This window comes from Jaculus jaculus, chromosome 5 (genome assembly GCF_020740685.1).
Source record: "Jaculus jaculus isolate mJacJac1 chromosome 5, mJacJac1.mat.Y.cur, whole genome shotgun sequence".
Taxonomy (NCBI): Eukaryota; Metazoa; Chordata; class Mammalia; order Rodentia; family Dipodidae; genus Jaculus; species Jaculus jaculus.
Window position 1 is genome coordinate 45,457,436 of NC_059106.1, and position 60,948 is coordinate 45,518,383.

Sequence of the window (60,948 nt, forward strand, 5' to 3'; positions counted from 1 at the left end):
AGGGGGAGAGAGAGAATGGGCGTGCCAGGGCTTCCAGCCACTGCAAACGAACTCCAGATGTGTGCGCCCCCTTGTGCATCTGGCTAACGTGGGACCTGGGGAACCGAGCCTCGAACCGGGGTCCTTAGGCTTTACAGGCAAGCGCTTAACCGCTATGCCATCTCCCCAGCCCTAGCCTTTATTTTTTGAGGTAGGATTTCACTCTAGCTCAGGCTGACCTAGAATTCACTATGTAGTCTCATGGTGGTCTTCCTACCTCTGTCTCCCCAGTGCTAGGATTAAAGGCATGTGCCACTACGCCCAGCTTTTTTACATTTTTATTTATTTTTTTAAATTATTTATTTATTTATTTGAGAATGACAGACACAGAGAGAAAGACAGAGGGAGAGAGAGAGAATGGGCGCACCAGGGTTTCCAGCCACTGCAAACGAACTCCAGACGTGTGCGCCCCCTTGTGCATCTGGCTAACGTGACCTGGGGAACGGAGCCTCGAACCGGGGTCCTTAGGCTTCACAGGCAAGCGCTTAACCGCTAAGCCATCTCTCCAGCCCCATTTTTATTTTTTTTGAAGGAAAGCCTCACTCAATTCCAGAATGATCTGGAAATCACTATGTAGTCATGAACCCATGGCAATCCTCTTACCTCAGACTCTCTAGAGCTGAGATTAAAGGTATGAGCCACTGTGCCTGGCCTCAGCCATTTTAATAATACTAATTTGTGGGACTGGGGATATGGTACAACAATTAAAGGTGATTGCTTGAAAAGCCTGATGGCACAGGTTCAGTTCCCTAGCATCCATATAAAGCCAGATGCACAAAGTGACACATCTCAGACACCTTGAGGCGGTCCTCGGATCTTCACATGTGTGCTGTGGCACACTGTTGCAGTCGGGTTCGCATTGCTGGTAGAAATCACCCAACCAAGAGCAGCTTCTGAGAAAAAGAGATTTATTTTGGCTTATAGGCTCAGGGGGCATGAGCAGAGGGTGGGCATCACCCTCTGACCAACATAAGGTGGACCATAGCAACAGGAGAGTGTACCAAACACTGGCAAGGGGAAACTGGCTATAACACCCATAAGCCCGCCCCGAACAATACACTCCCTCTAGGAGGCATTAATTCCCAAATATCCAGAAGCTGGGAACCTAGCATTCACAACACCTAAGTTTATGGGGGTCACCTGAATCAAACCACCACATTCCACCCCTGGGCCCCACAAACTGATAACCATACATGGTGTAAAATGCAATGCATTCATCTAACTTTAAAAGTCCCATAGTTTTTTTATCAATTTCAATGATGTTCATACATCCCCATAGTCCAAGATCTTTATTTATTTATTTATTTATTTATTTATTTATTTATTTATTTATTTGAGAGCGACAGAGAAAGAAAGAGGCAGAGAGAGAGAGAGAGAGAGAGAGAGAGAGAGAGAATGGGTGTGCCAGGGCCTCCAGTCACTGCAAACGAACTCCAGATGTGTGCACCCCCTTATGCATCTGGCTAACGTGGGTCCTGGGGAATTGAGCCTTGAACCAGGATCCTTAGGCTTCACAGGCAAGTGCTTAACTGCTAAACCATTTCTCCAGCCCTCCAAGATCTTTTAACTGAGCCATAATACCAAAAAATAACCTCAAAAAACCTATAATGTCACAGAACAAACATTCACACTGCAAAAGATGGCATTGGGCATAGCAAAGAAATATTCAAGCAATACATGATTTGAACAGGGCAAATACCAAACTCTGTAGCTCCAAGTCCAACAACTCTAGCCAGTGACAAATCTCCCAGTCTGATAACTAACCAGCAACAAGTCTCTGGACTTCCAATTCCGCCCCACCAGCTAGGCTACTCACAGTCCTGGGAAACTTCATCGGGGCGGGCAGTTCTCCTTGGCAGCCATCTCGTGGTCCCGGCATCTCCACTGGGTCTCCGCTGCAACCCACAGTTCATCCTCATGGCTCCATTGGGTCTTCATGCAGGAATCCAGCAAACCCACTTCACACTGCCCATGGCAATTTCCAAAACACAAGACTGTGTTGCAAAGTCAATGACCCTCTTTTTCCTGCATTCTTATACTCCATAATACCAGGTAGGGTGCCAATTTGTTAATCCAGGGGGGAATAAAGAAGACTTTGAAGAACAGGACACTCCTTGAGCACTCAGGCCCCTCCAAAAGAGTCTACATTCTTCCTGTTACTCCAGCGCAGGTCAGCTAGCCCAGTCTCAAAGGTTGTAATCTCTCAGTTGCAGCTGAATGGGCAACAGTTCACCCAAAGATTTTTCTTTCTGTGCCATATCCCTCTCCTCATACCAGTATTTCTACGTAAAGCAACCCTGCACAACTTCTCAGGACATGGGCATAAGAGCAAGCTTCTCACACATACTGCTAGCCCAGTTCAGGCACAGCTATTCCTCACCCTCATAAGCCAAACCTCACAGTCCATAGTTCTTACTGCATTCAGGTCTTTCAACTCTGACCAGAATAGTCCATCAAGCTGTATATACAGCACTGCAAGGATCTCTTAGGCCAAGGTTTCAAATCCTCCCACATTCCTCTTGAAAATCAGCTCCAAAAGGCCAAAGCCACACAATCAGGTGTCTAGCAGCAATCCCACTCCTCGGTACCACTTTACTGTTGCAGTCAGGTTCGCTTTGCTGGTAGAAATCACCCAACCAAGAGCAGCTTCTGGAGAAAGAGATGTATTTTGGCTTACAGGCTCAAGAAGAAGCTCCACGATGGCAGGGGAAAACGATGACATGAACATAGGGTAGACATCATCCCCTGGCCAACATAAGGTGGACCATAGCAACAGGAGACTGTGCCAAACACTGGCATGGGGAAATTGGCTATAATATCCATAACCCTGCCCCCAACAATACACTCCCTCTAGGAGGCATTAATTCCCAAATATCCAGAAGCTGGGAACCTAGCATTCAGAACACCTAAGTTTATGGGGGACACCTGAGTCAAACTACCACACACACCATTCACACACACAAAATTAAAAAAATAATACTAAGTTATCCAGTCTGTGAACATAGAATATCTTTCATCTAATTAAGTGGTCTTTTTCACCAATATCTTTTGTTGTTGCTTTTTATTACGATAGAGATCAAACCCAAGGCAGGAATTCTATTGCTGGGCTACATACCTTCCCAGCCCCTCACCTGTGCTTCACAGTTCAGTGTACAAACCTTTTGACTCTTTGATGAAATTGTTTGTTTAAATTGGATGTTATTGTAAATGGAATCGTTTTCTTTATTTCCTTTTCAGACTGCTCATTGCTGGCACACAGAAACATGACCAATGTTTGCATGACAATCTCGTCCCTGACACCTCTACACACAACCTGCAAATAATAAAATCACAAATTTCATATCACCAGTTGATTCTCATAGAACGCTTTAGCCAATTGTGCCAAACTCATGTTATCTGGAGCCAACTGGTGGCTTCCATCCATAAACAAGTATAAGTCCAATATGAATACCAGGTATACTTTCTGGTACTTTCGGGAATTAATTCTGCTTATCCTCAGGCTCACTGTGAGCCCCAAAGACTGAAACAGTCCTTGTCTCTCTCCACACAGCTCCATACTAATGAATGAGGCTCTATTCCTTTTTAATAAATGAGGGTCTACTTTTTTGTTTGTTTGTTTTGTTTTGTTTTGCTTTTAGAGATAGGGTCTTGTTCTAGCCCAAGCTGACCTGAAATTCACTATGTAGTCTCAAGGTGGCCTTGAACTCATGGCAATCTTTCTACTTCTGCCTCCCAAATGCTGGGATTAAAGGCTTGTGCCACCATGCCTGGCGGAGGCTCTATTTTTTTAAGTTATTTATTTATTTATTTATTTATGAGAGAATGAAATAGAGAGAGAGAGACAGAGAGAGAGTGTGTGTGGTTCTGTGGTATACTGGTGAGAACTCTAGACTCTGGGACAGAGGAGAGGGAGTCTATGGCCATACCACCCTGAACGTGCCCAATCTCGTCTGATCTCAGAAGCTAAGCAGGGTCGGGCCTGGTTAGTACTTGGATGGGGAAAAGAAAAAGAGGGAAAGAGAGAGTATGACACTTGGGAGGCAGAGGTAGAAGGATCATAGTGAGTTCAAGGCCATCCTGGGCTACAGAATGCATTCCAGGTCAGCTTGGGCCAAAATGAAACATTGCTGCAAAAAAGAAAGAAAGAAAGAAAGAAAGAGAGAGAGAGAGAGAGAGAGAGAGAGAGAGAAAGAAAGAGAAAAGAAAAATAGGGCTGGAGAGATGACTTAATGGTTATGCGCTTGCCTGTGAAACCTAAGGGCCCTGTTTCAAGGCTCGATTCCCCAGGATCCACGTAAACCAGATGCACAAGGGAGTGCATGCATCTGGAGTTCATTTGCAGTGGCTGGAAGCCCTGGTGCACCCATTATTTCTCTCTCTCTCTCTCTCCCTCTTCCTCTCTCTAGTAAATAAATAAATAAGAAAAAAATAAAAAGCCACAAACAAAATCTATACTTTGGGACTGAAGGTGGGGCTCAGTAGTAGAGCATTTGTTAGCCAGCGTGCACTAGGTCCTGGGTTCAGTCCCCAGCACACATGTGCATGCATACACACACACTCTCTATACTTTGCTGCCTTCACTAATTCTGCACTATTCCCCCTCCCCGCCTTTTTTTTTTTTTTTTTCCGAATTCATTATGTAGTCTCAGGGTGGCCTCCAACTCACGGTGATCTTCCTACCTCTGCCTCCCTAGTGCTGGGATTAAAGGCGTGTGCCACCACACCCAGCAATTCTGGACTATTTTATTGTGAACCCCTAGCCTGATCCTATAAAACGTTGGCATGACAAGGCCCTCCTTAAAGCAAGCTTCCAGTTCGCAATAAATTCTACCTTTGCCTACCTACATGGAGACCCTCTGAGACAGAGCTCTGCGGATGTGGTGACCCCCTCACACAGTCCACCATAAACTCGGCCTGTTCAGACTAATGAGGGCATAGGAGCTATTTAAGGGACTGTCATTTTACCAAAGGACAAAAATAAAACAACAAAGACACACATCAGAACTTCACTGGTTCATCACCGAGGTAAGTGACACTCTGCTGAGTCAGATAATGGTTTTCAGATCCGAGAAGATTACTTCCTCGGTTTCTTGGGCTATTCCGCAGCGTAATGGCTGCAGCCGCGAGACACTTTCAAGTTTCATCCGCAATGTTTGTCTTTCCTCCATTACGGTCCCGTGTCTAGACAATCAGCAAAGTCATCCATCAAGCCCTAATTTGTGGCACTGCCAATTTCACTGGTGTAAATACTTCTACCATGGTTAATTTCAGGCTGCCAACATGAAGTCCCCGAGTCCAGAGTTGAGAGAGCTGTCCAGTAGCACATCATGGCTCCTCACCTTCCCACCAGACACTCAGAGAGAGTATGGATACGTGGTCACATGTATCAGATAACATATATCAAAAGAATTTGGGAATGAGGATTTTACGTATTACTTCTAGTTTCGTATAATTGATTTGTCTGTTTACATAATCTAATATTTAATGATGGCTAAGGTTAACATCCACCTCACAAAATTGACTCTCTGAGCTCATTGCAGCGGGCTCTAGCGTACTGCAAGGATGACTGGAAAGTCGTTCTTTGAGATGTTAGGGGTAGAATGGTGGTTTGAATGAAATATGCCCCATAGGGCATACCTTTAATCCCAGCACTCGGAAGGCAGAGGTAGGAGGATTGCCGTGAGTTTGAGGCCATCCTGAGACTCCATAGTGAATTCCAGGTCAGCCTGAGCTAGAGTAAAACCCTACCTCGAAAAACAAAAACAAAAATAGAAATATACCCCATAGGCTCATGAGTTTTGAATACCTGGTCCCCAGCTGGTGGCAATTTGGGAAATTTGTGGGGCCTCTGGAAAGAGGAGCCTTGCTGGAGGAGGTGTGTCTCTGGAGGCATGCTTCAGATTAAAATAGCCCAGCTCCAAGCCTGCTTCCTCCAAGCTGATGTGAGAAGATGTGACACCCTGGCTGTCCACTCTGGTGTGCTTTTGTTGCCATGATGAAACTTTCTTTTGTTCCTCTTCCAAGTTGGAATCCTGAGTCACACCCGACTGGTAGAGGCTGGGTCACAAAGTCAGATCCTAGCCGCAAGGGAGGCCGGACAGGTGAATTTCTAATTTGTGACTTGAAGGGAGCAGGAGTCATATTGTGAGAGATGCTTCCAGGTTAGGGTCACAGGATGTTGGGTGATTAGCATGGAAAGTGTCCCTACAATGACCAGCAGATGTGCTGTACACACTCACATGAGCCAGGAGAGGGTTTTTCCTGAGGAGCTTACTGTCAGATCAGAAGACCTGATCACCCACCCTGAAGGGCATGGGTGCTGGACTGCCACCAGAGGTCTGAGGCATAAAATGCTGCAGGAGTCCAGGAGAGAGAGGTCCCTAAGATATCGGGACAAAGGAAAGGCTTCCCAGAGAAGGGACATTTGAGCAGAGCTTTGAAAAGGAGGACAGGTGGGGCTGGAGAGATGGTTCAGTGGGTAAAGTACTTGCCGTGTAAACATGAAGACCTGAGCCTGGGTCCCCAGCACCACATAAAGCCAGCTGTGGTGGCATTCACCTGTAATCCCGATGCTAGGGAGGCAGAGATAGGAAAATCCCTGGGATTTGCTGGCTAAGTAGCTGAATCAGGGAGCTCTAGTTTGGCAAAAGATCTTTCTCAATGAATAAGATGGGCTGGGGGCTGGAGAGATGGCTTAGCAGTTAAGCACTTGCCTGTGAAGCCTAAGGACCCTGGTTCAAGTCTCAATTGATTCCCCAGCATCCACATAAGCCAGATGCACATGGCACATGCATCTGGAGTTAGTTTACAGTGGCTGGAGGCCCTGGCGTGCCCATTCTCTCTCTCTCTCTCTGCCTCTTTCTCTCTCTGTCTGTCGCTCTCAAATAAATAAGAATAAACAAAAAAACTTTTTTAAAGATGGGAGCCATCACACCTGGCTCATCTCTCTTTTTTTATTTTTTATTTTTGAATTTATTTATTTGAGAGCGACAGACACAGAGAGAAAGACAGATAGAGGGAGAGAGAGAGAATGGGCGTGCCAGGGCTTCCAGCCTCTACAAACGAACTCCAGACGCGTGCGCCTCCTTGTGCATCTGGCTAACGTGGGACCTGGGGAACCGAGCCTTGAACCGGGGTCCTTAGGCTTCATAGGCAAGCGCTTAACCGCTAAGCCATCTCTCCAGCCCCTGGCTCATCTCTTAACAAAAAAAAAAAAAGAATAAAATAGGGAACACCCCTTTAATCCCAGCACTCAAGAAGCAGAGGTAGGAGGATCACCAAGAGTTCCAGGCCACCGTAAGGCTTCATAGTGAATTCCAGGTCAGCCTGGGCTAGAGTGAGACTTTACCTCGAAAAAAACAAAATAAATAAATAAATATAATATGGATTTGGGCATGGTGGTGCATGGTGTATCCCTTGAATCCCAGCACTCAGGAGGCAGAGACAAGAGGATTGTTGTGAGTTCAAGGCCAGCTTGAGACTAATTCCTGGTCAGCCTGGGCTAGAGCAAGGCCCTACCTCGAAAAAATCAAAAAAAGGAGGAGGAGACTGGGAAAGACAAAGATACTGAGGGAGGAGGGTGTATCAATAAGAGAACCTATATGGGCAAGGACTTGTGGCAGGAATGTCTTGTCACATTAGGGACTGGAGTTGGTGTGAAATTATAGACAGTGTTTCTCAGAATTCTCCACCAGCTTTTCAGGATAAGCATGGTGGCTCATGCCCATCATTTCAGCATTTGAGAAACTGAGGTCGGAGGATTGCTGTGAGTTGGAAGCCAGCCTGTGCTATAGAGTGAGCGCCAGGTGAGCTGGGGCTATACTGAGACCCTACTTCAAAAAACAAAAAAGAAAGAAAGAAAGAAATTTAATACCTACCTGGCAGGGGAGATGCCATGATCATGAAGATGGTTTTCCCAGGGCGAGGCTTATCCATTATACTCCAGATGTGCTGACCCCTGTGATTTCCCCAAATCTCCAAAGTGGGAAACTCAACTGTATAATTGGTGGTAGTGGGGACTGCATTTGCACTCTCCCCTAAAAAAAGAAAATCAATTTGACTTACAACTTACTTTTTTTTGAGGTAGGGTCTTGCTCTAGCCCAGGCTGGCCTCGAACTTAAAGCAATCTCTGCCTTCCAAGTGCTGGGAATAAAGGTGTGCACCACCATGCCAAGCCTCTTACATAGATGTATGCATATATATGTGTCTGTATATATATATTTTTTTGGGGGGGTTGAGGCAGGGTCTCACTCTAGCCCAAGCTGATCTGGAATTCACTATGTAGTCTCAGGATGGCCTCAAACTCACAGCAATTCTCCTACCTGAAAGCTGAATTCTTCCTCCTGAAAGCTGGAATTGAAAGGCGTGTGCCACCATGCCTGGCTTACATTTACATTTTAACAATATACAACCTATTTAAATTATATAAAAGTTTCATAAAGCATTATCTACCTTGCTACCTGTAAAATTATATATATATATATATTTTAATGCTAGCCATTAATTATTATGTTGATTTCAAGATGTACTGTTTGAAAGTCACAGAACTAGAGAAATGGAGGAAAGAACAGGGCTGGGCTGTGGAGGGCTCTGAACTGAAACCACGTTATCTGAATCTTGTTCTGTAGGTTCCTGAACCCAGAGGTCATTGTGGAGTGGGGAAACACACCAGAATCTAAGGTGTATACAATATTGGTTTCACCAGTTCCACTTCCAGGAAGTGTGCCCCAGAGAAGTCCCCCGTGAGTGCACAGAGACATGAGAGTGATGTTTGCCACATCACAAAAGTCAGAAGCAACTAAATACGGAACACAATGAAGCCCTTCAAGAGTCTATTAGAGCCAAGCGTGGTGGCGCACACCTTTAATCCCAGTACTCGGGAGGCAGAGGTAGGGGGATCACTGTGAGTTCAAGGCCACCCTGAGACTACACAGTGAATTCCAGGTCAGCCTGGGCTAGAGTGAGACCCTACCTCAAAAAAAAAAAAAAAATGCCAGGACCTTGGGCAGAGGACAAAAGCAAGATGCAGAGGGAGATGTATGCTTGCTTGCAGTCCCCCACCCCTGTTTATGTGGATGTGCATTTGCATGTGTAAGTGCCTTTTTGATTTTATTATTACAATTATTGTTTCATTGTTGAGACAGGGTCTCATGTATGTCAGGCTGGCCTCAGAGACCTTGAACTTCTGACCTTACCTCCTTAGTGCTGGGATTTCAGGTGTGCTCCATCATGCCTGGTTTATGCGGTGCTGGTATTAAACCCAGGGCTTGACACATGCTGGGTGAGCTCTCTACCAATTGAGCTACATCCCAGTCTCAGGGTGTCTTTTTGTGGGGGGGCATATGGGGTACATGTATGCCTGTGTCTATGTATGTTCAGGTGTATGACAGAGATAATTTTGGGCATCTTCTTCAATCTCTGTACATGTTTTTATGTTTATTTATTTATCTATTTAGCGATAGAGAGAGAAAGAGGCAGACAGAGAGAGAGAGAGGAGAATGGGTGTGCCAGGGCCTCCAGCCACTGCAAATGAACTCCAAACGTGTGTGCCCCTTGTGCATCTGGCTAACGTGGGTCCTGGGGAATAGAGCCTTGATCCGGGGCCCTTAGGCTTCACAGGCAAGCGCTTAACTGCTAAGCCATCACTGCAGCCCTCTGTACATGTTTTCTTGAGACAGAACCCAGAGCTCACTGATCCAGCTTGCCACACTAGCCAGCACGCCCCAGGGAGCCTCCTGTCGGTCTCCTCGGCAGGGCAAAGCAGGCACTCACCGCCACACCTGGCTTTTACATGGGTTCTGGGGATCTGACCTCAGGTTCTCGTGCTTGTGGGCAATGACCTTACCCTCTGAGCCATCCCCTCATCCCCCAGAGTTCAAAAGATTCAGAAGGAAATCCTGACACCTTCTGCCACATGGGACAGTACTGTAGGTGACAAGAGTCAGACACAAGCGGTAAAGAGCACGTGGCTCCACGTACATGAAGCACCTGCGCAGTCAGGTTCACGGGGACGAGCAAAGCGGGGGCTGCAGGGGCTGGGCGGGGTGGGAGTCAGGGCCGCCCCCGCAGAGTTTCAGTGGGGGAGGTGGAAGAGGACTGGGGGTGGACAGTGGCAATGTCCTCGTGACAACATGAATGAGGCCACTGAACTGGTGAAGGTGGAAAATTGGGTGCTATGCTTATTTTTTGAATCTTTATTCCTGTGCATACGTACTATGTGTAATGTGGTAAATGCACATGTGTGCACATTTCATACGGAGGCCAGAGGACATACAATGTCGGGTGTCCTCCTCCGTCACTCTTCTGGGTCATTTCCTTAAGGCGGAGTCTCTCACTGACCCTGGAGCTGCCAATTTTTTTTTTTTTTTTTTTTTTTTTTAGTCTGACTAGGAAGTTCCAGCAATTCTCCTGTCTCCACCTCCCTACACACACAGTACTGGGGTTACAGGTGTGGCCACATTCAATTTCCTATGTGGGTGCTGGTAATCAAACTCAAGCCCTCTCCGAGCTACTCAGACCATCATGCTTGTACAGCACCCCCACCCGCTAGCCATCTCCCCAGCACCTGATGTTATGTAGATATATAGTTATTCACACACACACACACACACACGATTTGTTCCGACGGTCTCCATGACCGGGGAGCAGCTGGCGACCAGAGTACAGGTCAGGAGCCTTCCATAGTTGTTCTCTGTCCTGCTGTATGGTTTGCTTTTGTTTTCACAATGAACGCCTATTCATAAATGGTTCACATGTTATTTATTTTTGAGAAACTGTTTTGCTCTGTAGCCTGGGCTAGCCTCAAATACAAATCCGCCTGCCACAGCCTCCGAGTATTAGGATTACAAGAGCAAGCCACCATGTCCAGAAAACTGTGTCTGTGTGTGTGTGTGTGAGAGAGAGACATCCAAAGTGACCTCAGAAGTAGAGTTGGAAGATGGCCTTGAGGAAGCCTGGGAGACTGTGAGAGGCACAGCCACAGGTGCCGCACCTCGTAGTGAGGGCAGTAGGTGAAGAGATTCTAAGCCCACGGGAAGAGGAATTAAAATCTTCAGGGGGCTGGAGAGATGGATCACCAGTTAAGGCACTTGCCTGCAAAGCCTAAGGACCCAGGTTTGACTGCCCAGAACCCACCTAAGCCAGATGCTCAAGGTGGCACCTGTGCCCAGGTGGTGCACACATCTGGAGCTCATTTGCAGTAGTTAAGGCTCTGGCATGCCAACTCTTTCTCCCATAAATTAAAAAAAAAAAAAAATCCTCTGCAGGGCTGGAGAGATAGCTTAGCAGTTAAGGCGCTTGTCTGCAAAGCCTAAAGGCCCAGGTTCAATTTCCCATTACCCAGGTAAGCTAGATGCACAAGGTGGCACATGTACCTGGAATTCATTTGCAGTGGCTGGAGGCCTGGGAGCACCCATTCTCCCGACCTCTCTCTCTCTCTCTCTTTTTCTCTCTCTCATAATAAATAAATAAATAAATAAAATTAAAAATGTTTAAATCCTCTGCAATAAATGTTGAGGGAAGGTTTGGGATATAGTTCAGTTGGTAGAATGCTCGCTTAATGTGTGTGGAGCCCTGGGTTCAATCCCAGCACTGCAAAAAGTTCAAGACTATTCTTGGTACATACCAAAACCAGCCTGAGATACATGAGATCCTGTTTCAGAAAAACAAATAGATGTCCCCAGATAGATAGATAGACAGACACCAAGGAAGCTGGGTATGGTGGTGCACACCTATAATCCCAGTGCTTGGGAGTCAGAAGCAAAAGAATTGCTGCAAATTGGAGGCCCCCTGGTCTACATAGTGTGTTCCAGCCAAGATTTCTTAAAAAAAAAAAAAAAAAAAAAAAAAAAAAAACCAGAGGCCTCTGTCTGGGAATCCAGAGAAGGTGCCTGATTCCAACCAGAGGATCCAAGAGGACTTTCCCTAGAGTGGCTGGAGCCTAAGTAATAAAGCTGATGAGCAGTGGGCCTGTTGCACCCGCAGGCAGCTAGGGCACAGCACTGTGTTGCCAGGGTCTAGACCCCCCCTCCCCAAATTACCCCTACAGCCAGAGGGCAGGAGGGTTCCTGCCCTTCTTGCTCCCCAGAAGCTGTGTGTGGGTCACCTTGGGAGCAGCTGTGCAAGTTCCCTCCTGGATGTGGCTCTGAGCCCCTTTCAGGGACCGAAGGAGGCCCGCAGGGCCCGCAGCGGAGATGGGGTAGGGCACAGAACATAGCCGGCTTTGCCTCGTCCCTCCCCCCAGCCACAGCTGGGAAGGGAAAGGAAAACATCTCCCCCTGTAAGAGCCCCCGACCCTAATCCCATCTGGTTCCCATTGGCCCTGTTTGGTTCCAATTATCTCACTTCCTGCTACCACCTCTGGGAACCCCCAGCCCCTCAGCTGTAGGATCAGCCCCCTCCCTCAGCCTTTAGCAAGTTCTGCCTTGTGGAGTCTCCAGTGGCCTGGGCTCTCTTGACCCCCACCATGGTTGGATCAGGGCTCTTTCCCCAACAACTGTATTTCCAGGCCATTAGTGTCACTGGCTCTGTGCTTGGAGTGCCCTAAACTTTCAAAACACCCACCACAGCCTTCCAGGTCCCACCCATACTTTGCCCAGACCTCCAGGAACCCTGCATGCCCCTCAGCCTGGTCCAGAAAGTACCCATGTTTCTCTGTGAAGTTGTTGGGCTCCTCCTACCTTCCCCTATACCCCAAGATCATTGATCAGAGCCAACAGCAGTATATCCACCTAAACAACATTTCTACTCAAAGGCCCAAAGCTATTTTCTAGAGCCACAGGGCCTCAGGGACAGAGCTACCATAGTGTGTGGTATGTGGAGAAATCAGGGAAGAAAAAATGGCACAGGAAAAAACAAGGATGTCTCAGGGCTGGAGAGATGGGTTAGCAGTCAAGGCACTTGCCTGCAAAGCCAAAGGACCCAGGTTCAATTTCCCAGTACCCACATAGAGCCAGATGCACTAGGCGGGTGGAGTTCGTGCCCATTCTCTCTATCTACCTCGCTCTCCCTCTGAAATAAATAAATAAATAAGCCAGGCATGGTGGTGCACGCCTTTAATCCCAGCACTCAGGAGGCAGAGGTAGAAGGATCACCGTGAGTTCAAGGCTACCCTGAGACTACATAGTGAATTCCAGGTTAGCCTGGGCTAGAGTGAGACCTTACCTCGAAAAACCAAAAATAAATAAGTAAATAAAATTGAAAAAATAAAAGAAAGAAACAAGGAAGTCTGAGCCCACTAGGGACCTCAGGGGTCTGCTCAGGTAGATGGAGAGAAGAACCTTCCCTTGACTCCCACCTTCAGGCATGGTGACTGTCCCTTTGAAGGATGGGTCTTTCCACTGAAGGTCGGTGCCCTTAGTCCTGAGGAGGACTGCAACCTGGCTGCATGATAATGACCCACAGCATTGTCTCACTTTATCTGGAAGCTTCTTCCCTGCAGGTTAGCTTTCTTCATGCCTGAAGATGCTATGCAAGCTGCTAGGGGAGTAAAGTCACCCATAGTCCTGCTTAGCTGTGTACCCTGCTCCACAACCAACCTGCCAGGCAACATGTGGTCATTGGTGCAAGAGTGGCATGGCTGTTGTGAGAGAAACCAACCACTTTCTGATTGGATTTGAGGCCACCATCCAGGAGAGAATTGATGCCTGGTACTCTAAACCTGGCCCAAAGCCTGTGGCTATGGACATAGGCCCTAGCGGGGGAGCCTATTACTGTTGCTATGCTAAGTAGGATGTCATCAAACTGTCTTGTAAATATTTATGCTTACTCCATTGATTAGTGCTGTTTTCAGCCTCCATCACAGAAGTTTCTTCCTACAATGGATAGATAGGCAGATCAGGCAAAATGGCTGAGCGTAAGTGAGCTAACACAGGGGACCATTCCATGGGAGTGAAATGTGAACCCTCTTAATCCTCACGGCCACTCTATGAAGGAGTGGCTAATGACCACGACCAACTCCACTTTGCAAATAAGAAAACCAAGTACAAAGAGTGAAGCTGGGTGTGGTGGCACACGCCTATAAGGAGAGCACTTGGGAGCCTTAGGTGAGAGGATCACCACAAGTTTGAGGCCAGCCTGAGCCAAGAGTGAGTTCCAGGTTAGCTTGAACTAGAGTGAGACCCTGCCTCCCGCCTCAAAACAAGAAGCTAAGTGAGGAGCTAGGGAGATTGCTCAGTGGATAAAGGCACTTACTTACAAGCCCGCCAACCAGAGTTTGAAACTCAGCATTTACACAAAGAGTTCTGTGAAGTGGTGCACACGTCAGGCAGAGCCAGGAGAATCTGGAAGCTCTTGAGCAGCAATGGAAAAGCAAGACCCTGTCTCAAAAGAAGGTAGAAAGGGCTGGAGAGATGGCTTAGTGGTTAAAGCGCTTGCCTGTGAAGCCTAAGGACAAGAGTTTGATTCCCCAGTACCACGTAAGCCAGATGCACAAGGTGGGATATGTGTCTGGAGTTCATTTACAATGGCTAAAGGCCCTGCACTAGGGAGGTTGAGGAAGGAGGATCACTGTGAGTTCAAGGCCACCCTGAGATTACATAGTGAATTCCAGGTCAGCCTGGGATAGAGCGAGACACTGCCTCAAAAAGACCAAAACAAAAAAACAAAACAAGAAAAAGTGGTGGGGCTGGAGAGATGCTCGGCAGTTAAAGGCACTATTTACAAAGCCTGACAGCCTGGGTTCAATTCCCCAGTGCCCATGTAAACCCAGATGCACAAAGTGACACATGCATCTGGAGTTTACTTGCAGTGGCAAGAGGCCCTGGTGCCCCATACACTCTCTCTTGTCCCCTGTCTTTCTCAAATAAATAAAAAATATTTTTAGCTGGGTATGGTGGCACACGCCTTTAATTCCAGCACTCCGGGAGGCAGAGTTAGGAGGATCACCATGAGTTCGAAGCCACCCTGAGACTACATAGTGAATTCCAGGTCAGCCTGGCCTAGAGCGAGACCCTACTTGAAAAAAAAATTTTTTTTTAAATGTTGGACAGCATACTTGACCTCCAACACACTGTGTACACATGTGCAAGTGAACCCACACCCTCACACACGTATGCCCATATGCATATACATGTGCACACACACATCACACTGATACACATGCAAAAGGGAAAAAATATGGCCAAGTGACTGAATTGGCTAGGTAGAAATGTGCCTAAGTCATTGCTAAGTAACTAAGCCAAAATCAGGGTCCAGGAGCCTATTGTCACCTCTTGCCCCTGCTGTTCATAGGTTTAAGGTCCCCTGGAAGCCAAGGCCTGATCCTACCATTACATTTCCCCCGCTATGGGAACTCCAGTCTCAGAGCTACTGGAAAATAGGAATGGGACAGAGTTCACCTGTGTCTCCTCAGAAACCAGCACTAGACATCTACTTACCCATCCATCCATCTACACATTCACCCACACACCCCTCCATTCACACATCCACTCATCCATGCATCCGTCCCATGTGCTGAACCCAGGGCCTCAGGCCCCTCATCTGCAGAATGGGACTATGTCTGCAGCCACATGCTCCATGAGAAACAAAGGAACCATGTGTCATTTTAAATTTCCTTGTTTCCTATTTAAAGGAGTAAAAAGGACCAGGTGGAGTTAATTTCAATAACATTTTTAACCCAATAGCCCCCAATGTTATCATTTCATCAGGTAATCAATGTAAAAATGATTAATGAGCCATATTACATTCTCTGGTTGGGATCAAGTCTGGACAATCCTATATGTCCTTTACTGTTAGGGGACATCTCCATTCAGAGTAGCTTTATGCCAGGTGCTCAGGACGCTCACATGTGTGGCTGTCATCCTGGACAGAGCAGATCCAGACTGAAGTTCTGGTTGGGATGTGTGAGACCCAGCTCTCGGGCCAGTCCTCCCATGGGAGGGTGTATAGGAAAGAGGTCACAGCTCCATTGTCCCTGCCTGGCAGACCTCCTTTGTCCTGTCCAGTGGGCCCTGCCAAAAGTCGCCCATACAGCCCAAGAGTCAAGGTCCGCTGGGTGCCTGTGGACCAGGATGGAGGCACTGCGTTCTTTCTGGGAAGGGGGAGGACAAGGGAAAGAACAGGCTGGGTCTGTAAGCAGGGAGCTGCTGCTTCCCTGGCACCGGGACAGGGTTTGTTTGCACCTCTTTGAAGCTGGGAGATGAAAGTGGGGCCCACATGGCCTGCCTTTGATTCTCTCCTCCCTAGGCCCCCAGAGCAGCTGTAGCCTGGCCAACGCCCAGCCCTTCATTGCACCAAGGGGCAGAAGGGGGCCCCGGCCCAGGGCGGTTCTCCCTTGAGTGGCTGAGGGGTAAGTGGAGGAAGTACCCTGGGTCCAGGGAATCTGTCCTCCCACAGACTCACCCAAAAGGCACTGAGGAGGCCACAGGTGTGAAGCATAGAACCAGGAGGTAAGTGCTGCCCTGAAGGACTCTTCTGCCAGTGACTGCACACCCGCCACTAGGGGCCAGTCCTGAAGAATACACGTGGGAAGGGCATGGGGGGAGAGTGGCCATCCTGACCCTGTTAACTTCAGTAACTTTCTGGTAAGGGCCTACTATGTGCATGCTAGGTGCCACTCTAGATGCCCTCCCAGCATGCAACACAGAGCAGATGAAAGGAAGTGATCTGTAAAGTGCTTAGTGCATATTGGTCAGATAGAAAGTGTTTGGCCTTATCACCCATCATTATCATCATCACAGTAGTCCTTTTTTGTTTTGTAAAATTATTTTATTTATTTATTTATTAAAGAAAGAGACAGAGAGAGATAATGGGCATGCCAAGGCCTCTAGCTACCGCAAATGAACTCCAGACACATCTGCCACCTTGTGCATCTGGCTTACATGGGTCCTGGGGAATCGAACCTGGGTCCTTAGGCTTTTTAGGCAAGTGCCTTAATTGTTAAGCTATCTCTCCATCCCCCGCCTTTTTTTTTTTTTTTTTTTTTTTCTTTTGAGAGGCTGGCCTTGAACTCTCTATGTAGTGAAGATGACCTTGAACTTTTTGTTTGTTTGTTTGTTTGTTTAAGGTAGGGTCTCACTCTAGCCCAGGCTGACCTGGAACTCACCCTGTAGCTCCAGGCTGGCCTCAGTCCTCCTACCTCAGCCTTCCAAATGCTGGAGCTAAAGGCACCAGCGAGCATGCTCAGATGGATGGCCTTGAATTTCAGATCCTCCTTCATCTACCTCCTGAGTGCCGAGATGCCAGGCATGTATCACGATGCCCAGCTTTATGCAGTGCTGGGACTCGAAACCAGGACTTAGTGCATTCTGAGCATGCACTCTACCCACTGAGCTACATCTCCAGACTAGTCATGACATTCTTCACAATGTCCTAACTACTTCCATCCTCTGAAGAAAAAGAACCAGCTGCAGGAATGGCGTCCACCCCAAAGGCCAGTTCCACTAGCCTCTGTGGCCTGATATTATCAGGGAGGTAGGTGGAAACCCATGCCCTCTGTAGCTAGAGGATGGTATCTCAGAACAGAAGCGTCATGCCTGCAGCTCTCTCAGCTCTGGGCTCAGAGACCCCATGTTGGTTGCCACTCGCTCCTGCAGCTCCCTGGCCATAAGCAGCTGGAGGCCACAGGGCACCCACAAAACTTTGTGGCTGGCCAGGGTGAAGACATGTGGTTCTCTATGGTCATGCCCTCTGCCATGCAGGGCATCATAAACCAACTATCTCGTGCTCTAACCCCATGTTGTTCAAGACATGGTGGGAAGGACCTGTGAGGCCCTCAATGGCAGGCCCCCTACTTGGGTCTTCTCTGGTGACCTCTTGCTGCCTCCCGTGGAGCAGACAGGACTGGTGGCAAAGTCAGGGTTGGTGACAGGAGGAAAATGGGTCAGAATCAGGGTTTCAGGGCTCACAAATGACCAGAGGCAGACACGGACTCTCTTTAGAGACATCTAGACTGTTCCCTAGCCCGTGATGCCGTTCTCATTTTACACATGGAGAGACTAAGGCTTAACATTCCAACATGCTGTCCCGTGGCCACACCCTCAGGGTGTAGCACAGCCAGGACTTGGACCAGGATGGACTGGTTCCCAAGTCTGTTCTTTCCACCCAAATGCACTATCAGGAAACGTGGCCCCTCTGTGCACTCAGAACAGCTCCAAGTGGCTTCTCGAAAAAGCCTGAAGACATCAAGGCCACTCCTACAGGAGAAAAGCAGTGGTCTTGCAGACAGATCCATCGGGCAGGGACCTCACCAACCCTGTGAGGTCTCCGTGCTGCACACACACACACACACACACACACACACACACACACACACCCTGTCGCCTTGCCTCTAAAACCTCCAAGATCTCGACCAGAAAAGAGGGACATATCCACGCAGAATTTCTCCGAAACATACATTGCCGGCAGAGGGATTTTAGCCTTTTCTTTGTATTTTTAAATAGTTATAGATTTGTTTTATTGTGTGAGATCAGAAAGATGGAACTGGCATATCAAACTTACTTAAGTAATGGCTATGTAAAGGAAAAAGCACATTGATTTAAGGAGAAAATGCTAAGTGATTAACGACACAGGAGGCTGGTGGGTATGACCCAAAGCATGAAGGGAGCATCGCTGCTGCGTGTCTATGCAGCATGGGAGAGGATGGGCGTCTGCCTGCTCAAAGCGGGTGTCAGGAAAGTCGGAACCAAGGTGTCCAGGCTCTAACTGACCAGGGCAGGCTGCGAGCACAGGGAGGCGGGACCCAGTGACAGAAGCAAGCGGGCGCCATCCACACCCACCCAGGCCCGCCCGGCCTTGCTGAGCCTGGAGGCCACATTGTGGCCTCCCCTTCTCAAGATACGCTGCCCACAGCTGGCTGCTGTAGAACACACATGTTTTGACTGAAGCCCTCTCCCCCCACCTCCTGAACACGCCAACATTAAAGGGAGCATAGCTTTGTAAAACTGAAACTGTAAAACGCTTCTGAAACCCAGCCCGGGGGATTAAAGAAACCACATGAAAAGGGACTCTGGACGACCTGGACGCTGACTTCCTGTTCAGAAGTTCCCTCAACATGTGCCTCCCACCCGGGCTGCTGGTATGGATGGGGAAGAGGAGGCAGGAGGAAGGCTAGGGTCAGTGGGGGTCTGCAGAAGCCTCTAGACGTCCAGAGGATGACTAAAATGTTTGGTCTGATGATGCCCCCCAACACACACCCCACGCAGGAGCCCTCCCAAACCTCTGTCCTGAGGAGAAGGGAGGAGGTTGACCTTGGCTTTGCGACCCTGCTGTGTAGTAACAGAGCAGTCAGGGGCCAAAACAACCGCAGCCATTCCACATCCTGCTCCCTGGCTTTCACCAGTCTCCTCTCCAGTCCCACCATGGTCCTCACAGGCCTGGACACTTGGAGATACAAGAAGCCTTGGAGCACTAGCTCCGCTTTCTGTCCAGTCTCAGTTGAGAGGCTGTGTCAGCCACAGGAGCTGCCCATGGATTCCAGTCCCATCTGTGCGACTTCTCAGCCATGGGCCCCACTCAAGGACCCTAAAACACTTACCCCACAGGACTATTTAGGGGAAAGTATTCAGCCAAAAGCCTACCACGTGGTAAGGCCTCAACAGTGGCAGCTGCTCGCTGTCACCTCCCACGTCACTGGTCCGGGCGGAGGTGAGAAAAGCACCACGGGCTGCCGGGCCTGGGTGGTGCAGCCAGCGGCCTGCGCTGGGAGTGGGGAGAGAGTGATTCCTTCTCTGCCTGCTCAAGCTTAGGATTTTAGTTCCCTCGCAGGTCCCCATCTTGCTATGTGGTCTGGACAGAGTCACCCCACCCTGCAGTCACACTGGTTCTCAGAAAAGGAGGCAAGGGCCTGGAGAGATGGTTTAGAGGTTAAGGTGCTTGTCTGCAAAGCCAAAGGATCCAGATTCGGTTCCCCAGGACCCATGTAAGCCAGATGCACAAGGTGGCAATGCATCTGGAGTTCATTTGCAGTTGGCTGGAGGCCCTGGTGTGCCCATTCTCTTTTTTTTCTCTCTATCTGCCTCTTTCTCTCAAATAAATAAATAAAAATAAAATACTTAAAAAAAAAAAAAAGAAAAGGAAGCAAGAAACAAGCTGAACAGAGGTCCCTTCTACTTTGGGACTGTGAGGGGAAGGATGTAGTCTATCTCCTTCATGGCTAGAAGACTGGACAGAGGTGTTAAGGAATTGTTTGTTGATGCTGAATCTGAGGAAAGGTGTTAAGGGACTGCAGGTCCTGAGGCCACATACACCCCAAACATACTCTCAATGGACACACTCACACCTTCCGCCTCCCACTCACACCACACAAACACAGATACCCTCACGCAAACATGCACACCACAGGTCACTTGGCAGTTCACCTCCAGCTTCACCACGGTCCTCCCTCTGTTATATAAACTCCCCATGCCCTCCAGTGTCCCCCGCAATCACTTACCTAATATTAGGATATTAAAAAATATGGCAAGATTTTAAGAGACTTATTAAAATGCAATTAGCAGCGTGTACGACCTAAGCAGTGAGATTATTTTTAAAAATGACTTGATTGTGCGGAATACCACGCACCTTCCCAAGGCCGTAAACCTGCCAATCACACACACTCTCTCTCTCTCTCTTTCTCTCTCTCTCTCTCTCTCTCTCTCAAATGAGGAGGTTTCCTTGCTTTCTCTTTGTCCTTCAGGACTTTTTCATGCACCCCGCCCCCAGCAGTGACCATGAAGGTGGTGGCCTCCCCCACACAAGGGATTCCCACATACACATACGTACCCTGAGAGTACATGGGGTTTTGAGAGGTCCCTCAAAAGTCAGCCAGGGGGTTAACCGTGTCCAGTACAAAGGCTAGAAAAGCTTAGGAAACTGGCTAGAGGCTAGGCAAGGGATGGAAAAGCATCCCTTACCTGGTTAACCTATCCTCATCCCTGATTTGGATGGTCTGGTGGAGCAAAGTCCACTGCCAGAGGAAGGATGGTAAACGGACTCCTGATGTGAAAAGACTAGGTGGAAAGGGCTGAAAGAAAAAGGAAGAAGCCCTAGAGAGGGTGTTACTACTGTCCTCCTTTGAAGTTTCCCCTCAGAGACCCCCCCACCCGGAAGCCCCCCAAGCATCACCCAGAAGTCAAGTTGGAACAATGTGTTATGCTGCCCCCTGCTGCTCACTCTCCGCATTGCATCTCCTAAGTGCCGGCGGCCCAGGGAGAGCGCTCTCTCAGTGGGGGTCAGTGTCAGCCCTCTTCCAGCTGGGTGGCCCCGGGGCCCGGGGAGGGAGGGGGAGTGCCCCAAGATCTCAACTCAAATGTGCAGAAAAGCATACATCTGGAAGCATAAGGACCGTTGTCTGACTGCCACCTCCCAGGCAGCCCCGCCCTGGCTGAAGGAGTTTATCAAATGTGCTTGCTACTTCCTGGCATTAGGCTCCCCCTGGCACTTTTATTCCAGCCATAAAAAGGCTATTTCATTGAGAAATAAAGTCCCATCTCCCTGACGGGTAACTCCTTTCAGGGCTCTTACTCAACTGCCAGGCAGAATTTATGCTTCCTGGATGCTTTCTCCTGTGATTGCAACTGGAAATAGGGCGGAGGGCCGAAGGATTTCCTCGCTGGCCAACGGACATGCTACTGTGTCTTAGGTCTAAAGAGCTCTGAAAACCCGAGGTGTCCAGGAGTCAGCACCTTGCCTGGGACAAACAAGACCCGGGTTGCAGTCCTAGAGCTAACGTCTCCTAGCTATGTGACCTTGAACAAGGCCCCATACCTCAGGTTTTTTCCTCATCTGTAAATGGAAATCACAATTCCTTTCTTTCTTAAAGGAATGGTGTGGGATGCAGTGGGCAGGTGAAGGTGGCAAGCCTTTGGAAATGGAATGAAAGTCAAGTGTTGTTTTCATTATGAAGTCAGGGAAATTCTCTGACTTTGGGGATGCCTAGCACACTTTCCCTCCCAGACGGCTGTACTCAATGTGTGTGGTGGTACAACAGAACCCCCTGGAGGTTTGGTTAGAATGCTGACTGCTAGACCTCACTCCTCTGAATTACTGGGTCTGTCATCTGGAGTGAGATCCAAAACCTTGTGCTTCTTTCTGGGGTAGCCCTAAGCATGCTAGGCGGTGGTAACCGGGCCATATCCCCAGCTTAAGAATTTGCATTTCTAAGATGAGCTTGGTAGTATAACACTTGAGAGTGGAAACAGGAGGATCAGGAGCTCAAGGCCAGCCTCAGCTACGTAGCAGGTTCAAGGTCAGCCTATGTGACAAATAATAATGAAAAATAATAATAAAATATTTTCATTTCCAACAAATTCTCAAGGGGTGTTGATGCTGCTGGTTGGGGGTCCTGCTGTGAGAAGCATAGTTCTGTGCGCTCAAAGATCTGGAGTGTGGGGTGGCTCAGCCTAGGTCTTGGAAGAAGAAAAAGGAAAGCTTAAATGAAGAGGAGGAAGCCAGGTGTGGTGGCACATGCCTTTAATCCCAGCACTCGGGAGGCAGAGGTAGGAGGATTGCCATGAGTTTGAGGCTACCCTGAGACTCCATAGTGAATTCCAGGTCAGCCTGGGCTAGAGTGAGACCCTACCTCAAAAAAAAAAAAAAAAAGGAAGAGGAGACCTGGAGAGATAGTTTAGCGGTTAAGGCATTTGCCTGCAAAGCCAAAGGACCCAGCTTCAATTCCCAAGACCCACGTAAGCCAGATGCACAAGGTGGCATATGCGTCTGGAGTTCATTTGCAGTGGCTGGAGGCCCTGGAGCACCCATTCTCTCCATCCCTCCTTCTCTCTGTTAAATAAATAAATAAAAGTAAGATATTAAAAAAAGAGAGAGTTGGGGGCTGGAGAGATGGCTTAGCGGTTAAGATGCTTGCCTGTAAAGCCAAAGGATTCCAGTTCGATTCTCCAGGACCCACATAAGCCAGATGCACAAGGGAGTGCATGCATCTGGAGTTCGTTTGCAGTGGCTGGAGCCCTGGCCTGCCCATTCTCTCTCTCTGTCTATCTCTGTCTCACTTTCTCTCTCTCAAATAAATAAATAAAATTAAAAGAGAGAGAGAGAGAGAAGACGAGGAGGGAAGGGGTTGAGCGTCACCTGTGAAGCACGGTGAAGGTGAGGGCTGGTTGGCTACAAAACAGCCTCAGTCCATACTGTCCCATTCTGTCATCTGCACTGATGTCGCCAGCAGCCCCCAGCTGCCTAGACCTGACTGTAAACTGCAAAGGCATACGGGAAGGTGGCAAGGACTGGGCTAATCTGGGGTCTGTGAACCCTCCGCTTAGGCTTCATTTCTCTCTAGGAAACGACCTGCATGACCCTACGTCAGAGGTCCCAGTCATCTCACTTCTGACCACCCCAAGCTGCCTCTCTAGGCTATGAAAGTAAACAGACTGGCTTCAGGTCCCCAGACCTGGGTGTGGCAGGTCTGGTCTCTTGACACCTAGAAGAAAGATCTTCCCACCACGCCGCCTCTCTGGTTACGCGGTAATTTGGAGAATTACTGAGTTGATAACTACAATTCCAGTTTAAGTGATACTCAAATACCCAACAGAGACTTGCAGCCAAGGCTGAGAGAGTATGTTGTGCTGTGCAGCGGCTGCGGGAAGCGTCTGAAAGCTGAGGAGTCTGGGCCTTCGGCAAGGGGGAAACGGTGAGGTTGGATATTGCAAAATATGACAACAGGCTCAGGACTCAAGGAGGAAAACCCAGAAAGGCTCCGGCCGCACTTCACCTACTTCATGAGACAAGAGGGGTGTGAAGTGAAGGTATCAAGGCTCTGGACTCTTCACAGGTGGTAAGATGAGAATCCAAGCTGCCCAGTAATGTTAACCATCCCCGTTGCCTGGGCTGTCTGAGACCCTCACCCAGGAGCCACTGACCCATAAGGGAAGAGCTACCTCTATCAGGGACTCTCAGGATATTGCAAGACCTGGGAGGGCTCAACATGAAACTACAAGTCCCCAAGGCAGGTACAAGATGCACACACTCACCTGTATAGCCCTAGCATCCACTATGGGTACCACTCAGGCCCTGGTGCATTCAGATCCAGGGTCACAGCAACGATGATGCCTCATCTTGAGGGAGAACAGGAGTCCTCCTCAGAACCATAGCACTTCATAATTAGGTGGGACTATCCCACTTTAGAGAAGGTGAGAGTAAGGCAAGGGGAAGGGTCTGTCTGCAGTTTGTTCTGGGCCTAGAGCCCAGAAAGGGCCACCTGCCTTGTAAATCATCGCTCTCCTGTCTGCTCACAGGATGAAGGACTATTTACCAGGTGGAACTTGATGATTTCTTATTGTGCTTTATATTTTGGCCAAGCATGGTGGTGCACATCTTTAATCCCAGCACTTGGGAGGCAGAGGTAGGAGGATCACTGTGAGTCCAAGGCCAGCCTGAGACTTCATAGTGAATTCCAGATCAGCCTAGGTTAGAGTGAGACCCTACCTCAAAAAAACCAGAAAAAAATATATACGTCTTTTATTTATTATTTATTTATTATTTTGGTTTTTCGAGGCAGGCTTGGTAAAGAGCCCTGACTCATGGGACTCCCGGCGCGCAGACAGCCCTGGTCTGTCTACGATGCCGCAAAGCTAGGTGACCCTGAAGGGATGGAGAAGAGGAAAGCTGAGTGAGGGAGGAGACAGAGAGCCCTAGAATGATTCCCAGGAGAAACTGTGGCCAGGGTTGAGATGAAAGATGGGTCATATTGTCAACAGCACCCGGCAGCTACCTCCCTCCCGTCACCAGGGTGCACTCACTCAGCCACAGGCAGCTTTGGAAAGCCCCCACCCAAGGCCAAGGCCACTTGCCTCCCTGCGGGACTGCCCACGAGGCCAGAATAAAAACAAAGCTCGGGCTCCTGCCAGACACTCACGGCCTGCACTTCAAGGCTTACACTGCCCACGTGGACATTTCTGTCCTTCCAAAACCACCCTTGTGCTTTCTGTCACTTTGCATGAATGAGCTCACACAGCTATTCTGCTCTTTTGTGTGTGTGAGAGAGAGAGAGATGGGGGGCAGGCACGTGCGTGTCACACTGTGCATGTGGAAGTTGGGGGACAACTTCAGGTGTTCGTCCCCTCCTTCCACTTTGTTTAAGGCAGGGTCTTTTGTTCACCATTGCTTTCACCAGGCTGGTGGTCTGTGAGCTTCTGGGGTTTTCCTGCCTCTGCCTCCCATCTCACCATAGGCATGCTGGGATACAGGCCCTACCATGTCCAGCTTTACCTGATCTTGGGGATCTGGTCTCAAGTACTCACACGTGCATGGCAAAGTACTTTTTCAACTGAACCATCCCTCCAGCCCCTGTTTCTTTCCTTTTTTCGAGATCGGGTCTCGCTCTATCCCAGGCTGACCTGGAATCCACTATGTAGTCTCAGGGTGGTCTCGAACTCACGGTGATCATCCTACCTCTGCCTCCCAAGTGCTGGGATTAAAGGCGTGCACCACCACGCCTGGCTCTCTTTTCTTATTTCTTATTTTTTGAGATAGGGTCTCATTATTGCTCAGGCTTGCCTGGAACTTGAGGTCCTCCTGCTTCAGCCTCCTGAAGGGCTAGGATTTACAGACCTCCATACCTGACTTCCCAGCTCTTTCTGAGGTTACCTCCTAATCTTCTTGGGGTACCCTGGCATTCCCATGCAAAGTAACTCACTTCCCCCAACACACAATCTTAGCTGCTTGCTCAGCTCTCTCAAGAGCGCTCAGCGACACAAACCCCTGTATGCATGTGTGCGCGTGTACACAGAGAGAGAACTAAGCGCTGTCTTTGTTTGAGGAGCCTCCCCGAACACACAATGAAAGGCAACCTGGGCACAGGGGCGGTCTAGGGAACCACTGTGAGCCCACTGCGTTGGGCTGGACTCTGACCACTGAGCCCAGCAGTGTCCGAAGGTCTATCGGCACCAGAGTCCTGGTACCCTATGAGTTGATACAGACCCTGGGGGGTATAAAGCCACCCAGCCAGATAGTCTAAGGTATGCCCAGGGACCCGGTCCTCTTCCTGGTGCCTTCTCCTGTAGGTGTCAGGCTTGCCCTGGCAGGGGGGTAAGGGCACCATCCTTGGGCAGTGGCTACCCACAGGGGACTCACTTGGTGGGGGCAGGGGGAGATGGAAGGGAGCTGGCCTTGGAGTCACAGTTCGGATTCAAGAAGGGAAATCATCTGAGCTTTTAAAAAATTAAATGGAGTCAGTAATTTGATTTCAGAGAGAAGCTGAAAACCTCGTAATGGCAGGAGCAGCTCAATTCCGTGGTGAAAAGGAAAAGCCTTAAATGGGGCTATTAAGCTTTTGCCTGAGATGGATCTGCCCAGAGGAGGAGGAAGGAGGTGGGGGGGGGGACGCGCAGGGGGAGAAGTCGTCTTCGAGGTAGGGACCGTTTATCAGCCAAGACAACCCTGATTATTTATTTATTTATTTACTTAGTTAGTTCGCATTCCGGGCGGGCGTTGCCGCTGGCCTCCTCTCCTTGGCTGCGTTTCAAACCCTACTTCCAGCCACGGCCAGGATCCGCCTGGCGGGGGGTGGGGCATCGCCCTCCCGGGGAAGCACTGAGTGTGGTTCCAGCCACTCGGGCCATCGCACCCAGCCACAGCTTGGGGCTCGTGGGCCAGCAATCTTGGGAGCAGGCATCTTGGGGTCATTGTCGCTCACAGAGGCGATCTGAGTCAGCACGGTACCAGCTGCTGCCCTGGAAACCGGAGGGCGTAGTGAGTAGAAAGGAAAGCAGCAAGCATAACCTTTAGGGACATGGGGTCGTGGCCCCCTGGAGTGCCAGGAAGGAGGTCATACACCCCCATAGAGCTAGAGCAGCCCATGCTCTTAAGGAGTCTTGAGAGCCACAGTGCGGCTTCTCTGGTTGGCCTGCCCAGCAGCAGTAATGACCACGGGAGGGAATGGCTCTAGGGCTCCCAGTATGCTTGAGCAGAGCTCTGCACTCAAGATTTTTATGTTCGTTCTTTGGTTAGCCCTGAAACAGCCCATTGCAGAGGAACTAATATTTTCCCCGGCTCAAGAGATCAGGAAAGAGGCACAGACGGTATAGGGCTTCGCCTAGGTTCCACAGCCAAAGAGTACAGAGACCCTGGGACCTGAGCCCTAGGCACTGGCGGGATTGGCTGCACAGTCTGCACCCTGCCCCATTGCCTCACCACTTTTAATAGTGAAACCAGGCCTGAAATGTGGCTAGGCCAGCGCAAGGAGGCCAGTGGCTGTCATCCTGCCCCCATCCCCTTTGTGTGTGGAAACCCAAGCGTCTTCCCTCTCCTTTGTACTTCCCTCCCCTGGCACTCCCATGACTCACCTCGACTTCCCAAGGAGGGTCAGCATGGAGCGCCTTTAAGAGTGTCCCCTCTGTCTGCCATGTGCTATAGCTCAGGAGTCTGGCGACTCTCAGGGCTGGGGGTGAATGTGGACTCCATTGGCTCCAGCTGGAGAGAGGCCCTTTGACGGGCAGGGAAGGGAGTTCCGGGCTCACCCGGGCTGGGCTCTGTGGTTTCTTTAGGAATCCAAGGGTTTAGGGGATGTGGAAGTAGAGGGCTGGGTGTGGGTGCAACTCCCTGCTCGTGCCAGCCCCCAGGCCACTTGGGGTCTGGCTCTATTTCTGGGGTCCCATCTGACGCTCCAGCAGATGAGGTTTCCGGCTTCTTAGAGATGGAGGTCATAGAGGTCTTAGCTGTCAGGGAAACTGCCCGGCTCGTCCTATGCCTCCCAGAGTCCTCCGGTTCTGAGTTCTCCAGAGGGGGGCTGGTGTCTGGCTGACTCCCTCTTGGGGTGGTAAATGTGGCATCCATTCCCAGCAGGATGGGGAGTCCCATGTCCTGACTTGCTCCTGGGGATAATGCCCTGGGGAGATAGTGCCCTCTGATGCCCTCCTCGAAGGGACCACCATCATTCTGCTGGGGCCCCTCAGCCGTCTCCGTGGAGGATGTTTCCTGCAGCATTCCAGGAGCCTGAGGAGAACTCATCCCTTCTTCCGTCACACTGCTCACCCAGGCCCCCATCAGTGGCTGGAATTCCTCACTGACCTGGGCAGGCTGCCCCAGAGTGGGTGCAGCTGTCACCACACCGCCCGCTGACAACCCTCCCAGCAGAAGGGTACTTCCTAGGGTTTGTGCTGAGTCCTCCCCATCCCTCGGAGCTCCTAGACCTTCACTGGGGGTAACAGGTAGCTCTGGGCTCAGGAGTATTCTGGACACATCAAACCTCCAGGCAGGTAATGGAGGCGAGGGGACTTCTGAGAACTGCTGCTTGATCAAGGCAGTGGGAGTGAGAGAGACTGGCTGTGAGGGCCCAGGGCCGCCCCGAGCAGCTCCCATGGGCTCTGGTAAGAGTGCCGCTGAAGTCTGGCGAGGTGTCGATAAGCCTGCTTTCTCTGGGAGATCCTGGGGACCACGCTGATCGTGCATCACTTTGGGGGAAAGGAAGGTAGAGACCGCCCAGGTTGCTCTCTCAGGTCTGCTGGTTTTCAAGGATGGCTCCAGTCCCTGCTACAGTGAGGGAACAGTGAGAGAGAAAAGGCATCAAAAACATCAGCATGAAGTCGGGTGTGGTGGCGCATGCCTGTAATCCTAGCACTTGGGAGGCAAAGGTAGGAGGATCCTGTGAGTTTGAGGCCACCCTGAGATTACATAGTAAATTCCAGATCAGCCTGAGCTAGAGTGAGAGAATCCCTATCTCGAAAAAAAAAAAAAAAAATCAGCACGTGGGCTGGAGAGAAGGTGTTTGCCTGCTATGCCTAAGGACCCAGGTTCAATTCCTCAGGACCCACGTAAGCCAGATGCATCAAAACTTAAAATTAGGGTTGGAGAGATGGCTTAGTGGTTAAGTGCTTGCCTGTGAAGCCTAAGGACCCCGGTTCGAGGCTCGGTTCCCCAGGACCCACCTAAGCCAGATGCAGAAGGGGGCGCACGCGTCTGGAGTTCATTTGCAGTGGCTGGAGGCCCTGGCATGCCCATTCCCTCTCTCTCTATCTGCCTCTTTCTCTCTCTGTCTATCTTTGTCAAATAAATAAATAAAAATACTTTTTAAGGGCTGGAGAGATGGCTTAGTGGTTAAGCGCTTGCCTGTGAAGCCTAAGGACTCCAGTTTGAGGCTCAATTCCTCAGGACCCACGTTAGCCAGATGCACAAGGGGGTGCACACGTCTGGAGTTCATTTGCAGTGGCTGGAGGCCCTGGCGTGCCCATTCTCTCTCTCTCTCTCTCTGCCTCTTTTTCTCTCTGTCTGTTGCTCTCAAATAGGTAAATAAAAATAAATGAAAAAAATTTTTAAAATATTTTTTTTTAAATTTAAACTAGGGCTGGAAGGATGGCTTAGCAATTAAGGCACCTACTTGCAAAGCCAGAAGACCCAGGTTCAATTCCCCAGTACCCACATTAGCCAGATACACCAGGTGGTGCATGTGTCTGGAGTTCATCTGCAGTGGCTGGAGGTGCTAGTGCACCCATTCTCTCTCTCTCTCTCTCTCTCTCTCTCTCTCTCTCTCTCTCTCTCTCTTTCTCTCTGCCTCATTCTCTTTGTCAAATAAATAAATAAAAATCAAATATTTTTTTAAAAATTAAAATTTAAAAACATATGAATATGTGGGCTGGGGAGATAGCTCAGTCCATAAAGTGCTTTTCTCCAAACCATGAAACCTGAATTCAGTCTCCTATACCCATACAAAGTATGGGGCATGGAGGTGTGCTCACAATCCCAGTACTGGGGAGGCAGAGGCAAGTGGATCCCTAGGGCTTACTGCTCATTCAATCTAGCCTAATTGGTGAGCTTCAGGTCAATGAGAGACCCTGTCTCAGAAAGGGACGGGGGGAGAGTGTTCCTGAGGATGACAACCAAAGTAGTCCTCTGGACTCCACACACACGTGCACATGTGTGTACCTGCACACACAAAAGAGAGAGAGAGAGGAAGGGAGGGAGGGAAGGAGGGAGGGAGGGAGGGAGGAAGGGAGGGAGAGAGGGAGGGAGGGAGGGAGGGAGGGAGGGAGGGAGGGAGGGAGGGAGGGAGGAAGGAAAAAGAAAGAGGAAAGAAGGAGAGAGGAGAGAAGGAAGGGAGGGAAGGAGGGAGGGAGGGGGGAGGGAGGGAGGGAAGGAAGGAGGGAAGAGAGGGGCTCTGGTCACCCTGAAGATCTCAGTCCAGAGAAGGAAATAGGAGCTACCACCTCAGGCTAGGCTTTTTCGTCTGGCTGTAGGGCTCCCACCACCAGGCTGTCGGGGTGAGCTTTGGTTCCTCTTCCTACCATTTGTGGACGTAACTGTTAACAGTGCTGCCTTCCATCATAACTCAAGGCCCAGATAGGACATAAATGAGGCAGGACAGACGCGAAGCTTCTGCCATCAGGTGGGAGCTCTCTATCCCTGCGGAACATTGTGAATTCCGTGAGGAGGAGATGTGGATAGGGTCAGGGTGAGGCTCCGCTAGGAAGATCGGTGGTGAGACGGCTCAGGCCCCCCTGAGTCCACCGCTGCCTCATGCAGATCAGACCTTTGGGGAAAAGGGTGGACAGAAGACACAGCATGGACTTGCCTTGTCTTTCCCTTCAGCGGGCACAAAGTCCCTAGGAGGCTCCCCCCCAGCAGTCAGTTGTGCGTTCTGGAACCCAGGAGAGGCAGGAAATGGCATTTCTGCTAGAGGGGCCTCAGGTCCGGAGGACGGGGAGGATAGAGCAGTCCTCGATGTGGCTGTTGAGGCAGGTGCCTCTTCTTCTGAACCTTCCAGAAAAGAAGCAAAGGTTAGCTTTCCCCCTAGGGAAGCAGAACCTTCCCTGTGTCTGCCATAAAGACCATGAACATCTCCTTTCCTACCGAGCAGATCACTAGAATCAGGAGTATCCAAATGGCTGAATTTCACAGACCTCCAAGCTGAAGAAAATGTGTAAATATTAGATGTATTAAAAAAAATTTTTTTTGAGCCAGGCATGGTGGTGCACACCTTTAATCCCACACTCCGGAAGCAGAGGGTAGGAGGATCACCATGAACTCAAGGCCAGCCCAAGACTACATAATGAATTCCAGGTCAGCCTGGGCCAGAGTGAGACCCTACCTTTAAAAACCAAAAACCAGGCCAGGCGTGGTGGCGCACGCCTTTAATCCCAGCCCTCGGGAGGCAGAGGTAGGAGGATCGCCATGAGTTCAAGGCCACCCTGAGATTACATAGTGAATTCCAGGTCAGCCTGGGCTAGAGTGAGACTCTACCTCGAAAACCAAAAAAAATAAATAAATAAAAATAAAATAAAAACCAAAAACCAAAACAAAATCATAATAAGATGGGCCAGGCATGGTGGCACACACCTTTAATCTCAGCTTGGGGGTGGGAGGGGAGAATTGTTAATGAGCACATTGTTTCAACACTACACATGAATGAATCCATCTCTCCAGCCCCTCTTTTTTTTTTTTTTTTTCAAGGTAGGTTTTCACTCTAGCCCAGGGAATTCACTACATAGTCTCAGGGTGGCCTCAAACTCACAGTGATTCTCCTACCTCTGCCTCCAGAGAGCTGGGATTAAAGGCATGTGCCACCACACCCAGCTAAAAAATATTTTTATTTATTTGCAAATAGAGACAGATAAAGAGAGAATGAGAGAGAATGGGTGCACCAGTGCCTCTTGCCGTTACAAACTAACTCCAGATGCATGTGTCACTTTGTGCATTCAGCTTTACGTGGGTACTGGGTAATCAAATCCAGGCTGCCAGGCTTTATAAGCAAATGCCTTAATTGCTGAGCCATCTCTTCAGCCCACTAGATATGTTTTTAAAATTAAATTATATAGGTGTGTATTACAACACTTGGCCCAAGCAGCTGGCTCTTTTGTTTTGTTGTGTTGTGTTGTGTTGTGTTTTTTGACACTAGAGATCAAACTGGGAACTTAACTTACGCTAGACAAGTGCTGTACCACTGAGCTAGAGCCCCACCCTTTTAAACTGCTTTTTGGTTTTTTAAAAAAGTATTATATTGGGGCTGGAGAGATGGCTTAGTGGTTAAGGCGTTTGCCTGCAAAGCCAAAGGATCCAGGTTCGATTCTCCAGGTTTGATTCTCTAGGACCCACGTTAAGCCAGATGCACAAGGTGGCGCATTCGTCTGTCTGGAGTTTGTTTGCAGTGGCTAGAGGCCCTGGCATGCCCATTCTCTCTCTCTCTCTCTCTTTCTTGCTCGCTTGCTCTTCTCTCAAATGGGTACTGAAGAATCAAACCTGGGTCCTTTGGCTTTGCTGGCAAGCATCTTAACCACTCAGGCATATCTCTAGCATCCCCCCACCCTTTTTTATTTTTTATTTTATTTTATTTTTATTTATTTATTTGAGAGCGACAGACACAGAGAGAAAGACAGATAGAGGGAGAGAGAGAATGGGCGCGCCAGGGCTTCCAGCCTCTGCAAACAAACTCCAGACACGTGTGCCCCCTTGTGCATCTGGCTAACGTGGGACCTGGGGAACCGAGCCTCGAACCAGGATACTTAGGCTTCACAGGCAAGCGCTTAACGGCTAAGCCATCTCTCCAGCCCTTCCCCCCACCCTTTTAATGCATTTTTATTGTGGTGGTTGTTTTGGTTTTGTTTGTTTCCTTTGGGATTTTTTGTTGCTATTTTTAATTTTTTTTATTTATTTACTAGCAGAGAGAGAGTATGGGTGCTCCAGGGCCTCCTGCCATTGTAGATGAATTCCAGATACATGTGCCACTTTGTGCATCTGGCTTTACGAGGGTGCTGGGGAATCAAAACCCAGGCCAGCAGGCTTTGCAATCAAGCACCTTTAGCTGTTAAGCCATCTCCCCAGCCCTTTGTGGCTGCATTTATTTATTTATTTGCAAAAAGAAACATACACACAGAGAGAGAGAAAGCAAGAATGGGCACATCAGTGTCTCTTACCACTGCAAGTGAACTCCAGATGCACATGGGTACCGGGGAATCAAACCCAGGTTGTTAGGCATTGCAGACAAGTGCCCTAATCACCAAGAAATCTCTGCAGCCATGTTGCTGTTTTGTTTTTTTTTTTTTAACTTATTTATTTGACAGAGAGAGAGAGAGAGGAAAAATGGGTGCACCAGGGCCTCCAGCCACTACAAACAAACTCCAGACACATGTACCACCTTGTGCATCTGGCTAAGTAGGTCCTGGGGAATAGAATCTGGGTCCTTTGGCTTTGCAGGCAAATGCCTTAATCACTATGCCATCCCTCCAGCCCCTACTGCTGTTTTTTGAGAAAGGTTCTCATACTGTAACCCAGGCCCACCTCAACCACCCTGTGTAGCACAGGCTGGCCTCAACCTCACCAGGATCCTCTGACTCATCTTCCTTATCTGTAGATTACAGGTATGAGTCATCTCACTGGCTATTAGAGCAGTTTTGTCTGCTGTTTCAGGTGTGTGTGTGTGGTGTCTGCACATAATACGCGGTATATGCAGATAGTATGTCTGGTGTCCTTCCTCTTTCCCTTATCTGTGTATTTCTTTGAGACCAAATCTCTGAGGACTCCAGGAAGTCCTCAGTCTCCCCTGCCCCCATATGGCTGGGTAATCACATACTTGTGGCTACACCACCAGTTATTTATGATGGGTCTTGGGGAATCGAACTCAAGCAGTCTCAGAAACTCTCAGAACCTCATTCTTGTGGCAAGTGCTCTTACCAGCTGAGCTATCTCCCAACCCTTAAAGCAGTTTTAATGTTATTTTATTATTTACTTAATTTTTGGTTTTTCGAGGTAGGGTTTCACTCTAGTCCAGGCTGACCTGGAATCTCAGGGTGGCCTTGAACTCACAGTGATCCTCCTACCTCTGCCTCCTGAGTGCTGGAATTAAAGGTATGTACCACCATACCAGGTTAGTTTTGTTTTTTATTCTATTCTATTCTATTCCATTCCATTCCATCCCATCCCATCCCACCCCGCTCCACTCCACTCCATTCCATTTTATTGAGGAAAGCCCAACAGGCTGACATTTTTTATGAGAGAGAGCAAAAATAAGGTGAGAGTGAGAGAAAGAAAGGCCAGGGCCTCCAGCCACTATAATCGAACTCCAGACACGTGTTCCCCCTTGGCCCATGGACAACCTTGCACATGTGTCACCTTGTGCATATGGCTCACGTGGGATCTGGGGACTGGAACATGGGTCCTTAACTGCTAAAGCAGTTTTTATAAAGTCAGCTTCTCATGGAAAATGAGAAAATGTGGCCACTGTGGCCTACCTCCCTAGAAGGTAGGAACCTCCTGGACAGACCCAGTGCCAATGAAATAAGGCTGCTGCCTTTTTTTCTTTTCATTTCATTTATTTATTTATTTGAGAGAGAGAGAATGGGCATGCCAGGGCCTTAACCACTGCAAATGAACTCCAGATGCATGCACCCCCTTGTACATCTGGCTTTCGTGGGTCCTGGAGAATTGGACCGGGAACCTTTGGCTTTGCAGGCAAATGCCTTACTGCTAAGCCATCTCTCCAGCCCCAAGGCTGCTGTCTTTAGAGGGGTCTCCCTCTGTAGACCCAGGCTAGCCTTGAACTTACTTCCAGATTTCCCCAGGTTCCTTATGGGGTCTTATATTTGGCTTTGTTACTTATCATCCTACTCCTGGACTCTTGACTTCCTTACCCACTTCTTGTATGATCCCTAGGAACAGTTCCATGTCTGCCCTGCACTTTAAAAGGTGAAGACAAGCTGGGCGTGGTGGCACATGCCTTTAATCCCAGCACTAGGAAGGCAGAGGTAGGAGGATCGCCAAGAGTTTGAGGGCACCCTGAGACTACATAGTGAATTCCAGGTCAGCCTGAGCCAGAGTGAGACCCTACCTCGAAAAACCAAAAAAAAAAAAAAAAAAAGAGGTGAAGACAGGGCTGGAGAAATGGCTTAGAGATTAATTCACTTGCCTGCAAAGCCTAAGGACCCAGGTTCGATTCCTCAGTAACCATGTAAGCCACATACACATGGTGCCATATGCATCTGGAGTTCATTTGCAATGCCTAGAGGCTCTAGCACATTCATTCTCTCTCTCCGTCTGCCACTTTGCTTTTTTTTTTTTTCTCTCTCTCTCCATCTGCATCTTTGTTCCCCCCCCCTCAAGTAAATATTAAAAGGTAAAGACAAGTGCAGCTAACCCTCCCTCCCCAGGTTGCTCTTCTGGAGCAGGTTTCTCATGCCATTTCCTCCGCTTACTCCTTGCAACAGCCGCCACCTGAAACAGTTCAGAGGTGTCTTGTTCATAACGGCTTGTCTGGCAGGAGAGGAGGGAGATAGGAAAAAACAATCTGTAACCAGATAACATGTAGGCAGTCTGCTCATATTCCAACTCAGTAGTCACACATTTAGGAAAGAAAAAACTGTTCCCAGTCTAAATCGTTCTGTAAAAAGTCCTAGTGGGGGCTGGAGAGATGGCTTGGCGGTTAAGCGCTTGCCTCTGAAGCCTAAGGACCCCGGTTTGAGGCTCGGTTCCCCAGGTCCCACGTTAGCCAGATGCACAAGGGGGCGCACGCGTCTGGAGTTCATTTGCAGAGGCTGGAAGCCCTGGCGCGCCCATTCTCTCTCTCTCCCTCTATCTGTCTTTCTCTCCGTGTCTGTTGCTCTCAAATAAATAAATTTAAAAAAAAATTTTAAAAAAAAAGTCCTAGTGGGGGCTAGAGAGATGGCTTAGCGGTTAAGTGCTTGCCTGTGAAACCTAAGGACCCCGGTTCGAGGCTGGATTCCCTAGTACCCATGTAAGCCAGATGCACAACATGGCACATGCATCTGGAGCTCATTTTCAGTGTCTGGAGGCCCTACTGGGCCTATTCTTTCTTTCTCTCTTCCCACCCCCCCCCCCCTCTCGCCCTGCCTCTTTATCTCTCTGTCACTCTCAAATAAATAAATAATTTTTAAAGTCCTAGTGAGAATTTGGTCCAACAAGTGCTTATTAAGGGCTTACCAAGGGTAAGACATCAGGGTAAGGCCAGAGAAGACACAAGAAACAGCCTCTGATTACCAAGGCATTCAGACTACAGGGAGAGACAGGCAAACGCAGCAGTAACTATAATAAGAACAGAAAGATCTAGAATCTGCAGAGGAGTTACAGAGAAGGTGCACTGGGGAACCAGGGAAGGGAGAGATTCATTCCGGCTGTTGATATTAAATTAATAAAACCAGAAAGAGAACATTCTTTCCCTGTGTAAATCTTTCCAGGGAGGCCAAAAAACAAAGGCATTTCTAAAATGTCTTTATTGCTGTTGCTATTTTTGTGTCTTATTCATTATCTGCCTATGAGGAACGTACCTACCCCCCTTCAGAGCCCAGGACAAAGTCCATCTCATCCCTAGCATGCCTCTCAAGCCCACCTGCCTTTCACAGGGATTTCTTCATTTTCAAGGTAGGCTCTCACTCTCCCTCTAGCCCAAGCTGACCTGGAATTCACTCTATAGTCCCAGGCTGGCCTTGAACTTACAGCCATCTTCCTACCCCAGCTTCCTGAGTGCTGGGTTTAAAGGTCTGTACCCTCACGCCCAGTTTCTCTCTCTCTCTTCATACTTATTATTATTGGTTGTTTTGTTGTTGTTTTGTTTTGCGTCACACATGGGAGGCAAATGCTCTACCACTGACCTATATCTTCAACCCTTCTGAGATTCTCTAGACATCTCTAATCTCCCCTTCCAGACTGCCAAGGAGCAAGGGACCTGGTTGAATGGCCTCTTCTCTTACCCAAACCTCATGTGGCAAGTGCTCCCTAACTGACTGTTGGATAAAGTTCCATCCCTTACTTTCCAAAATCAATTTCGTTCCTGCAGGAAACTGTTAAAACAAAAACAGCCGAAATGTGTAAAAACTTTCGAGAAATATTTCCATTTTTAGCAGACTGTTAGAATTCACCCACCACCCTCCCCCAATCCTGCCTTTCCCTTTGTTTCTAATTCTGAATTTGGGGCTAGATGTGGTAGGCAGTCCCCCTTTTAATCTTTAAATATAGTTCTGAATATAATTACATTTTTATGCAGCACCGAAACATCATATCCTGGTAACAGGGCATTCTTGCGCTATTAACATCTGAGTTAAATCTCCTTCGCGTCTGTCTTCTATTGAGGACAGTTAGGAAGTCTAAGATGAAAGTGATCGACATCATTTGTGAATTATGTGTATTTCCTCGTGCTCTATTGAACGGGTTTTGCTCCTGGTGGTTTTGCATGTGTGAATACCAGGTTGTCTGGTAGCCGGGCTTTCACTGAAAACCCCCTTCAAGACACGGGCCCAGCGTTCCGGCACACAGCACACGCACCATGTTTACAGGATGGCTCCCTTTGGGCTTAGGATGCATTGCACTGGGGAGGGCTCTTTGCCAAAGAATCGGATGCATGAAGTGACCGGAGGAACTAGAGCCCACACAGACAGTTGGGCAGATCAAAACGGAAATGGCTCGTCCTGTGCCAGGGGCCCTCCAGAGTCACCAACTTCTCTCCCAGTCCTTGAGACGAGTGCTGGAACTCTCATGCTCCACACGGAAGCTGGGGCTGGAGGTTTAGCTGGCTTGCCTAGCCTACACAAAGCCCTGCATTCTGTCCCCAGCACTGCACAAACTGGGCATGGTGGCATAGGTCTGCAATTCCAATACTCTGAAGTAGAGACAGGTGGATCAAGAGTTCGAGGCCTCTGGGTGTGGTGGTGTGGAGGCAGAGGTAGGAGGATCACCGTGAGTTCGAGGCCACCCTGAGACTACATAGTGAATCCCAGGTCAGCCTGGACTAGAGTGAAACCCTACCTCAAAAAAAAAAAAAGAGTTCAAGGCCAGCCTGGTATACATGATGAGACCCTGTCTCCAAAAAGTAAATAAATAATAAAATTCTCTGAGGCTAAACAAGATGAACAATTTCACCAAGGCACTCAGCTCAGTTGAGTTAACGCCACCCCCCCCCCCCGACTCCTTCCTCTTCCCCATTTCCTTCCCACAGTCAAGGATCTTGTCACTACAACTAAGTCTCTATGCCTCTTTTTCTCATGCCAACTCCAGCCAGTATGTCTGACACTATCATCCATCTGGTTGAATGTGGGACTTCTCCGGCTCAGAAACACCATCATAGGTACAAGAACCCCAGGGCCAGGTAAAGCACTTGTTTGCCTGTCACCGGCTGACATATGCTCTGGGTTTCTCACTTACCCACACACTGGAAGACGTTCTCCACCATCCAGCGTACCGGGGCGACTGCCTCTGCAAATCCCAAGCTCACGTCTACTCTGTAGAAAGCTTGTGTCCCGGAGGCTCCTTCAGCTCCCTGGCATGGCTGTGGGGCAACAAGGCATGAGTGGCATGAAACAAGGTGCCTCCCATGTCCTGTGGCTATCCTTCCCTGGGGCCACCTTAGCATCAGCGCTGGGACTCAGGGATCTGTGTGGTGAGGCTCACTCGCTCCCAGCCAGCCCCGCAGACCAGCAGATCGCAGGAGCAGGGCTCTCCATGTTTCTGGTACCTGAGTGGTATCAGTAGTCCAACAAGTAAGGCACCTCAGAAGGATGTCACCAGGATACTTACCTGAAACTGGAGCAGTCCTGCAGCAGGGATGCCGATGACCACAAAATCCCTGTCCTTGGTCACCGTGAAGATGTTAGACTGATGCACACGGAGGAATCTGAGGCTCAAGATCTCCTCAATGTGGGACCCTCTTTTGACCAGACCCAGTCTCTGCCTGGGAATGTGAATAAAGACCTCCGACTCTGGCTGGGCTGACGCTGGAATGGGAGTGACACATAACACAGAGACCCATTTGCAGGTCTCAGCCAGGGGTCATGCCTTGAAAACTATTGGAATTGGTGAGAGTGTCCTACGTTTCCTGCTGGGGCTGGAACTTGGCTACATGGATGAAGGGGGAGGGGGGCAAAAAGGCCATCCCCAAGCCCCAGAGTATACTACCATTCCAGAAGGCCCAAGAAAAAAGCAGATGCCAGGAGCAACCTGTCTCTGCCAAGACTACCATCAGCTTCAGTGACCTAGCTTGGTGCCCCTTCCATTAACCAAAGCTGCTCTTAAGAAACACAGCTCTTGGAAGCCGGGCGTGCTGGCGCACGCCTTTAATCCCAGCACTCAGGAGGCAGAGGAAGGAGGATCGCCGTGAGTTCAAGGCCAGCCTGAGACTACCTAGTGAATTCCAGGTCAGCCTGGGCTAAAATGAAACCCTACCTCGAAAAACTTTAAAAAAAAAAATCTAAGGAACACAGCTCCTATCAGTTGTTTACACTTTAGCAAGAGTTTCATTGTGACAGTCCTCTCTCATGGGGACATTTGTCACCAGCTCTGCAGTTGCTAAATGAAAGCATCTGTCTCCAAATAAAGGGGTTTCAAGTATTAGGCATAAGGAAGGGGATTGTATGTAAACTTGGCGAGGCCATCTCCAACATTCAAAACTCCCCCAGAGACCTCATTCTGAAACTTATCTCCACGATAACCATTTCTACACAAAATGTGAAGTGTTAGTCATCTCTGATCTACCCCCACAGGACGAAGCCTTTGATCTAACTAACTTGCATACTGAGTTCTTTAGAATTTGAATTCCCTGGAGGTCAGAAGCGTGTTTTGAGATTTCTGGCCTCTTTATGTTGCATCAGGCATACTGCAAGGGTGTCACCTCCAAGCTTAACAAGATCATTACTGCATACATAGTCTAAATGAGGTGTCTATTGTCAGATCCCAGAGCTCTGAGCAGCCGGTGAAAGTTGCAAACCCTCTCCCATATTGTCCTGAGGGCCTGTGGAACCTATCTTGGGAATCCCAGGAGTTCCCACATCCAAGATCCGCAGCCTCCAGTAGATAATTCTGCTCTCCGTTCACCTCCCAGACTACTCCCACACACCTTCCAGCAAAAGCAAACTTCTCTTGGTGGATTTCAGCAGTTCTTGGCCAAGGTTGGGGCTAAGAAGAGGAGAGGCGAAGTGGGCAGAAGGCATAAGGTATGCAGGAGAGGGAGGAACCCGGGGACACAGGAGCAACCAACACTGATGAGCACTAGGGAGCTCCCGGGTCTTACCGGGTGGGCACGTAGCCTCAAAGGAGTAGGCATGGTAGCCGCTCACCAGCCAGAGCGGCAGGAGCTCCAGGGAGGTGTTCCGCACCTGGTGGGGAGGCAGGAGGATTCCCTGTGGCTTCTAAACTGCTCCTTCCAGAGCCATGCTCCCTCCACAAGCATCCTACCCACCTCCCTCCAGCTAGTCTCTGGACCAAGTCCGTAGAGTCACAGAGCCCAGGCCAGGGCCTATGGCTCCAGTGTAACCAGGAAATATTATTTAGCCGGGATATTTTTAGCTCAGAGCAAATGTCATGTGAGCCGTCTTCTCTTACCCGGCAACTTTCGGCTATTTAAAGAGACGGTAATTACGCTCCTGCCACCATGATCAGGACGCGCTGAATACATGATTGCCAGAACCCTTCATCTGCAGAGCCGAGCACTTTGTGCTAATGGGGCCCAATTTTCAGAGGCGCCTGCCTAAATCTGTCCAGTCTCGCAGGTGGACACGTGAATCGGCACTACACGGGGGGCAAAGGGCTCATTTAGATGTCAAGCTGGAGAGCTCTCCAGCCTGGTAGGCCCAGCTGTCCACCACTGACCTCCTGCCTCTGAAGAAGGTCTTGTCTCGGATGTCGGATGGTGATCGTGGTGGCATTGACGTCCACATCCAATCCCATCAGGCTAGCATCCTCCAGAGAAGCCACCAGCTCCCCTCGGAAGGACAGCAGCCATGGGGTCTGGTGATAGGATACAGTCACAATCCGTGTGGCCAGGAAGGGCACATTTGCTCAAGATCAAGGAGAATGAGTACTTGGAGTGGGCAAGGGGAAGAAGGATACACAGGAAGGTGACAGAGCCATGGAAAGGATGGGCTGGCCAAGGGGCAGGGTGGCAGTCACTTAGGGACATTGGCACCCTCATACTTTGGAGCAGCAGACATATGTAGGGGCACTTAGAGTAGAAAGACACACATTGTGGCTGAAGGAATGAATGTACCATGCCCCTAACTTCCCAGCACCCACTCAGCCCATATCCTGACCCAGGCCAGGGACAACGGGCATCCTGTCCTGGGTTCTGTTTGCCACCTTTTAATGGGACTTTGTCAATAAGAGTCTTTTATTTATTTTTTTAGGCATGGTCTCACTCTAGTCCAGGCTGTCCTGGAATGTACTCAGTAGTCCAAGCTGACCTGAAACTCATCGTGATCCTCCTATCTTAGCCTCTTATCTCAGCATGGGGATTAAAGGCGTATGCCACCACTCCCATCTTGGCAATAGAGTCTTGCATAAAAACTGATGACTGGTCCACAGGGCATGGTGGCACCCGCCTTTAATCCCAGCACTTGGGAGGCAGAGGTAGGAGGATCACCATGAGTTTGAGGACACATAGTGAATTCCAGGTCAGCCTGGACTAGAGCGAGACCCTACTTCGGGGGAAAAAAAAAAGAAGGTGACTGGTGATGGGAAAGGTGCAGGGAGGAGCACCCAGCTCCCATCCCAGGACTGGCAGGAGGAATTTAGGATTGAGGACTCCAAAGACTCAAAGCGAGGTGAAGGAGGTGTGACAGTTAACCTGTGGTTTTGCTCGCGACAGAATTCAGAATCACCTTGGAAGCAAATCCCCGGCCTTACCTATCTACATTCCATTAGATGAGGTGGGAGGATCCACCCTAACTGTGGACAGCACCACCCCACAGGCTGGGATCCTGGGCTGCATGAAAAGAAAGCTGGCCAAGCGTGCAACAGCCATCACTCTCTCTACTTCCTGCCTGCTGGAGTGACAGTACGCCTCCAGCTTCCTGCTCCTGCCATGCCTTGCCCACCGCGGTGAACTTCCCCTTGGAAGCCTACGCCAACTTCAACCTTTTCCTTCCAAAAGCTGCCGCTGGTCAGGTATCGTGTCCCAGGAATGAGAAAGTGACAGATGCGGTAGAGAAAGGACCAGCTCCTCCCAGGTGGCTGCAGAAACACCAGGGTTAGCAGAAGGAAAAGTAGGAACTAAGCATAGTGGTTTGTGCCCATAATCCTAGCACTTGGGGAGCTGAGTGAGGAAGATTTTTGTGAATTTGAGGCCAATCTGGCCTACATACAAAGTCCCTGAGTCCTGGGGCCAGAGAGATGACTTAGCAGTTAAATGCTTGCCTGTGAAGTTTTAAGGACCCTGGTTTGAGGCTCAATTCCCCAGGACCCACTTAAGCCAGATGCACAAAGTGGCACATGCACCTGGAGTTCGTTTGCAGTGGCTGGAGGCCCTGATGTGCCCATTCACCTCCCCCCTCTCTCTCTGCCTTCTCTTCCTCTCTCTGTTGCTCTCAAATAAATATAAATATAAATATAAATAAATAATAAACAAAGATCCTGAGTCCAAAAACAGTGGTGGGGGAAGGGACTGGGTGTGTTGTGATATACACTCCTTTAATCTCAACATTTGGCAGGCTGAGGTAGAAAGATCACTCTGAATTTGAGGCCAGCCTAGACCTACAAAGTGAGTTCCAGGTCAGCCTGGGCTAGAGTAGAGCCCACAAAAAAAAAAAAAAAAAAAAAAAAAAAAAAACTAAAAAAGTGGAGGGAAGGGTAGGGATATAACTCAGTATATTTCTTGCCCAACGTACACAAAGTCCTGACTTTAAACCTCAGCATATGGTGATACATGCCTATAATCCCATCACTTGGGAGGCAGAGGCAGAAAGATCAGAAGTTCAAGGCCAGTTTGGGCTACATGAAACCCTGTATCCAATGGGACTGGAGAGTCGGCATAGTAGTTAAGGTCCTTGCCAGCAAAGCCAAAGGATCCAGGTTCAATTCCCCAGGACCCATGTAAGCCAAATGTACAAGGGGGTGCACATCTCTAGAGTTTGTGTGCAGTGACTGGAGGCTCTGGTGCACCCATTTTCTCTCTCTCTCTCTCTCTCTCTCTCTCTCTCAAATAAATAAATAAAATAATTTTTAAAAATAAAATGTTCTCTTTAAAAAAGTGGGGCTGGAGGACAGCTGTGCACTATGGGAATGGGTGACCTTGCAAAGGAACAGGCTCCTGCCCTTGGGGATCTTGTAGAGAGAATCAGCACATGGGAAAATCCAGAAGATTCCAGCTCTCCCCTGACCCTGAGCAGGGTCTCCTTGAGATTCCTCTCTGAGGTCCTCAGTCCTGCGCATCCAGGGCACCAAGCAGAAGTTGTAGCCTCCACCAAGACCTGGGCCCACAAGCATTGGTACTGTCCACTCCACAGGAGCACCATGACAGTGACAACCTCCTGCTTCAGAGCGTCCATGAGCACAGGACCGGGCAGAACCTTCTGGAAGGTTGCTCCTGCCTCACCTACCTGTCCACCGTCATTCCTCGGAGGCAAGGGCCGGGAGACCTGCCGAACAGAGAGGAAGAAACATCTCCTGGCAAGCTGTAAGCCAAGGGGAGCAAGCCAGCACTTCTGCCCGAGCCCCGGAGCACAGCAATTACCGCAGCAGGAGGCCTGTGAGAGAGCCATGCAGGCCCTCTTGTTTGCTCATTAAGACAAGAAAATCATTTATGTTCTGGGACTCGAGTGTCAACAGACCAAGGAAATGTCACCACCTCAACTGCTGCCCTGGGCTGGGCCAGTGGGGCAGCTGGAGTGTAGAGCGCAGCTGGTGAGGCTGAGAGCGGGTGTGCCTGGCATAAACGTGGCTGTTCGGGACATGGTGGACTCGGGTTTTCTTTCTCCCATACCCTCTAATAATGAAAGGGGGAGAGAGTGCTTTACGCCGCCGTGCTCATCAATGACACTGTGCTTAGGGGACCCAACTACGCCAGGTTCTCCCCATGTGAAACTTTCAATACTAAAATCAGAACGACCCCAAGCAATCAAGGACAGCTGGTCCCCCACTGCACCTGAGCCCTGCTGCCATCTCGTGCAAAGATGCTGTTCTCCCTTTGCCCGTCACACAAGTTAGGGCCCAGGGGATGGTGTGGGCAGATGTCCTCTCTGAACCCCTTCTCAGACAGTGTCACCACACCCAGCTGTCCTCTCACCCTTCCACTGACACCAACGCCTACCCTCCCGCCACCCCCACACACACCCAACCCAGACTTTTCCCTTTACTACAGACCTGGGCAGGGAGGTGGAGGCCCAGGGCAGAGTTATAGACCCATAGAGGTGCCTCCCTTCACCCATTCTGTAAAAAGCGGGGTTGCCTAGGTCAAAGAGACTAATGGGCTTTGACAATTCCTTCACCCAAGGCCGTACCCCCTTTCCCTGCATAGACAGAATGGGGATTCAATGGGGCTGAGGGGTGGCCCCTCAGTCTTGTCACTGCCCCCCAGAACTCCTGCTCTCGGCTGCAGAGAGCCCTCCCTGCCAGGTCCCTGTTGCCCATAGGCTCAGCACAGCCCACAAAGCAGCCTGTCCGGTGAGACCTGTAATTTTCCCTGGCTTGGAAGTACCGCCTTCACATGGGAGCAGAGAGGAAGGAGTGAAGGACGATGCTTGAGGGTTGGTGAGCTGTGGGTCAGCCCTGTCTCCGTGCCTCAGTCCCCCTCTGGCAACATGCAGGAAGGTGGTGCGCCCAGAGGCTGAGCTTTCACAGAGGGAACAATTCTGTGCAAAGAAGATGTGATCAGATGCGCAACCCAAACACACGGTGCCCTTTAAGTGGCCAAGCGCAGGCTATATTTAGGGCCCGTGGACATTCGTCAGGACCTCTGGTAGCCTTCCCTGGGAGCAATCGCTAATCACTGCATTGAGTTTACGGGTGCCCCTGGGCACACTTAACCCAGGGCAATGAATAGTTATTGCGCAGCTTCCCGCTCGGGGCCTGTGGGCACACTTAAGTGAGCTGGCGGATCGCTGCGAGCAGGGCACGGCTAGGGTACACCCTTGGGCACCCTGCGCCATCAGCAGGGAGAGGCAGAGTATTAAATATCTATGTGCCCTGTGCCCACAGCTGCATTTAGCCAAGGGCAAGGCTGGTGTAACGGGCTTTAATTAAAACTTAATGCAAGTTCAAGGTGCAGCCACGGAAGCGGCGGCTGCAGAAGTCACCAGGAATGAATCAGTCAATTCGATGAGGTTCTCCAATGGGGAGGGGGATGGAGGGAGGCTGGGACAGCCAAGACTTGTCTGTCACCAGTGCCAAATCCGGTTCGACTCTGGCAAGGGGTGTGGGGCCCGGGAGGCTGCAATGCCTTCACTGGTGAAGGACACTGGGGTTCCAGGCATCTGGGCTTCTAGGGAGGGCAACAGGGGTAAACCTGGCTTGGTTAGAGGTTAGTCTGCTTTTTTTTTTTCTGTTTTCTTTTTTCTTTTTTCAAGGTATGGTCTCACCGTAGTCCAGACTGACCTGGAATTAGTCTCACGCTGGCCTCAAACTACAGAGAGCTCCTACCTGTCTCCCAAGTGCTAGGTTTAAAGGCCAGTTCTGTTTTTCTCAGGACTGTGGCCCTCTGCGGTGTGACACCGGCAGCACTGGCCCCCTGGTGGCCGATGCAAGAATTACAGGCCCAGTGCAGAGGTAGAAAGGACCACCCCTGGACTGACCCAAAAGGCAATGTTGGAGGTCCTAGGCAGAGGCCTGCAACTCAAGAGCACCAACACCGGGCCTAGTATGCTGCAGTGGGACATTAAAAATGCTGATGGGAACCAAGCTGGAGCTGAGCCGGAAGCCTCTCCCTCCCTCTTGACTAGCTGTCGGGTTGCTGGAAAGAGCTATGCAGGTCGCAGCCTTTGGGAGGAGAAAAATCATCACAGGTGTTAACCAGCAGCGGACCCTGCAAGCTTTCTGGCTGGCCAGCCAGGCTAAGAATACCACCTTGTGAAATGGCAATACATCTGCTTTAGGAGAAACCGATTGCTCTCTGATTGGATTTGCAGCCTGCTCCATGGGAGGGAATTCCTACCTAGTACTGAAAACTTAGTCAAAGCCTATGGCTGAGGTGGTCATAAGCCCTAAGCAGGAAACTACTATTGTTGTCTGGCTAAATGTAAATATTATGACCACCAAACTGCCCTTATGTTTATGCCCATATGTTAATGCTATGCTTTCTTTTGGTTAGAGAAGCTTCTCTTTTCAGATAGTAATGGCCACTGAGGAGGCTCAAAAAAAAAATGGCCAAAGTGCTGAGAAGAAGTGACAGTGGAGTATTCATCACTGAGACATCACTATCACACCCTCCAAGGCTCAGGACCGTTGCAAAAGAGGTGGTGGAAAGAATGTAAGAGCCAAAGGAAGGGGAGGAGGGCTTACAATGCTGTCATCCAGACACAAAGTGGCCTTGATATTCATGACCTCACAGTAGCTGATGCTACCTACATAAGACCTTCATAACAGGAAACAAATAAATGATGACATCTATTAAAATAGAAGAGAGACTAATTGGAAAGAAGGTGATTCAGGAGAGGAGGAATTTGGGAGGGCAAAAGGGAAATATTGGGAGGGGAATGATCATGGTATATCATCTATATTTATGGAAGTTGTCAATAAAAAGTTAAGATGCTGGTGGGAGGCTGGGGAGATGGCTCAGCAGTTAAAGGCACTTGCTTGCAAAGTCCGCATGCTGGGGTTCAATTCCCCAGCACTCATTTAAAGCCAGAGGCACAAAGTGGTGCTAGCATCTGGAGTTTATTTGCAGTGACAAGAGGCTCTGGCACACCTATTCATTCTCTCCCATAAATAGATATATTTAATAACAAAAGTTTGCCGGGCCTGGTGGCACACGCTTTTAATCCCAGCACTCGGGAGGCAGAGTTAGGACCGCTGTGAGTTCAAGGTCACCCTGAGACTCCATAGTAAATTCCAGGTGAGCCTGGGCTAGAGTGAAACCCTACCTCACAAAACCAATATATATATATATATATATATATATATATATATATATATATATATATACATATATATATATATGTATGTATATATATATATATATATATATATTAAAAACAAAAGTTAAAGTACAAATGCTGGTGGTTGGGCTAGAGAGATGGCTCAGTGGATAAAGCCGTTACTGTTCAAGCTCAGTTCAATCCTCAGACCCCACATCAAAAGCCAGATGCAGTGGTGGGCTTCTGTGATCCCAGCATGCTGACACTGATGGTCAGACTGGAAGATGATAATAGAAGAATTTCCCAGAAGCTCCAGTTGAATCCAGAAAAAAAAAACAGCCAAGCCAGAGTCCAGGTTGAAAAATCCTGCCTCAAATGAGGTGGCAGGTGAGGACCAACCTAAACGACCTCCACATGTACTCCTTGATGTGCACACCTGCACTCACACACGAACATGCACACACACACACACACACACACACACACTAAAAAAAAAAAATTTGGGGGGGGGGTTTGAGGTAGGGTCTCACTCTAGCTCAGGCTAACCTGGAATTCACTATGTAGTCTCAGGGTGGCCTCCAACTCACAGAGATCCTCCTACCTCTGCCTCCTGAGTACTGGGATTAAAGGTGTGCGCTACCACGCCCAGCACAAAAAATATTTTTAAAATGCTGGTGAGCAGAGAAGACCAACCTGCCTCAGCCCCTGCTCCTTAAGGTTGAGAAGTAGAGAATTTCAGTCAAGACAGCAAGAAGCAAGCACAGAGCTCTGTCCCTGAGCAGAGGTGCAAGGGACTCTTCAGGGAACCTATACCAGATGAGAATGAAACACTGTGCACTTCTCTAGGAAAGGGTTTATGTTCTGTTCAGATCTGACCTTGTAGCCATGTGCACTGCCTGACATACATTAGGTGCCTAATAAATGCTTATTAAATGAATGGCTGTCATTAGCAGCCTTTTCCCTCCAGTCTCCTCCTCTTCCTTCTCTTTTCTCCTCCCTTCCTCTTATGTTCTTTCCTCCTTTCTTGTTTTTTTCTTCCTTGTGCCCTCAACCCAAATTCAGCAGTTTGGTTTTTTAGGATTTTTGTTTTGTTTTTGTTTTTCAAAGTAGGGTCTCGCTGTAGCCCAGGCTGACCTGGAATTCACTATGTAGTCTCAGGATGGCTTTGAACTCACGGCGATCCTCTTACCTCTGCCTCCCAAGTGCTAGGATTAAAGGTGTGCGCCACCACACCCGGCTTGTTTTTTTCTTTTTTAAAAAAGATAGATTGGGCTGAAGACATTGCTCAGCGTTTAAAGCGCTTGTCTGCGAAATCTAAGGATCCCGGTTCAATTTCCCAGCACCCGCATAAAGTCAGATGCACAAAGTGGTGCATGTGTCTAGAGTTCATTTACAGCGCCTAGAGGCCCTGGCACATCCATTCTCTCTGCCTCTTTCTTTCTCTTATTTTCTCATAAATAAAAAGATAGAAAGAAAGAAATTTATGTATTTATTTAAGGAGTAAAACAGAGAGAAACAGGTGCAGTATTTACGAAGTTTTGGTGAACTTTTTTCCCCATTGCTAAGGATGGAAGCCTCACGGTGCTAGCAAACACTGTACCTCTGAGCTACTCCCCCAACCCAAATGACATTTCATATGCAATTATAAATTTCCCGTTTCTCTTCAAAACACGGAAACTCTGGCACAGTGGAGCAAGAGTCGCGTGGCAGTGCCCCTCGTTGGGTTTGGGGAGGGGGCTGAACCTGCCTCAGCTGGCCACAGACTCCCCAAAGCTTTAGAGTTCATGACAGCTCAGCTCTGTCCTATGCAGCTGCAGGACCTCAGCGAGTGTCCCCTTGCCCTGCTTCGTCTGGTCTGTACCCTCTGGATTTCTATGCAGGTGAGGTGAGCCAGGGGCTGGGAGAGAGTGCCTGCCTAGAATCAGCCAATAAGGTGGCTCAGAGATTGAGGCTCTGCTTGTAATGCCCAGTGAGAGCCTAGAAGTGTGGTTTACCTGTGTGCCTGCCTAGAGTCAACCAAGGAGGAGCTGGGGGCGTGGCTCGGCTGTACAGGCTTGCCTAGCATATACAAAGATTTGGGTTCTACTCATAGTACCGAAAAGCAAAAAAAAATTAATGTATTAAAATTTTTAAATGTTGGGCTGGAGAGATGGCTTAGCGGTTAAGCGCTTGCCTGTGAAGCCTAAGAACCCCGGTTCCAGGCTCAGTTTCCCAGGTCCCATGTTAGCCAGATGCACAAGGGGCGCACGCGTCTGGAGTTCGTTTGCAGAGGCTGGAAGCCCTGGCGCGCACATTCTCTCTCTCTCCCTCTATCTGTCTTTCTCTCTGTGTCTGTCGCTCTCAAATAAATAAATTAAAAAAAAAAAGTTTAAAAAAAATTTTTTTTTAAATGTTTAAAAAATTGCAAGGCAGCTGTACCCATGCCCAGCACAGAGCTAGGAGATGTGAGCATGTGTTGAGGAAACGAAGACTTTGAGTTAAGCTCTTTACTGATTCCTCCATCTGGCATACTCATTTCTGCTGTGCGTTCGAAACCCTCTCCCTCTCAGCCAAGTCTCCTTTTGCTCCCAGGGCTACAGAGAAACCTGACACCAAGAAGACCCCCACGCAATGTAAGAGCACACAGCTGGAGTCTCTGTTCTTTCCAGCGATGACATTACACCCGAAATGTCACATCGCACACCCAGTCCTCCCACCCGATTGCCAGAGATGGAACCCAGGACATCTCACAAGCCAGGCAAGCGCTCTACCACTGAGCCATACCCCCAGGCCTGAGATCTACGATTCTTTGACTTGACCCAGGTTAAAAAGAAGGATCCAGCCAGGTGTGGTGGCACACGCCTTAAATCCCAGCACTTAGAAGGCAGAATTGGGAAGATCACCATGAGTTCGAGGCCACCCTGAGACTACATAGTGAATTCCAGGTCAACCATGGCTAGAGTGAGACCCTACCTTGAAAAAAAAAAAAAAAAAAAGGAGGATCTAAGGGCTAGGAAGATGGCTCAGCAGTTAAAGGTACTTTCTTTTCATTACTATTATTATTTATTATTATTTGTATTTTTTTATCTTTTTGTTTTTTCAAGGTAGGGTTTCACTCTAGCTCAGGCTGACCTAGAATACATTATGTAGTCTCAGGATGGCCTCGAACTCATGGCCATCCTCCTGCCTGTGCCTCTTGAGTGCTGGGATTAAGGGTGTGCGCCACCTCGCCCAGCTAAAGCTGTTTTCTTGCAATGATTGACAGCCCAGATTCAGTTCCCAAGCTACCCACATAAGACGGATGCAAAAAGCAGCACAAGTATCTGGTGTTTGTTTGTAAGAGGCCCTGGCATACCACCCTCACACACACACACAAATAAATGATCCAAACTACTAACCTTTCCTAATCCAAAGAAAACAACACAACGAGGCAACTTTAGTGTTTTAGTGACCACCCAGATGCATGATGGGACACTAAGAGCTCTACTTCAGAGACTTGTAACCTTCATGCACCTTTTATCTTAGTTCATTCCTCATTATTCAAACAAAAACCTAGTGGAATCTGGCACTCACCAACACCCATGAATGTCTATCAAGAATGATGCCACTCTGTCCCTCCTCCAGCTGCCTCCTCTGCTGGACCATGTCCTGAGGCTCAGGAGCCACAGCCACCCACCTGGGCCTATGGAGAGAAGCTAGCTTGTGACGCCCCGCTGTCTCCCAGGCCTTCCCATTACCTGCATGACTGTGGGGCCGCAGTGGACACTCTGTTGGACCAGCCTTGACATGACCACAGGACACTTCATTATGTAGCCATCACTCTGCTCCAACCTTTTTGCCCCTTTTCGAAATATCCTGATTTCCAACCTGTAATTTGCTTTCTGGAAGTAGAGCAAAATTCATATGTGTAAATGAAAAAAGGAAACACAGTTAATAGGCTACAATTATAGGTCAGCAACTGTTCACAGCAAATATGATTCATGTGAACCTCCTAGAAGCGGGTCATATGACAGGGATAAGACAGAACTCAAAGGGCAGCAGGGGCTAGGACCCCCATCCAGGTTCTGGGATGGGCAGCTCAGTATCTACCAGTGGGGTGGGGGGGATCGGGACTGGGGACTACTGTGCATTTCAAGGTCATGGGTGATTGGACAGAACAGCTACTGTATCTGCTCACCCCAGATAGGGAACAAACACTTGCTATTACCCTGTCTCCTTTGACCCTCACAAGTGTCCTGTATGAAACTCCCTTATAAACTCAGCATGATGGCTCGTGCCTCTAATTCCAGCACTGTGGAAGCTGAGGTAGGAGGATTGTCATGAATTTGAGGATATCCTGAGGCTACAGGGTGAACTCCAGGTCATCCTGGGCTACGGTGAGACCCTGTCTCATAAAAGCAATACAAAGGGTCTGGAGAAAAGGCTTAATGGTTTAGGCACTTGCATGTGAAGCCGAAGGACCTAGGTTTAATTCCCCAATACCCACATAAACCAGATGCACAAGGTGGCATATGTCTGGAGTTCATTTGCAGTGACTAGAAGCCCTGGTGCACCCATTCTCTCTCTTTCTACTTGCCTCTTTCACTCTCTCAAATAAATAAATAAAATATTAAAAAAAGAAAAGAAAAGCTGGGCGTGGTGGCACACATCTTTAATCCCAGCACTCAGGAGGCAGAGATAAGAGGATGAGATGACATTGTGAAATCCCTTTTTTTTCTCTTTTTTTTTGGGGGGGGGGGTTGAGGTAGGGTCTCCCTCTAGCCCAGGCTGACCTGAAATTCACTATGGAGTCTCAGGGTGGCCCTGAACTCCTCCAGGTCAGCCTGAGCTAGAGCGAGACCCTACCTCGAAACTCAAACCCCCCAAAGAAAGAAAAGAAAAGGGAAGAAGAAGCTCCCTTATTCCCACCTTACAGAGGAGACGGCTGTTTAGTGGAATGAGTGACTAAGCAGAAGACATGTTCCATTCCAGTGACTAGGCACAAGATGTCCAACTCTGAGGACAAGGTAAAGCTTCAAGATATATCAGGCCAGGCATGGTGGCACATGCCTTTAATCCCAGCACTGTGAGTATGAGGCTAGCCTGAGACTACACAGTGAATTCCAGGTCAACCTGGGCTAGACCAATGGGTGCCTGAGGCAGGCATGTAGGGGTGGGTGGGAGGAGCAATCAGAGAGGGGGTGAGGAGAGAAGGAAGAGGAACAGTAGGCCTCTACCCTCAGTGGCTGAGCACTTACCTAGTATGCAGGAGGCCCTGGGTTCTAAACCCCAGCACCGAAAACCAGCTTCTCGAACGTACCTCCTTCTGCACAAAGCAGGCTGAGTACAGAGCTCGGAAGACAAAGTCACCCTCAGGGACCCGGTGCAGGAGGTAGCCACATTCGTCAAGAAGAGCATCCAGATGGCCAGGGGCCCTCAGGGTGCCTGTGATGAGAAGGGGGCAATGATTGAGGTCGCTTCTCTGATGAGGGCAGAAGCAGCAGAACCCAGACACAGAGTGAGAGCCACTCTTTCCAGAAGCACTTGCCCTGGTGTGGGAGAGAACAGCAGGAGTAGAGAGAGACCTGGGGAGGGGTAGACCAGCAGGAAGTCAGCTGGTTCTGCCCTCAACGCATATGCAGACACCCTCTCCCCCAACTCTGAGCCCTGGCTGCAGCCGCCTCCTCTCTCTTTCATCTCCTGCTTCCTCTCCTGCACTGTCTCCTTCCTCCAGCAGCCCGCAAAGTCCTGTTCAAGCCTGCATCCGATGACCTCTCCTGGGTCCTCCTGACCTCCTCTTTCATGTCTGTACCTCTCTCCCTCTGCCCCAGCCACACCTGTCTTCCTATTTCTCAAACCTCTTGCCTCAGGGCCTTTGCCCTACCTGTAACCACCTTCAAGTCTTTATGTAAAGCCCCCTTGTCAATGAAGCCTCCACCATCATCATCCTCTTTTTGTATTTTTTTTTTTATTTTATTGGGCTGGACAGATGGCTTAGAGGTTAAGGCACTTGCCTGCAAAGCCAAAGAACCCAGGTTCGATTCCCCGGGACCCAAGTGAGCCAGATGCATAAAGTAGTGCATGCGTCTGGAGCTCATTTGCAGTAGCTAAAAGCCCTGATGCATCCATTCTCTCCCTCTCCCTCCATCTCTCTTTTTCTCAAATAAAAAAAATATTAAAAATAATATTTATTTATTTATTTATTTGAGAGAGAGACAGAAAGGCAGATCGAGGGAGAATGGGCACTCCAAAGCCCCTAGCCACTGCAAACAAACTCCAGAAGCATGTGCCACCTTGTGCGTCAGGCTTACATGGGTTCTGGGGAATCGAACATGGGTCCTTAGGCTTTGCAGGCAAGTGCCTTAACCGCTAAACCATCTCCTCAGCCCCATCACTGCCCTCTTATTCTTGTCCCTTTTTGAAGCACCCAGTTACTGCCTCGCCTGCTATGGAACTGACACTAGCCTCGTGCTTTAATCGACGGAGGTAACTGGCCAGATCTGACTTATACACATAGTCTATTGCCTTCCACTCAAACGTCAGCTCCATGGCATCAGGAATACCTGGCTGTTCCAATCATCACCATATTCCTAGCTCTTTATGCTGCATCTGGGGAGTGGGGGGCTCTTGGTAAACAATTGTTGGGTAAAAATGCAAAGAGGGACATCACTGAGTAGAGGGATGGGGGTAGTTTTCATTATCTTTGGACTTCCTCTCTTTCTGTAATTATTATGCTTGCTTTTGTTTTTTTTTTTTTTTTTTTAATTTTTAATTTTATTTATTTGAGAGCGACAGACACAGAGAGAAAGACAGATAGAGGGAGAGAGAGAGAATGGGCGCGCCAGGACTTCCAGCCTCTGCAAACGAACTCCAGACGCGTGCGCCCCTTGTGCATCTGGCTAACGTGGGACCTGGGGAACCGAGCCTCCAACCGGGGTCCTTAGGCTTCACAGGCAAGCGCTTAACCGCTAAGCCATCTCTCCAGCCCTGCTTTTTTTTTTTTTTTTTTTTTGTTTGTTTGTTTTGTTTTGTTTTCCTGAGGTAGGATCTCACTTTAGCCCAGGCTGAACAGGAATTTACTCTGTAGTTCCAGGCTGGCTTTGAACTCACAGCAATCCTCCTAACTTTGCCTCCCAAGTGCTAGAATTAAAGGCATGCACCACCATACCTGGTCTGTGTATTGCTTTTGTCCTGGCCTTTTTTTTTTTTTTTTTTTTTTTTTAATTTGCAAGCATATATAGAGTGCTTGAAGATACAGACAGAATGGGCATGCCAGGGCCTCCAGCCACTACAAATGAACTCCAGATGCATGTGCCACTTTATGCACCTGGCTGTATGTGGGTACCGGAGAATTGAATCTGGGCCCTTTGGCTCTGCCAGCAAATGTCTCCATCCCTTGTCCTGGCTTTTCAAGTCACTTTTTCAGGGGCTGGAGAGATGGCTTAGTGGTTAAGGTGCTTGCCTGCAAAGCCTAAGCACCCAGGTTTGATGCCCCAGGACCCACGTAAGCCAGATGCACTGGGTGGCACATATATCTGGAGTTTATAGTGGCTAGAGGCCCTGGTGTGCCTGTTCTCTATCTGCCTCTTTCTCTCTCTAATAAATAAATATTTTTAAAAATACAGTTACATTTTCAAAACCCAGTCTCATTTTCGGAGGTTTGGCTGTGCCACTGACGGGAGATGAGTGTGCCCTTGCAGGAGACAGCTCAGCTTGGGCAGCCTGGCTGTGGGTGGATTCTCTGGTGACATGCTTTTCTTTCAAGAGCACGCAGCTTCCACAGCTATCTTTAGCAAGAGATCAAGGCCGCGCCTGTGGCACTGAAAGGTAGATCGCTAGGGAAATAAAGTGTCGTCTAAGCCTGGATGTGCAAATTGACCTGGATGGGTTCTTAGTTTCGCATTCACATTTGCACTTTGTAAATATTTGCCTGGCATCCCGCTGCTCACACCTGCTCGCTGTCCCTTCAAGTTTATGGAAGGCAGCAGGCACCGTCATTTCTCCATCCCCACCTGGCGCTGGCAGCGTGAAATAACAACGTTCCCGCCAAAGCCACAGGTGTCTCTGACAGCGCCTAAAACTAATGGCCTGTGGCTGGCCACTGTGACTAATTCTCTGATTATTGACTTTATGATTTTACGCTTAAAACTTCTTTATAATAACACACAGAAATGTTTAATGGGCTCTATCCAGAGCTATAAAAATTACTTATTGAACAAGGGTTTTAAAACTATTAATCTATTGTTTTCCATTAATAATGGCTCTCCTAAGAACGGGCGACAGCTTAATGTATCCACAGCATTTCTCCTGGAAAAGTGGTCTTTTAATGCACAAATGCTGCTCCCAAGGTATTACAGGCTGGCTCACCCTCCCAGGACGGATTCAGGCCACACCAGTCCCGTGTGGTACTTTAAGAATTCCCATAACGAAACCGGGCATGGTAGTGCACGCCTCTAATCCCAGAACTTGGGAGGCTGAGGTAGAGGGATCACTGTAAGTTTGAGGCCACCCTGAGACTACATAGTGAATTCCAGGTCACCCTGAGCTAGAACAAAACCCTACCTTGAACCCCTCCCCCCAAAAAAAAAGGATTCCCAGAACAAACCACACAGTAGTTTCCACCTATAATTCCAGGGCTTGGAAGACTGAGGCAGGAGGATTGCCATGAGTTTAAGAGAAGCCTGGGCTATATAATGAGTTCTAGGATAACCTCATCTACAAAGCAGCCTGTCTGAATGGAAGTGGGAAGGAAGGAAGGGAGGGAGGGATGGAGAAAAGGGGAGGGACAAAGGGAGACAGGGAAGGAAGGAACCGTTCCCCTAGTCTGAGATGGAAAAGCCCCTCTCCTCAAGTTCATCCTCTTTCTTCAAAAGAGACCAGAGGGCTGGAGAGGTGGCTCAGCGGTTAAGGCCCTTGGCAACAAAGCCGAAGAACCCAGCTTCAAGTCCCCAAGACCCACACAAGCCAGATGCACAAGGTGGCACATGCACCTGGAGTTTGTTTGCAGTGGCTGTAGGCCCTGGCATGCCCATTGTCTCTATATATCTGCCTTTCTCTCTCACACACACACATAAATAAAATGACATAAAAAAATCAAAAAATTACAAAAGAGCTAGGTGTGGTGGCGCACACCTTTAATCCCAGCACTCGGGAGGCAGAGATAGGATCATCATGGTGAGTTCAAGGCCACCCTGAGACTCCATAGTGAATTCCAGGTCAGCTTAGGCTAGAGTGAGACCCTAACTTGAAAAACAAAAAAACAAAAACAAAAACAAAATTACAAAAGAGAGGGAAATTTTTAAAGACTCTTTTTTTTGGGGGGGGGGGTTCAAGGTAGAGTCTTGCTCTAGCTCAGGCTGACCTGGAATTCACTCTGCATTCTCAGGGTGGCCTCGAACTCATGGTGATCCTCCAACCTCTGCCTCCCGAGTGCTGGGATTAAAGGCATGCGCCACCACGCCCAGCTCCAAGACTCATTTTTTAACACCCTGCGATGGAAAATACCGAGGGAAGTGAGCATCTCTTTATTCTTGTTTCTTCTATCCTCTCTATTCTTTATTCTTCTAAAAATGCCCAGTTAATCATCCTGTGGTTTCCACTCCCTTCCCACTTCTCCTGTCAGCAAGCTCATGCTGAAGTTTCTAGAAGTGATACTGTGCCCTTGTTCTTTGGCTATTTGAGGTGTGCAGTTCACCCGAGTGTAAGATGTTTCTCGTGTCCTATGGGTAAGAATCACTCCTGGGCTGGAGAGATTGCTTAGTGGTTAACACATTTGCCTGCAAAGCCAAAGGACCCAGGTTCGATTCCCCAGGACCCACGTTAGCCAGATGCACAAGGGGTCGCACACATCTGGAGTTTGTTTGCAGTGGCTGGAGGCCCTGGTGCGCCCATTCTCTCTCTGTACCTCTCTATTTCTCTATCAGATAAATAATAAAATATTTAAAAAAAAAAAAAAAGAATCACTCCTGCCATCTGGCAGCCGCTTCTTTTCCAGGGTGATTTCGGCTTTGGAGCGAACTGGCTCCAAAATGGACACTTCTTTCTGGGTTTTGGCCCATTTGTTCATTCAGCGAACGTTTGTTGGGAGTCCCGAAGTGCCAGGCTGTATCCTCAGTGCTGGAGATGCACTTAAAAACAAGAAGCAGGGCTGGAGAGATGGCTTAGCGGTTAAGCGCTTGCCTGTGAAGCCTAAGGATCCCGGTTCGAGGCTCAATTTCCCAGGACCCACGTTAGCCAGATGCATCTGGACTTGCAGTGGCTGGAGGCCCTGGTGCGCCCCTTTCTCTCTCTCTCTGCCTCTCTCTCTCTCTGCCTCTTTCTCTGTCTGTTGCTCTCAAATAAATAAAAATAAACAAAAATACATTTTAATAAACAAAAAACAAAAACAAGAAGAACATGGGCTGTGCCCTCTCTCAGCTCCCTGCTGGTGGCATGGACGGCAGGTGCGTGAACCTGGGTAGATGATTTTTACTCAGTGATGAGAGCTGAGAGCACATGAAACTGAGACAAGGTGGGGATGGCCTTAATGTCAGGATGGCCGGAGATTCGAGCAGACTAAGATAGGAAGACACTGGGGAGAAGCCCCGAGGACTGGGCCGGGAAAGGCAAGGCCAGAGATAAAGCACCTTGTGGGGGGGTCTCCTTCAGCAAAGCCCCCACCCCGCCAATACCCGCTCCTTACCTGGCAGGGGCAGAATGGCTGCCAGCCACTGCCTCAGACCCTGCACGTGGCTCTTCGGAATCTTCAGGGTCATGTAGTCTGAGAAACACTCCACCTTCTCTGTGGGGCGAGAAGTTATTTCTGGAGAGGGAGGGAAAGAGAGAGGGACGGAAAGCAGACAGACTTCCCACCCTGCTGAGGAGGACTAGCTAGAGAATGGCACGTAGTCATCATTAAGTCCAGCCAGTGTATTGCAGGGAGTGACAGAGAACAAAGTGGCACAGTGATAAGTGTGTGGGCACTGGAGTGGGTGCATCTGGGTCTAAGTGCCACCTCTGTTCTGTGGTGTGTGCATGCGTGTGTGTGCGTGCTTATGTGTATATGTGTGTACATGTGTCTGTTAATTAGTCTCAGTTTATTCCTATGAATTTGACTGCATGATAATAATGGTGATGGTGGTGATAATGGTATTTTTTTTACATTTATTTTTATTTATTTATCAGAAACAGAGAGGGAGAAATGGAGAGAGAGTGGGCACGCCAGGGCCTCCAGCCGCTGCAAATAAACTCCAGACACATGCGCCACCACGTGCATCTGGCTTACGTGGTCACCTGGAGAATCAAACCTGGGTCCTTAGGCTGCGCAGGCATGCGCCTTAACCGCTAAGCCATCTCTCCAGCCCTGATTATGGTATTGTTGATGATGGTGGCGATGATAACAGTGGTGGTGACGGTGGAGATATGATGATGGTGGTCGCAGAGATGGTGATATCCAGGCTATGGTGGTGATAATAGTGATGATCATGGTGGTGGTGATTTGATAACGTGGTACCGATGGTGACGGGGGTGATGGTGATGACGACGGTTTGATGATGGTGAGAGGTCACAGTGTGAAGGGGAGGCTTGAATGAATTCCTACATGAAAAGGTCCTTACATCAAACTGCACCTCTAGCCAGGCGTGGTGGAACATGCCTTTAGTCCGAGCACTTGGGAGGCTGAGAGAAGTCAGCTTCAGGCTACAGTGAGTTCCAGGTCAGCCTGAGCTAGAGTGAGACCCTGTCCCTCTGCCTCCCCCTCCTCCCCCCGGCAAAATAAAAGTCAAAGTACACTTCTAAACTAAAGACAACAGCTCTTACCATGATGCTAACTACCTTCACCCAAAGGCGAAAGGACTTGTCCTGGTCCCAGAGCAGCAGAACCAGGAACCTAACCTCCTCAGCATCATTTTCCAGCTCATCACATAGCCAGATGAGTTAGACAGTCAAAGGAAATGAGTAAATGTGGAATACACGTGAGCCCAAGTCAATTCTAACCAGGTACAGAAAACGGGGCTCCTGCTTGAGTCTTCAGGCTATGGACAGCTGATACCCACAAACCCTTAGAAGATCCCAGAAGGCCCCCAAGGAGGAGCTTGCTTTCGTGTCATTTGACTCATAAAAGCGCAGTGGGACAAGCCACTCATCCTTTGAGCTCTGTTGCTCAGCTGAGGGTAGAGACATGAGAAAGGCAGCGTGCAGGTCCTGGAGGCCCCTGCCTCTGCCCCCGCCCCGTTCCCAGTCCATTCTCGACACAGCAGCATGAGGGATACTGACATGGGCCTGAAATCATGCCAGGCTCTTCTCAGATGCCTCAGTGGCTCCCTCTGGCTCTTGAAATAAAACTGAAACGCTTCCACAGTCTGTGCAATGCTGCTGCTGCTCTGTCCTTGTCCATCCTCATCCTCTCTCAAGGCTGGTCTTATTCTACTTCAGGGCCTCCACATTTGCTGCTCCCTCCACCTGAAACACCATCCCCCGCTCTTTACATGGCTGGACCCTCTTCATCCAGAGGTCTCAGCCTAGATGCCACCCCTCCAAGGAAGAACTCCTTCACCGGCCATACCCATTCTCTACCCTGGCTCTGTGTCTCTCCCCTTCCTGGTTCACAACATGGTTGGAAATTACGCTTGTGTGGTCTCTACACATTTCTCCCACCAGAGTGAAGACAGCGGGGGTCATGCCCAGCTTATTTACATGGGCTCTAGGTTCAAGTTCATGTCCTCATGCTTGGACTTGTACAGCAAGCACTCTAACCCACTGGGCCATTTCCACAGCTATGTGTGCTGGCTGCTTAAAGAAAAAGAAAAAGCCAGGAGTGGTGGCGCACGCCTTTAATCCCAGCACTGAGGAGGCAGAGGTAGGAGGATCGCGGTGAGTTCAAGGCCACCCTGAGACTGCACAGTGAATTCCAGGATAGCCTGAGCTAGAGTGAAACCCTACCTTGAAAAAAAAAAAAGCTGGGTGTGGTGGTGCACGCCTTTAATCCCAGCACTTGGGAGGCAGAGGTAGGAGGATCACTGTGAGTTCAAGGCCACTTTGAAACTACAGAGTGAATTCCAGGTCAGCCTGGACTAGAGTGAAACCCTACCTCAGAAAAACTAAAAAAAAAAAAAAAAAAAAAAAAAACACTGAACTCCAAGTTGGAGAGTGCCAGACCAGACCCAATCCTTAATCCTGGCACCAGCATTTGGCCCCTACTTGGAGAGAGACTGCTGCCCACACTGGTGTGCCAGCTTTGAAGGCATTTAGGCTTCCGTGTTACCCAGCATCCCAGGACAGACAGATTAACAGTGCACTCAGTGGGGAACCACCCAAAGTCTGCCACAGACCATAAAAACATGATTGATTTACCTGTCAGAGCTCCGAGGCCAGGGTGGGGCCTGTCCCTGTTTGACCTGAAGGGGAGGATCCATGAGAATACCACAGGCTGAACACAAGCGAGGCAAATGGTCCTATAAGGAGGAAAGAAGGACATGTGGGGTGCCCAGCCCAGCGGTAGTGCCCAGTCCAGCTCTGCTGCTTGGTCTGCTCTCATTCCGTCAATTATGTTGCTTTAAAAAAAAAAAAAAAAAAAAAACTGGGCTGGAAAGATGGCTTAGTGATTAAGCGCTTGCCTGTGAAGCCTAAGGACCCCGGTTTGAGGTTTAATTCCCCAGGACCCACATAAGCCAGATGCACAAGGGGGCACACATATCTGGAGTTCATTTGCAGTGGTTGGAGGCCATGCCGTGCCCATTCTCTCCCTCTCTCTCTCTCTCTCTCTCTCTCTCTCTCTCTCTCTCTCTCTCTCTGCCTCTTTCTCTCTCACTGCCAAATAAATAAATAAAAATAAACAAAATTGGGCTGGAGAGGTGGCTTAGCGGTTAAGCACTTGCCTGTGAAGCCTAAGGACCCTGGTTCGAGGCTTGACTCCCCAGGACCCACGTTAGCCAGATGCACAAGGGGGCGCATGCGTCTGGAGTTCGTTTGCAGTGGCTGGAGGCCCTGGCGCGCCCATTCTCTCTCTCTATCTCTGCTTCTCTCTCTCTGTCTGTCGCTCTAAAATAAATAAAATAACAACAAAATAAATAAATAAATAAATAAACAAAATTTTTTTAAAAAACTTATTTGTTTATTTATTGGAGAAAGAAAGAGGTAGATAGAGAAAATAGGCACGCCAGGGCCTTCATCCACTACAAACGAACTTCAGACGCATGTGCCACCTTGTACATCTGGCTCACGTGGGTCCTGGGGAATCGAACCTGGGTTCTTAGGTTTCACAGGCAAGCACCTTGACCACTAAACTATCTCTCTAGCCTTTTTTTTTTTTTTAAAGGCAGTGTCTCACTCTAGTCCAGG

The 60,948-nt window shown here is 49.1% G+C and overlaps 1 protein-coding gene and 1 non-coding gene across 2 annotated transcripts; one reads left to right on the plus strand and one right to left on the minus strand.

Moving 5' to 3' along the window:
* The first annotated feature begins 7,908 nt into the window (after nucleotides 1-7,908).
* On the plus strand, nucleotides 7,909-8,077 carry LOC123460998. The gene has a single exon (XR_006637334.1). It is a non-coding gene; the product is annotated as a U1 spliceosomal RNA (small nuclear RNA).
* Nucleotides 8,078-27,543: 19,466 nt separating this feature from the next.
* On the minus strand, nucleotides 27,544-60,145 carry C5H1orf127 (chromosome 5 C1orf127 homolog). The gene is made up of 12 exons (XM_045149076.1): nucleotides 59,962-60,145; nucleotides 57,314-57,433; nucleotides 51,953-52,077; nucleotides 50,391-50,534; nucleotides 43,204-43,242; nucleotides 40,481-40,618; nucleotides 39,903-39,987; nucleotides 38,414-38,610; nucleotides 38,042-38,165; nucleotides 30,471-30,655; nucleotides 27,807-28,435; nucleotides 27,544-27,592 (listed from the first exon to the last, which is right to left on the minus strand). The coding sequence occupies exons 1-12, from the start codon at nucleotides 60,143-60,145 to the stop codon at nucleotides 27,544-27,546; spliced, it is 2,019 nt and encodes a 672-aa protein (XP_045005011.1).
* Between the last annotated feature and the right edge of the window lie 803 nt (nucleotides 60,146-60,948).

What these genes read in the sequence shown, in the direction of transcription:
- C5H1orf127 (XM_045149076.1), bottom strand. Translation starts at nt 60,145, where the DNA reads ATGAGAGCAGACCAAGCAGCAGAGCTGGACTGGGCACTACCGCTGGGC. An exon ending in AGCCATTCTGCCCCTGCCAG is followed by an intron (nt 52,078 to 57,313) that starts GTAAGGAGCGGG and finishes TTCTCATCACAG; the next exon opens with GCACCCTGAGGGCCCCTGGC. An exon ending in TGAGGCTACGTGCCCACCCG is followed by an intron (nt 38,611 to 39,902) that starts GTAAGACCCGGG and finishes CTCCCATTCCAG; the next exon opens with CGTCAGCCCAGCCAGAGTCG.